At 38.3% G+C, this 72,089-nt stretch overlaps 3 protein-coding genes and 1 non-coding gene across 7 annotated transcripts in view; all 4 read right to left on the reverse strand.

Annotated features, from left to right (window-relative positions):
* Nucleotides 1–15,648: 15,648 nt before the first annotated feature.
* On the reverse strand, nucleotides 15,649–18,638 carry LOC113317059. Its single transcript, XM_026565204.1, has 4 exons — nucleotides 17,283–18,638; nucleotides 16,638–16,845; nucleotides 16,433–16,562; nucleotides 15,649–16,212 (listed from the first exon to the last, which is right to left on the reverse strand). Exons 1-4 carry the CDS (start codon nucleotides 18,218–18,220, stop codon nucleotides 15,944–15,946), a joined length of 1,545 nt encoding a protein of 514 aa, XP_026420989.1. The 5' UTR covers nucleotides 18,221–18,638; the 3' UTR covers nucleotides 15,649–15,943.
* Nucleotides 18,639–21,271: 2,633 nt separating this feature from the next.
* LOC113318938 (putative TrmH family tRNA/rRNA methyltransferase) lies at nucleotides 21,272–23,150 on the reverse strand. The gene is made up of 4 exons (XM_026567229.1): nucleotides 22,849–23,150; nucleotides 22,646–22,750; nucleotides 22,377–22,503; nucleotides 21,272–21,874 (listed from the first exon to the last, which is right to left on the reverse strand). The coding sequence occupies exons 1-4, from the start codon at nucleotides 23,065–23,067 to the stop codon at nucleotides 21,654–21,656; spliced, it is 672 nt and encodes a 223-aa protein (XP_026423014.1). The 5' UTR covers nucleotides 23,068–23,150; the 3' UTR covers nucleotides 21,272–21,653.
* Nucleotides 23,151–24,782: 1,632 nt separating this feature from the next.
* TRNAS-UGA lies at nucleotides 24,783–24,864 on the reverse strand. Its single transcript has one exon. It is a non-coding gene; the product is annotated as a tRNA-Ser (tRNA).
* Nucleotides 24,865–71,047: 46,183 nt separating this feature from the next.
* Nucleotides 71,048–72,089, reverse strand: part of LOC113315192 (putative E3 ubiquitin-protein ligase RF298) — a 3,792-nt gene continuing 2,750 nt past the window's right edge. For 3 of the 4 annotated variants that reach the window (XM_026563495.1, XM_026563493.1, XM_026563494.1), the window contains 2 exons: nucleotides 72,023–72,089; nucleotides 71,221–71,769 (listed from right to left, as the gene is read on the reverse strand). The exon at nucleotides 72,023–72,089 is cut by the window's right edge. In XM_026563495.1, coding sequence (XP_026419280.1) covers nucleotides 71,221–71,769; nucleotides 72,023–72,089 — 616 coding nt within the window. Of the gene's footprint in view, nucleotides 71,770–72,022 lie in introns of all 4 variants that reach the window. The other variant, XM_026563492.1, reaches the window with a different exon arrangement.

Raw genomic sequence — 72,089 nt, forward strand, 5'->3', positions numbered from 1 at the left:
AGTCATACATCCCTGAATAACCTCGAATATTGAATATTGAAGACTGAAGAACAAACGAAGACATTCACGAGAAATTCATCAACAAAGAGGTATGTGAAGACTGACTTATCCTATTTATTCCTCGTATCTACCAGTCTATCTTATGATATGTTGGCGTATGATTTAGTAGATTTAATATTGTAAAAAAAGAAATTTTGAGCTCAAGCTTGTCTTGGTTAAACTCTCGAAATATGATTCAAGAAATGGATGTTCGTAGATCCTTAACAATCTTAGTTAGAACAATTTTTATCGTTCACAAACTATTTTCGTATCAAGTTGATCATTTGGAAATTTCCCAAGCAACATACATGTTGTCTATAGCTATTTGTAGTGTTTGAAATTTAATTAAGAGAGACATAGAACTGTATTGTGCAAGGTACACATACTTGTATGTGTTATCTAGTCAATCTTAATTCCGCGAAATATAGAGGTTTGTAAAACCTTGCATACCCTTTACATCTGAGTTCGGCAATATGAATAGGCTTGCAAACCCCTATCATCGGACTTTGCAAACCGGTTTGAAAACCTCTATAGCTTGACTTCGTGAACTGCCAATAATTTGCAATATGTCCAGTTCCATTCTAGAAGAAGATCACGAACGATTCTTCATGACTATGTTCTTTTTTTACACACCTCTCATAGATGAAAACGCGGGGGTACCAAAATTCACCACCAACTTTTTCTTAGGATATTTGTATGGACAAACTCAATACAACTCCGAGAGTTGAACTTGATCAAGGAATAATATCTAGAGTTATGTATCTCTTTCTCTCTCTCTCTCTCGTAATTAGAACATTTACGAAATCAAATCCGTGAACCTAATCACAAAGAGATCACTTGGACGGTACCAAAGACCAATGTCCAAGAATCAATTAAGTCGTACCCAACAAACTAGGTCGGATGTATCTACTATGATTGATTGACGCACAACCTGTAATATTCCATTTATAAAGATAAACAATATAATGCGGAAAAACAAAATAATACAGGCACCCGAAGTTTTGTTAATGAGGAAACCGCAAATGCAGAAAAATCCCAGGACCTAGCCAGATTGAACACAAAACTGTATTAAGCCGCTACAGGTCAACCATTGAACCCATGTATGTGATTTGATATTTGATTAATCACATAGTTATCCTGGAATACAGGGCAACCAATTCTAAACTTGTTTGGAAGTGTGGTATAACTGATTCCAAGAATGTAAATCCATGTATATATGAATAACGATTTACAGTGAAGAGATGTCAACATACTTTGAACACGTACAATAACTCTTATCATTTATTGTTCAAAGATATTCCTTAGTACTCAAGGAGATCATGTGCCGAAATAAATTGAGAATCTTTTAATTAAGGTTTTCGGTTTTATATGCTTTAAATACTAGCAATTAAATGCATATCTCTAGAGAATAAAAATTAGTAATGTGCATTTACTCATTGGAGGTTTTCTATTGAGAGATTTCAGAAATATTGGACAAGCATTTATTTGAATTAGGAAAACCGAATTTTGCTATTCATTCCGTATCTTGAGAATATTTTCGGTTTTGGAAATTCCTTGGTGTCCAAACATCTTTGGTCTATAAATAACTAAGTTTGCATTTATAGAAAATTATCCTAAGAGCCAGAAAACTTCAATTCTTGTTGTTTTTGGTGGATCCTTCTATTCGTAGAGGAAATTATCCTAATTAGGTGAAATCTCTTACGACCGCTCGTTTAAAGACTTTTGTGGGATCAAGCTTTATGAGTACCGTTGGTGGGAAACTAGATGATTGCAGTGTTATTAGTTTTCGATTGATTTGATTGACTAACGGTTGTTGAAACTTTGATTGCACCTAGTTTGTTTATTCTTGAGAATCTTCTCTTATGATATAAGATTCACTCAAACTAGATCGAAGTATCGACGGGATCTTTAGAACTGTTTGTAGATCTAAAGACATCTTATGATAATCCGTTGTCAACAGACTCCATGATGTGTGTGATTGATCACAAGAGATTCAAGTGGTGTTGTGCATGTTATTATTGAAGATTAAAGAATATTTGAAAACGAAGAAGATTTCTTATTAGTTCTCATATCTTTGTATGTGCATAAACCTTGATCGGTTGGGATCCAACTAGAATCGAATTTATTCGATTGATTAGTTGCGTGAAATCGGCATCACTTTATAGTTTATTGTTAATATATATATTGATTGATTGTGAATATACACTTAACTACTTTTGTAGTTATTGGATAGATTGATCTAACCAGGCAAAGGAGTTTATTATATTAAACGGAAGAGCCTTTGCGTATGACTTGAGATATCGTTATCTTGAAAGAATCAAAAGAGTTGCTACCAAACATATTTTTTGTTCCTTTACTGTTTGGAATACGATCCAAAGGAATTGTACCAGTGTGTGACATTCGAAGTCAGAAGCGTAGGGATACTTAGGAAACTAAGTGAACTAGGGTAGTTGCTTGGTCTCAACTACACGAAGTTGGTGTATATTTTGTATAGCGACTTAATTCTGAGAGTATTCAATTATGGACTAGGTCCTGGGGTTTTTTTGCACTTGCAGTTTTCCTCATTAACAAAATCTTGTTGTGTCTTTTACTTTTCTATTTCTGCAATTATAATTAAAAGTAAAATATACAAACGTTAACTCCGCATTACTTGATAGTGATCCTATAGAGTTTGGTTAAGTCTGAACCTATTATCAAGTAACATACTTCGTTGTTGTATTGTCTCGATCTTGTATCCATAGTCAATCATACAAGTTATCTTTTTGTTGTATTCTGTCGGTCTTGTATCCATAGACAATCACACGAAGTGTGAACCGATTAGGTGTATTTTCTCGACTCTGTCCATAGACGATCACTTTCGGTAGAGGACTTATAGGTTGAAACAAAAAGATTGTGGTGTATTTGGGTACTCCCGTCTTTTCAATTGGTATCAGAGAAGGCAAACACGATAAGATTTAACATGCGATCCAACCTATAAGAAATGAACTCGACTTCACAAGAATCCATTCAGTTAACGTACCGCCAAGATTTGACGGAACAAATTATCTATGGTGGAAATCTGCTATGAGATCTTTTCTTCAATCACGAGACTTTAATACTTGGCTATTAGTCTCTGATGGTTATAATCGCCCGAAAATAGAAGGTTCAGAAACTGAGTTTAAACGCTTAGTGGATTATTCAGGCAAAGAAAAGGCTTTTGCAAAGCAGAATTCAGATGGTTTGAATGATATTATACATGTTGTAAGCCGTGATCTACAACATCATATATCCACATGCCAAACTTCACAGGAAACTTGGAATAATCTTCAGATCGTATTCGAAGGAAACACATTAGAAAAGGAAGATAGACTTCAAAATCTCACACCCGATTGAGAAAACCTTCGAATGGATGACAATGATACTTTTGAAGAGTTTCATATTAAACTTTCTGAGATTATAAATGCTTCTTTCTCTCTTGGAAAGTCTATTTCTGAAAAGGATATAGTGTGCAAAATTCTCAGGTCATTGCCATCTAGATACGAATCTAAAAAGCATGCAATCATAGAGGCAAATGATCTTTCAACTCTCTCACGAAGCACACTTGTTGGGAAGTTAAATATCTTCGATCATGAATCACAATCTATTCAAGATAAAGGAATCGGTTTCAAAGTTGAAAATTTTCCAAAAGCTCATATGGAGAAAAATAAATTCTTGGATGATTCTGACGAATTGATTGCAGAAGATTATGATGATGATGATGTAAAACAAATATTATCACTGATTACAAGGAAGATTCGAGATCTCTTAAAGAAAAGAAACAGGATATTTGTAAAAGATGTTCATCGATCTTCTCGACCCCATGATCGAGTTCCAATCAAGAACAAAAATGATCAAGAAGAAGATGATGGATATCAGCCAAAGTGCTTTAAGTGTGAAGGTTTTGGTCACATGGCTAAGGACTGTCTTAATCTTAGGAAATACACTGGAAGCAAGACATTGGTTGTAACCCTGGACGAGACCTCTGATTCATATAATTTTGAAGAAGAGGAAACTGCTAATATTGCACCAGTTGTTAATTTGATTTCCTCTTTCTCCATTAGCGATTTAACCATTTTAAAAATGGACATGTCTTCCGATGTTGAAAAATCATCTAATGGTAAATCGAAAAATAAGACAACGTGTGAAACTGCCTCAAGAACAAGAATTGCTAAGAAGTGCATATGCAATTCCAACCAATCTCAGGAAACCTATAGATTATTGATTCACTCCCCCTTACACAATGATATGTAAAACATATGTATGTAGTGTGAAACTACCAAATAATTCGCCCCCTTTTTGTCAATAAAATTGGCAAAGGTACGAAAATCGTGCGATCGTAATGAATACAACCAAAATATGTTAAGTTTTAAGGAAGTTAGAGATTCCACATTATAACATAGTTATAATACAACTCCTCATATCAACTTTTTTAGATGATATCACATAGTAATAAATATTTAGCGCTCATCTAGGAAATTGAAGATACAAGAATCCCCTCCACATTCCACAACCACACTCCCCACAAATATATAGCAATTAAGCACAAGTTCATTTAATAACTCTCCCCCATTTGATGTCATTACCAAGATAACAACATAAGTGACCTTGTTTTATGAAAAAGAAGGATTTTGTTGGACATTAACAAATCACATGGATTTGTGTCTGAAAGTCGACTTAAAATAATCTCTACGCCAGTTACAAATCAGTATGACTCAACATAAGAAAATCTTACAGAGTGTGTCAAGCAGTAAAAACATAGAAGTGTGATCACGAGTAGATCAATACTGCGAGAAAATTCTCAAAGAGTTTGTTCTATTTTCTGTTTATAAAAGACATAATCGATTTAACTTCTAAGAATATATGAAATATCAGCTCGATTCACGAAAAAACATAAAGGCACAAATATTTCATAAGACTTTTGTAATGAATAAACCAATAATGATTACATACTACAAGTTCATCTTTCAACAACTCTAGGATTTAAATAAATAAATCTAAAAACATTCAAGATGAAAACCCTAGTTATCCTTCTCAAAAGTAAGAATAAATTCTCACAAGAAGTTTCCTAGTATTTAAAATCTTTAAAAAGTTCTTTATCATCTTCAAACTCCTTATCAGTGACTGGCATAAGAACATACCGTTCATGAATGAAAGAGTTAGTTCATGCAAACGTGGTAGGTTGTCGATTGACAAGAGCTTCTTGTAGTTTGAGAGATTTTAGTAGAATCTTCTTTAGTCCCTGTACTTCCTTCTTATTTTTTTAAGTTCTTCAAGTAGACTTTCAAACATTTTATGATTGGAGTAATCCGCTCTAGCTTTCTTCTCATTCTTCCTTTTCCTCTTAAGAGATGAGACAAAAGGAAAGGACACCTCTTCTTCCTTTTTAGTTGGATGAGTATCAACAACCATTAGAACGTAGGATTCACGAGAAGATGTTGTGCATGGAGCCTCCATGATTCGTAATATTAAAATGGATTTATGAAACACAAATATATGGCTCAATAGGAAATACTTCTCGTGAAAGAGATATGAGTCTTGAAGTAGAAGATATTTACCATGCAGGATTTCAGAACCATAAAAGTTCACATACTGGAATACACAAAACCTAAAATTGGGTGAAAATTTCATTTTTATCCTTCAATAGATTTCGTAAATCAAAATTTTAAATATCATTACTTGAGACATAGATTAAGATGAACAGGTAAGAGATTGAGATCCAAGCAATAATATTCAATTTTGATCCAAAGCCCTGATGTGCACAGTTCTTATCTCTTTTAAGGGCACATGAGATAAGATGCATATTTCAACACAATTAAATTGTGTTGAGGTGAGAATTAGATTTCTCACCACCAGATTCCTGCACGTAATTGATAATATCCTTCAATACGGAATGTTTAGCCCAGACTCTTCTCTTCATTTGAGATTTTACCTTATCCTTAGAATTAATCAATCTTTTAGAAGAAGAAGAGTTAACTTTGTGTACCTCAGGATTGGACTTTTGAACAAGTTTAAGCATATTTGCCAAACGACTAGCGCTCCATTGCAGTTTGTTGACATACCTTAGTTTATGTTTGTACTTTAAACATTCTGTGAGTCTGTGACCCTCACTGGAATAATAAGGACATATAGGTTTGGATATTGATTCAAGAACAACATTAGCAGCTAGACACAGGGTACCTGAAACATTAACAGAATTTTCTTTAGTATACGAAATATCCATTATATCCTCCAATGATTTTGATGAAGTGTGATCAATTAAATTATCAAGATTGATACGAGTATTGCTACATTCATCAAAATTAGCAATTTCTCCCAATAATGCTACACTTGAACCATCATCCTCTTCGGAGTCATAATGATCAGATGTTTCATCCAGTGTTGCAGCAAGACTCTTGTTGCCAGTGTATTTCTTACGATTTAGACGCTCATTATCAAAGTGAACGAATCCTTTACACTTGAAACACTGTGGCATATCCTCATCGTCAGTATCATTAGAATCTCTGTTTTTGAAAGAAATTACGATTATGTGGCTTAGCTGACGTTAGAGGTTTTTCTCTAGTGAACCGTTTATTTATCTTCCTAAGAAGTTCTCTAAACTATCTTGATATAAATGATACTGAGTTATCAATATCTTCATCTGAAAAATCAGGATCAACAAGATCATCTCCATAGTTGTCAACACTTTCAACTTTTAGATTTTTAGTGTTTTTTAGTGCCTTGAACGCAATATACTTTCCGGATTTGGATTGTCGTTCATGATCAAAGATCTTTAACTTTCCAACAAGAGTAATTCTGGAAACAGTTTCAAGGTTATTCCCTTCCATGATGGCATGTTTCTTAGACTCGTACCTTGCTGAAATTTGCTCGACATTTAATCTCCGATAGGAAAGATAAAAAGTAGTCACAAACATCTTCGTCTCATCATTTGTGATTCCACAATATCTTGTTTTGCTACCATACGATTAAGATTATTGTGAGGTGATTGATATTTCTAGGATGTTCTTCAGGAATATAAGTACGGTATATCAATTGGTTCATGTTCACCTTGATTTATCAAAAGACGGAACAAAACTCGTAGGTTTATCTGTGGGAGACAGATTTATCTATTCAATAGACTTTTTTGTGTGAGACAGATTGGTTTATCAAATCTTCGACTTTGGGTCGTAGCAACTCTTAGTTGTAGGTGAGATCATCTAAGGGAATCAAGTGGGTAGAGTCCTGCTGGGATTCATAGACGTAAGGAGCGCAACTGTACCTTGATCAGTGTGAGATTGGTTAGGGCTCAACTACATTCCAGTCTGAAGTTAACTTGGACTAGGTCCGGGGGTTTTTCTATATTTGCAGTTTCCTCGTTAAAAAAACTTTTGGTGTCTGTGTTATTTCTTTTCCGCATCATATTTGTTTATATAATTGAAATATCACAGGTTGTGCGTAAGTTCAATCAATTGAGAATCCAACCTTTGGTTATTGATTATATTGATTGACACTTGAACATTGGTCTTTGGTACCGTTCAAGTTGTTTCACATAATAATCAGGCTCGCGGATTTCTATCTGTTTGATTTGCTGATTACATTGTGAAACAGAGATACAAACTCTTGGATATATTTCCATTGATTGAGTCTGACTGTCTAGTTGATTCTCTTGGAGTTATGTTGGAGTTTGTCCATACAGATTGCTAAGCGAATATTGGGTGTGGTTGTTAGACCCCCGCTTTTTCAACATGTATTAACAATCCCAGACACCTTTTGATTAAATTCATCAAACGAATCTTCAACAACCATATGAAGATTTTCCCACTTAGAATTTAGGTTTTGAAGCCTATCTTTTTTTTCTGAAGTATCTCTTTCAAATATGGTCTCTAAGATATCCCAAGCATCTTTAGACTTAGTGCACGAAGTCACATGGTGCTAAAGATATGGGCTTATGGCGTGGATAATAACGTTTAACCCGTCAAAATTATGCTTTGCAGCACTTATCTCGGTTTCACTATATTGTGCTAATGGTTTTGCAACAATATTTCCGTCTCTAATAACTGTCGGTGCATAATATCCAATAACTACAAGTTTCCATGTCTCAAAGTCACGGGCTTGTAAAAGGAACGCATAGTAATTTTCCATCATAAGTAATTTGTGCCATCAAATGATGGTGGTACGTTTATCGAGATTACACTCTTGTCCATATAGTCAGACTGCTTCAAATATAGACTTGTTAGGTCTTAACGTGTTTGCCTGCTCTGATACCAATTGAAAATGCGGGGGTACCAAAATACACCACCAACTTTTTCTTAGGTAATCTGTATGGACAAACTCAATACAACTCCAAGAGTTAAACTCAATCTAGAGTTATCTCGTGATTAGAACGTTTACAGAATCAAATCAGTGAACCTAATCACAAAGAGATTACTTGGACGGTACCAAAGACCAATCAAGTTGTATCCAACAAACTAGGTCGGATGTATCTACTATGATTGATTAAAACACAACCTGTGATATTTCAATTATAAAGATAAAAAATATAATGCGGAACAAAAATAACACAGACACCATAAGTTTTGTTAACGAGGAAACCGCAAATGTAGAAAAACCCTGGGACCTAGTCCAGATTGAACACCAAACTGAATTAAGCCGCTACAATCACTAGCCTACTACCAATTACTTCGGATTGGAATGTAGTTGAGCCCTAATCGAGTCTACCAATGATTAAGGTACAGTCGCGCTCCTTACGCCTCTTGAATCCCAGCAGGACTCCGCGCAATTGTTCCCTTAGCTAAGGTCAAACTAACTAAGAGTTTTTTCAACTCAATTGAAGAATTTGCACCAATCTTCCTCTCACAAAATAATCCTATATATGATTTCCTTTACAATCAAAAAGATTTCGATCAAAGTGATATGGAAATTGATAGTAATAGAAAAAGTCTAGCTAACCTCAAATCCAGCCTTATACAACCCGAAGTGCATCCTATATTATTATTCACCTCACAAGTATAAAACTTGTGGAATCAACAAAGTTTGAGAAGAAGAGAAATTTGATGATTTCTATCTATCTTGATCGAGTGAGCAGCTTAACAATCGATCAAGATCGTGATACTCGAGTTATCAAGGAAAGATAACTGGACATGGCTTCACGAATCCCTATGAAGTCTTTATAGTCGCTAAACCCTAAAAGGGTTGGGAAGAGAACGACTCTAGTTACAACTAGGACACACCAAAAAGTATTTTCGGGATTCAAAGATCCCAGTTGCTTGAAGTTCCCCTTTTATTGACATTCAAAGCATCGGTTGCTTTAGGTTTAAGCTAAGATAGCTTTGGAACCAAGCAATCAATATCCACGTTAGATGAATCGTAGAATCTGATTTACATAAACAAGATATATACTCTGGTTAGGTGAAACCGTAACCGAACCATGTATAAAGACTATGTTCAAGGTGGTTATCCGAAACTAGCCGATTTGAACTTAAAAGCTTAATATACATTTCGTGAACACTTATGACATTAAACTTGAGTCACAATCATGTGATCAAGTAAGTCCAGTGTTTTTAGAGAATTGATCAAATGTTAATTATCTCGTAGAAATAATTTAATCGCACTTGAAAATAATCGACATGGTTGGTAGGTGTACAAAGTTCAAATACCATAGTCGTTCGTGAGTCGGTTCAGTCATAGTACGTGTACCGGTTTGTAAGTTAACGAGCCAAATCAAGTTCCGGAGTTAACAGAACTATTTAGGTATACGTACCGGTACGGATACCTTAAGACTATGACCGGTTCTAGAGTCCACGGAACTATTTTGTCACGTGTATCGGTTTGGATACACAACCGAGTACGGGAACACAAAACTATGTTGGTACGTGTACTGGTTTGGATACTAACCCGGTTCCGTGACCACAGTTCCTAAATGGTTTGCATACGAGTATACATACCAATCCGGTTCACGAGGTAAACAGATTTTTACATGGTGTGCATAAGAATATGTGTACCACAAATATGCAAGTCGATATATAGCGACTCCACTACATGTATGAGTACATGTAATACGACTTCAGACTTATAATAGTTTTCCAAGTTTGTAAGACTGATAACACTGTCTTGTATCCAAATCTATAGTATTTGTATATTTCTCTCTAAATCGATTCGAAACATTCCCGAATAACATCAATGACACATATCACTGTTCTGGGCTATTTTCGAACGATAAAACTTGAATCATGATTTTAATTCCGAACAATAAATTGTGCCTAACCGTAATTCATCAAGTATGAAGAAATGTTCATTAAGCTTAGTCATTATATTTCGAGAAATCTCTTAACTTGATAATTAGTTCTCGACTCGAAATTCATGTATATGCATAATAGTCTAATTAGTTATGTGACATCGTCTTAATGATTGAAAAGTGAATTTAACTTGAGAAATAGGTGGTTCAGTCTTCACTTACCTTTTGTTGATGAAGTTCTCCAAAAGATTCGGTTGATCTTCTCCTTCAAATGGTAGAACGCAATGATGACTGTTGTGAACCACTGTTTCTCAACTACATTTATATCTTAGTTCGAGACTTAACTAATTGTAGACTAGAAATCAAGATATAGTTTTGACAACTAAATTTAACAACAAGCTTGAGATATAAACACTTGTGAGTTCGACCGAGCAATGCTCTAACAATAGATATTTATAAGACTACTTTATTCAAAAAATCGCTTTAAGCTTGTAGATTATTGTTTAGTCTTGAGTGTTATTGAACACTGCCAGTGTTTGTAATTTTAAAGGATGATTTAATCGCTATGGACTATCATTGTGCACGGTTCCAGAACTGGACCATAGTGCATATTCTTCTGTGTAATTTTAATACAAACTTTTCACATGCTTACATGAGTTCCTAATAGTATTTTCATCTAAACTGAGAAAGTGTCTGCTTGGATCTCAAGCAACCTTAGCTTGAATTCAAAGCTATCCGTATTCTAGAAAACCTATAAATACAGAGACTCTTGCAACATGAGTTCTTAATCCCTGGCACTATTGCGTCCTAGTTCCAAATCTAGAGTCGTCCTTTACAACCTAGGGTTCTTCACGAACCGAACTAGGTTACGACTTTGAAGATTTCACTTAGTGATTCGTTTAACCCGGTCAGACTATATTTTTACTTGATAATTATTCTATCCAGATATTATTCTACTGGGTGTTAAAGTTCACGAACTTTAGATCAGGAACAAGATAGAGATAAATCACAAAGTTCTTTTCGTCTCAGACTTTGTGATTCCTTAAGATAGATATCTAAACTCTTCATTGATTTGTTTGTATTATTCTTGAGAGTGATCTAGGCTTCTCTGCTAAGAGAGAGTAAGTTTTTCGGATCCGTGAGTTTTTCTAGACTTTATCTACTACAAACAAATTTCTAAACAAACATATCAAACGACGAATCAAATAAGATAGTCTTTTAGAGGAAGATAAGTATCTGTAGTTACTTAAAATTGGTGAGAGGCTAAAAGTGGGATTCTAGGATTTTAAAAGTGAGTTACAGCAGGTTGAGCACGAACAGTCTTCTCCCAAACCACGCACATTGGTCATTCAAAGGCTTCTTAAGTCACAGGAGAGGTTAAGGCTAGTCTTAGGTAGGGAAGCAGAATAAGTAATTGTTCTGATAGGTTATGAGAATGTTGTATGTTAGCTTGGAGAAATAGCGGACCTATTTATAACTGAATTATCTAATCTCAAGACGATAGAGATAAGGATTACATACTGTGTAAAGCACTTTTCATGTCTCTTCAAGAATAGATTGAGATAAACTAAGTTGAGTGTATCTCCTTATTCCACTGCCTTTACTATCTTATGCGGTGATAAATAGGCAGGATATTTATCACATATGTCGTAGACCGCCGGACCAAAACCCTAACTGATATCCCCCCATTTGTGTGTAGTTGAGTCAGCCTTTGTGATGATGTGTTAAGAAACATAAATATTCTCTACAGACGACGTTGACCAAGACGAAGAGATATTCTCTGATTTATGAGAATGACTAGTATGAGCCACGTTAAATAGCAATGAATGTCTCAGATATAGTATGTAGAGTGTGAGAGGAGCTAAGATCGAGCTTTGTATCTTTGTGGCTTGTCACACATGTCATGTGGAGACCGAATTCTTATCTGTGGGTCCCTTTCTTGAGCATGAGGAGCTCAAGGGAGTTTATATAAGTTTTTGGATCAATACATATAGTTCAGACCTCAATTTACTAACCGTGAGTGTATTTGAAACACTCAGAAAGATTCATGTTCCCTGGGTGAGGCTTGTTCCCAATTATTTTTCTCATACGGGACTCTTCAGACGAGCTGGTTCAGCTCGAATCAGCATGAGGCAAGTCGAGGCTTGGCTCATGCGGTTGAGTCTCTATGTAGTCAGCTGGGACATGTTTGAGAGAAAAGAATCGCTTGCATGCGTAATAACGTCTTTGCGGGACCTTGGCTCACTTAGATTTGACCAGTGTATCTTGCGGAGATGTGCTAGGAGTCAATAATTGTGTCCATATAGCGGGGCTGACATGACCAGTGTATCTCCAAAGGATGTTCTAAGAGTCAATCGAAAAGTCCCAGAGGCAGAATAACCAGTGTATCTCGCGCGGATATCCTATGAATTATTCGGAAGCCTCAGTAAGTCGAGTCGGGCCTAGAGTAAACATGACCAGTTTATCTCGTGATGATGTAATAAGAATCAGTCACTGATCTCAAATAGGGGGAGTTGCGCTTACGGGAGACATGGATGTCTCAGTTCTGGGTCATAAGTCAGTCGGGGACATTTTTACGCATCTATAAAGCCTACATGACCAACAGTATCTCGTCGAGATATATACTAGGAATCATGGCATCACAACCAGATACGTCTCAAAAATACATGCGGAAATCATGGTTGTTCTGGGTCATAAGTCAGTCGTGGATGTTTTTGCACTCTATAATACCTATATGACCAGCAGTATCTCGTCGAGGATGTGTGCTAGGAGTCATGGCATCACGACCATCAATGTTGCGTGGGGATATACGCAAGAAATCGTGGATGTGGGTGCCTTGAGGATCAAGGGCTTAGTCCCTCCCGTGAGAGTTTAGTTTGGTCATGTGGGTCAGAGCCTGTCTTTTTAACAATGAGGATCAAACTTGTCTTCAAAGCTTCCTTCTTACGTCCAATTCTCTCTCATTTTGGTTTTTGCTGAACTTTGAAGACAACTATTGGCTCAAAATGATGACTCGCCCCCTAGTTACAGAATCACCATTCCACATCTGGTCTTGAAATTACACTTTTACCTTTTATCTAAATTTCACCATCTACAGTATCAAAAGCCTCCACTGAGGTTGAAGCTACTCTTAGGTTGTGAAGGACTTAATTTCTGGGATCAAGTGCGCAGAATCTTGTGAGGTTCAAGACACGTAAGGAATACGACAACAACTGAATTGCTTGGAGGGTTAATTTAGTCTCAACTACATTCCAATTCGGTCTTAAAGTACGCTAGTGTTTGTAGCGGTTTAATAAAGTATGGTGTTCAAAACTGGACGAGGTCTCCTGGTTATTCTACCAAATCAATTTTCCTCGTTAACAAAATTATGGTGTCTTGTGTTTTTCCTTTTCCGCATAATATTGTTTATCTTTATAATATGAATAACACAAGTAGTACGTAATCAATTTAGGTACTTAAAGTCCTTATTATTTTGAAATAAAAAAAAAGACTTGTTCTCGTAAAATTCATATCTTCAAAGATAGATAACAAGTTTCATACTTGTTAGAATTCTGATAAATTGATCATGGACTGAGATCGTCCAAGAACTCTTCTACACAATTAGGTACAAGGACCTTTGGTCTGTACATATTAATTGTGGAAAAGAAAAAGAAAAACTCTATATACAATCTGATTTAAGGGTCTTTACTTTGACCTACTTGCGATTGTATTAGGTTTTTTCCATACAAGTTACTGAACGAAAAAATTGATGGTGTAATTGATACCCGCTCCTTTTCAAACCAAATATCAAACATTGAAAAAGAATTGCTTACAGGCATCCCAAAGAGAAGGGAGGGTTACAAAAAAAAAAAAAAAAAAAAAGCCAACAACAACAGCAGTGGCAACAACCGTCACAAGATCACCAGCCATTATGGGAAAAGAACACTCGTAACTAGGAAGCAAACGAAGAGAAGAAGGTATAGCACAAGAGGACATAAACAATTAAATCAATTAAGGAAAGTATAGTGCAAGAAGAACATTAATATATAATAGCATTCAAAACAGAAAAGACGATTCTACCCTCAAACATGGACATACACTAACGCAAGAAAACACAAAAGGAACCAAAGCAACACATGCACATCAATGAAGGTTTAAACCTGGGCTTTATGTGTCTTTGACGGTTGGACCTTGATGTGATATCTTCTGCTGTGTTACTAGTGTTTGATGTATCGGTTGGTCTTTTGTATCGGATTTTCCGCGTGAGTTTCAGTTGTCCTCATATGGTATGTCCTGGGAATTTCCAATTTTCGATTTCCAATTATAATTCGCTGAAGGTTTGTCAGTCTATTGATCACTAGTATCGTGTCATTTGTTCTGTATGTTGATTTTGGGGTCTGTAATTGCTCTTTGGAGCTTTTATTAATGAACTATCCCCTTGGTCAAAAAAACAAAAACAAAAAACCACACGTATGCACATCCGAAGTTAAAGGCCTTTCCGATCTCTTATGTCTTTAGAGCATCTCCAATAGAGGGTCAAGTTTTTTATTTTTCATGACACGTAGGATTTTAAACCCCCAACTAACATAAATCTATCTCCAATGGTTGGATCATACAAACTAGAAGGGATGAGGAAATAAATATGAAGGTGTTAAACAAAGTCTTATTTACACCTTCACTTGCACCTCCACGTCATGTTTTCAATTATTTTATTTTCTTAGAAATTAGTTTAAGTAAAGATAAACGGTTAAGATTTTATCTTATAAAATATTCTAAAGATTAAACCTTTCACTATTGGAGATAACTTTTTAATCATGGGGCCATATATTTACTATATGAGTATAATAAAAGTTTTAATTAGACTTCCGGTTTACACCCACAGCTAGAGATGCTCTTAGGATCGCTAAAAAACGCAAACCTACTAGATACCATATTCTCGTATGTATCCTCGAATCTCGATCATAAAAGTACAAACAATGCCAAGCCCAAGTTCATATAGTACTGCTCTCGTGAAATGCATTGGAACTATGGATATGTCCCTAAATATCTAGGAATAAGGACTCGTAGCCTCTAAGATAAGGGTCCTTTTCTGGTCCTTCCTAAGGTCGATAGGCCTAGTATAATCTTTCGTAAGCTTCCCTTCTAGCTTTCCTTTTATTCCACGTTCATCTCGTGCTTAACTTAATTTTATATAGTTGGCAGTGTTGTCTATATTTTAGCAATTACAAGATTTATAGTGGATTGACATTGATTTCTTTATCAACATTTTGATTCATTACTGAAATTTACTTGACTTGTTTCCATTTTGTTTGTTCTTTTGCAACAAATTAAAATTCACGAAAGTTAGTGGACAAAGTAGAGTCGGCCATAGAAAAATCATACTACTATTTTTAAAATTTTATCAATTTCATTTTAGTTATTCTTTGTAACCATATCTCAAAAAGTTCAAAATTTGATAATGAAAATACCTGTTACACATTTTATATTGAACAAAAACAACAGTTCTCTTAATCATACAGGTTAACTATTTACGGTTTTGTTTCGCCAGATTAACAATCGCTTGGTTTTGTTTTGTGGTTATGTCGCCAGGTATAAAAATAGGTTCCAGAATTTCATCAGATACTTGCGTGAAATGGCAGAAAGGAAGCAGCAGTTTCGATCAAAACGATGAATAAGATGTGTCGTACGCGCTTCCATTCACGACTTTAGTCTCCATATACCAGTTGAAGTATTTGTAATCTTCACTACTTTCTTCTTTTTCTTTTTCGTTCTTCGTCTTTGTGGATTATTTGCATTCTCTTGTTCAATGTTATCTACTTTGATCATATCAACTTTCACAATGTGATGATCTGAAGTTCCTTTGGATGAGAAGACTGAATATGATCCTGGTACAAACTTGTACGGCGAGTCCTGTGATGTTAATATGTAATCAACTCTTGTTCCGTACTTGCATGTTCCTTGCACATCTGTTGAGTTAGCAAATTCACATTTCATCAATTTCACTAGTTTAACATTACCCATATCCACACATTATTCTAGATCAAGGGTTACACCTTGGCTCCAGGGCTTACAAGGAAATGATTGCTGCAACGGAAAATCAGACCTTGGATCATCTCCGAGAATGCCCCGGAGTTGTGTGTTAGGATATTCTAGGATCAAGGAGTGAGTTAATAGAGGATATCGTACCTTGGCCTTTGGCAATCATGACAACTGATTCACATTCGCCCGCGTAGTCTTTTGCGTCTATATATCGCCTTCCCTTCAAAAACTTCATCACCTCGACTTTTGGGGTCGGTTTTCCTATCTCCTCGTAATACTGCAACACAAGTTATCAGTTGAATTCAGTAACAATGGATAAGTTTGTGACTTGTGCGTAGTTTTGTGAAGCTACCTTTACAATGTCAGTCCATCTCTCGGCAGAGTAGTCTGTTTCGTCGAGAGAGTTTAAGCCTCCAGCTAAGATATGTGGTCCATCACTGGACCGCATTATCGCATTTATCTGCTTCATCCTCCAGTTCTCATCTAAATGATCTAGATGTGTACAGTGGAAATTGATTTCACCCGTGTTGGGGACGTCCACTGTGACCTTCAACACATTCCTGCATTGAGTATATGGGTTATTTGTCTTTCCATTTATATTGCATCCACATCAAAACCAACAATTCCCGTCAAATTTTTAATGCTCAAATTGACACGCATGTAGCTGGCTTTACAGAACAAACTAGACGTGCCCTGAGGCCCCTGACTAAGATTTAGCTTCCTACATCATTTAATGGAAAATTATGACCGATAAGGATCATATCTTCGCAGTAATACGGGTCTTTATTCGATTTTCAATCAGATCCTTGTTTTAATCAGTATAAATTTTTAGCATGTGCAATTTCTACTTCACAAAAGATGAAATTTTCAGGAGTTACATTTTCACCTAGAGAAAAGTAACAGAAAATTTTCATTTTCAGTGTCACTTTCACATTAAGAGGAAGTCAAGAAAAACCTGACAAAGGGACTCACTAGTTTAGATAGAAGAGATGTGTACCTGAAATCGGAGTCATCGAAGATTTTCTTAACTTGCCATTTCTTAATTGGCCATTTTGATAGTACAGCATTTCCATATTCAGGTGCCCAACTTTCAGCAAACACATATTTCATTCCTAAAGCTGTTGCTAAATCAGAAAGAGGTGTCATACCTTTCTCTTCTTCTGCTTTCACGTCTTGTAAAGCTAAAATATCCGCATCAACTTCTTTTAAAACTTGCAAAATAGTTCTATTACTTCTAAAACTCTCAAAACAACTTCTACCGATACTATTACCATTCGGAAGACTTCTACTTGACCTCAAAGGAGCTTTTCCTTTAGAATTTGAATTCAAACCTTCTTTTTCGTCTCGTAATTGTTTACTTCTTTCTAATGAAATCTCATTCTCTGGTAAATTTATTGAAACCCTTAACTTCGACTTCGTATACCTGCTTTGTTGCCTACTAAGGGGTTGATCACTAGTACCATTCATGGAACTGGGATGTAAAGGTGACTGCTTTAGTATACTTCTTGGACGATCATTTATGGATTTCATTCGCATATCAAACTCACCAGAATGATTTATCTTGGCAAAATCTTCTTCTCCATAATCAAACACAATTGAATTGTCAAAATCTGGTACTGCAGGAGCCATTGAAAACATAGCAGCATTAAAAGTTGCAATCCGTATAGAATTCTCACGTTTAGAAATACCCACTAGACCATTTTGATGAAGTCCGAAACTCTGAGCACTATGATCACCACCACCGCCATCAAATTCTTCCTTAAAATTCCCTTTCGAGTTCGATTTTCCAAACTTCTTGATCATAATTTTCGACTTCGAACGTCTTCTCCACCGGAGTCTGGAGCAAAGTCGCCGAAACCTCTGATTGAACTCATTAAACATACTAGAGAATTGGGTATTACAAGAATATGATTCACACTCTTCTTTAGTTTGCATAACAGAAGAAAAGAAAAAAAAATGAAGAACAGAAGCAAATGTTTATAACAAAACAATCTCTAGTATTTCTCGGGTTTTCTGTTTTGTATATCAAATAATTAAGGTTAGTTTTAAGTTTAAGTGGAAGCCGTCTTTAAAGAAATGGGGTTGTTGACACTTGTAAATTACTGATTGGTTTCGTAAGGGTCTAGTAGGTCCATTTTCTTGAGAGAATCAAAGAAAGAGTTGCTGATTTCAACTGCCCATGAGAGATCAAGGGTTTAATTGGACAGAGCAGCAATGTCGTCAAGCTATTTTTCTAAGATACCAGCAACAATAACTCAACAACTCCATTTTTCCAACTCATATTCTTCATAGGAGGATTCTTGACTGTAACACCACGTCACTTAAAACCAGGACTAGTCCAAACTCCCAAAATGAAACTCTAAGAGCAAGCGTGCCCCTAAATTTCCCTATCAAATGCTGGAAGTCGAGGATTAATTAAATTAATGCCCCATGAGTCCATGAGATACAAGAGCTGAAAAGAATGATGCAGCAGAAGATTAGTTGGGTTTAGCGTGTAGGGTCCTACTCTGTCTCATCAAATTTCAAATCTAAAACTAAAAGCTAAAGCTAAAGTTATAGAAGACTTTTTCCTGATGGTCTTAAAACTTTATAATGTTTTTCTAGGAAAATCTCTTGCAAATTGGTCTACAAAATTTGCTATGTAAAGCGAAAGTTAGCGTTAGACATTCCTAATTTCATATGTAGGGCCCTATGGATAATGATAATAGTCATAATACTGATGGGTCGAGGTCTAAAATATCATTAACTTAATATCCATGTCTTGAATTTACCCTTGCACAAAATTCTTGTAAAATCCATGTTGAATTTTCGCTACATATTTGTTTGATGAAGCATTAAATTTATGTCTCGACTTCGACTAGGTTGTTGTTTCATCGAAGGGTATTCTTGGGAATTGAAAATTAATAGTAAGAGAGTAGTACACCATCTCAAAATGGTTGTCTGCCGTATATATTGCATACAATTGAGTAAAGTCACAAAGGGTACAAAATAATTGATTTTGAGCTTAAAAATTGATAGCATTTTTGTTTTTTTTATTGTTGTTCTTTTGTCTAATGGCTGTATTAGTGTGTGGATTTGCTGTATAAAGGAAAGATGACAAATGCATAGGTTGGATTTTAGGGGGTCAATGAGAGCTCAGCCAAATTGCCTTAGATTGGAAGCTTGTGGGGAATTAGGTTCCATTCATATCACCTTCATCATGTGAAATGTGGGACTTGGATACAATAAGCTAAGACAGACAGAGCAGTTAGTGGACTTAAATTTATCTCTCTTTCTTTTTTTCACTGTTGAAAACCCTGACAAAGTGACAGTGAAACAAGATATTCATAGAGATAATATTCATAGTGAGGAAAAAAAAATAGGTATATGTCAGTGTGGATCACTGTCTTGTTGGTGGTTTAGATGTTTGGATATGAGGAACCTCCATTGTTGAGCACTCAAGTTCTGCTCACTCCACTGGTTATTATTTAGCTGTTGTTATCAAGTTTTTAACAATTGAGATACTGGGAATCAGAATGTTGGTCGTCGTTGTCGGTGCACGTATGAGTACGGACTCGTTTAACATCCAGTGGTATGTTTTGTGACTTGCAAGTGTTCCGCGTTTGAGTGCACTCTGAAGCCAAATTAGCACCTATTTCTTGTTCTTCAATGTAAGCATAGATCGGTCATGTTCCGATGATTTGAGGCTGTTAACGTTTGGTTAGAGCGAATCAACCAACGGGTGAAAGTTTTAACAGCATAATAGTAAATAAAAATAAATCATGTGAAGTCAAGTTTTATCAGGCCAGGGAGAGTTCATGCATTAAGGCCGGGCATAATGCAGATTTCTCAAAATCAGTTGCTAGCAAAAGTACCAAAGTTATTTAGAGGCTTCAGAGAAACCTGTCTGGTTTGTAGGGGAAAGTGCAACTCAGACGAATGGTGAACAGCCAAAGAATCCAATTAAGTCCAATCCTAGAGCCACCCATGTGCAATGTCTGCAAAACAGAGGTCTCCTGTATGACTAGAGTCATGATTTGTCTAGATAATCAGATTTCAGTTACACACTAGTCACTATAGCAATTGCACTAGCCTATGACTTGTTATTGTACCACAGTTTAGAAAGTTAATTACCAACCAAACTGCAGTTTAACTACAACCCTCCAAGAATTCATGATTTAGTACTAGTGCGAATGGCATCTTGATGGTCTTGTTAATGCATGAGAGACTCCAATAGGTTCCCTCCCTTAACTTCCAGTGTTAAGTACAATGGAGCATAGTTTGTTGCTGATGGGGGATTGCTTGCACATAATATGTTTTTGGATTGATTTGCTCCATGTTGTTAGCTGAATGGAGCAACTCCAAAACCCTCCAGGCGAATCCTACTCATTTTTGTGATAAATCAGCAGCGGGATCCTCATAATTTTGAACTTCAGATGCCATAGTGAAGATCAAAAGGCACCTCAATTTCGACCAAGAGTTTTCACCTTAATACTAGGAGGATCACTTTTCATTTTGACTATGTCCGGTGATAGGCTGCATATTCAATATTCATAGGGGACCAGTATTGCAGTCGATAACATAGCAGGAGAGTTCATGTGTTTACCGCAGCCTAAATAGAAAAGTGAAATACCAACCAAGTCTCTACAATCAGATTTATTGATAAACATCTAATTCTACACAATGGTGTGTTAATAGAGAAAGATCCGACTTGGATCTCTGCCAAGGGAGCAAAACTTTATTTCCTTCTCTGCTTGCTTAGTCTTGATCCAGTTAATCAGTTATATCCCATAGCTCAGACGAGCACCTCGAAATAAATTGTCGTGATGTTCCTAACAAGTCTCTTTCCAAAAAAGAAAAGAATGATCCTAACAAGTCTTCCACCTTGGGATATGTTTTTGTATCTCGGCACATGAATAGATTTCTTAAGCAAATCAGTGTAGTTGAAGGGACGGTTGATTTTCAAACCATTAATTTCCCACAATATAACCTCAAATAGACATTCCGAGACAAAATCTGATTTATAAATTTCAACAAAAAATAACAATCTTCACCCTGACAGCTTGCAGGGAAAATGAGTACTCAACATCAGAACAAAGGATGATAGTAAACAAAATTTCTGAGAGTTGCATCAAACTGTATAAGCCTTCGGTGGACTAGCAATCCACAAAAAAAAAAATCAATCCCAAGAGCCTAGAGTCATTTTAACCCTACATATTTTCCGACTTTAAGCCTTATACCTTCTCGCCATGCATAGCACTTGCTGTAGTATGCAATTGTTTGACTTCATGGCGGAGAACAAGCATGGACCAGCAAGCAGCAATGTTCATTTTGGCTAAATTTATGTTGGCACAAAAGGCACGGGATCTGACACTCTAGTACCTTGCCATCATGAATCACCAAACAATGTATCCATCATGTTAGAGGGAGAATCACTAGTTCCATTCTCGTCAAGAAAATCATGGGAAGCATTTTCCTTCTTAATCCTCCGTTCTTCTATGACAGATTCCGCTTCTTCTGCACAGAAATTTCGCCTGCCTTGCTTTGCAGGCCTCTCAGCTACAACAAATTTGTTCCCATCACGAGATCTTTCAGAAAATCCTGCCCAAACTGATACCAGAATGGATATTAGGATAGTTGCTTAAATGCCAGCAACAACACAGGTAGACAACTCTATAACACACGATTTAACAACCGGATCAAATGTCCGAGATGGAAAACAAAGTGCAACATTAGTAACTGAACAGTGATTCAAACTTCAGGTCTATATGTTGAAGCAGTTATCCCATCCACTACATAGAGTGTTGAAGCAGTTATCCCATCCACTACATAGAGAATCGTATACAAAAGCTATAGCAGAGATCGGTACTACCCTTGGGAATATGGTGAGAAACAAGATGTCCATAGAACCTTCATGTTCCACTATGACTACTGATGGGCTCAGTTTACGATCCTCAAAGAAACACACAACCCTCTCTTACTAATGGCTCAAATCTACAACACTAGCGCTCACAGTCACAGAATTCTTATAGCACTAGGTACATCGAAAAGAATGGTTTTTTTCTTCACTGATTATACTGAAAATTGTATTAGGGCGTGTAGTAGGGATTACCTCCAAAATGGTGCAGAACAATTGAAGCTGCTACAGTAACATTCAACGAAGCAGTTCCACATCCATACTGTGGAATGTAAACAAAGAAATCACAAATCTCACACTCCTTTGCCGAAAGACCAGTTCCCTACAAAACAAACCAAATGTAAGAACTTCAATCCGCCCACATGAACTCATATACACATCCCAGTGTTGCGAATTCCTAAACCCTAATAGCAATGTGAAAAATTAGGGCAATAAGAAATCATCAAAACTAGGGCTACAAATACCTCATTACCAAGCAAAAAGGCTGTATTTTTACGAAAAGGATGTTGATTCACAGGGGAAGCCCCATCAGCAATCTCAACGCCACATATGTCACAATCTTTCTCTTCCTACAAAACAACAGCAAAAATTTGATTAAAAGATTTGATATTTAGGGTTTTGAGGAAAAACACATTAAGGGAAAGTAAGAAAGGAAGGAAGAACGGACCTTTAAGTAAGTACGAGCTTCAGTGAGAGAGTGGAAGTGACGAAATTTGACATGAGAAGTAGAACCATGACTACCAAAAGCATTGAAATCTCTACGACCAACTAATATGAATTCTGATACACCAAATGCAGTTGCACTTCTGGCCATTGTTCCTATATTATGTCTCTTTGCTATGTTGTGTACTAATACGAAACTCTCTATTCCTTCTCTATTTGCCATAGTATATTACCACTACCAACCACTATATCTGCTCTTCCCTGAATATACAGAGAAGAACTGCTGCTTCAAGAGTACAAAAGTCTATGCAGAGAACAGGGCTTTTAAAAACAAAATAAAAAAAAATAAGAACCATTTTTTTTTGGGACCATGGTTTTTTTTGTGGGTACCATGATTTTATTTTGGGTAAATACATTAGAAGTAAATCTAGGTCACCCCTTATCTAGATATTTATATTAATACCTAAATTATCCTCTTGATTATTTTTGGATGATGATTAGTTAGTGTAATGATTAGTGAGATGATTAAGTTAAGATAATTAGTGAGATTAAAAAATCAGATGTTTTTTTTTTAAAGAAGTAGAATTATTGAGAGAGTAAAGTTAGAGAAGATGAAGAAGGAAAACATGAAAAACGATGGATTTTACCAACCACAACCGGAGGAAGGGTATTTGGGTACCCAGGTATGCTTCAAACTTAGATAATGTTGGTTGAATTGCTCCAAACTTTCAAAAAAAAATGAAATTTTTTATGTAGATTTGGGCCAGTTCGGTTACCATATGTCAAGAACATGTAACCGAACACACCTGAAAGTGTAGTTCGGTTACGTTTTCCAAACACGCAGGTTATCGAACTCGCTCGTTGATGAAGGTTTTGGTCGTACAATGTAATGTTCGGTTACCTAGGATAAAATGGTAGGTAACCGAACTTTGAACTTAACAATTTATTTGGGTACATCTTGTGTGTTCGGTTAGTTCGCAAACTTCAACGCAACCAAGTTCCCAACCGAACTGCAGGTTAAAAGTAACCTAGTGTTAGAAGTTCGGTTGGTTCACAAACTTCAACATATTTTGCGAATCAACCGAACTGGGCTTATATATGCATATATGCAATTAGGCAAACGTTCGGTTACTACGAAATTTATTTCTTGGCGAATTAGGTAGAGTTCGGTTACGAAGTTTCAAAGGTAGAGTTCGGTTACAAAGAAAACTTAACATTTTTGCGAACGAACCGAACTTGTGGACTTCTCATTATTTTCGTAAACTAAAGTTCGGTGATATCCTTATTTTGCGAAGGAACCGAACTTATGGACTTGTGTTGTTCTAATACAAGGAGTTCGGTTAAATGTATTTTTTTTCGAATCAACCGAACTCTGAGTTCGGTTAAGAAAAATTTAATTCGTGATAATCGAACTGAACTTTTCTCTGGAAAAAAACCCTCAATTAAACCTCTCTGCAACTTCCATTTTCAACTCATTTTAATGATTACTTCTCATTTATTCAACCAAAAACGAATGACAAGTAATGGGTTTGTGAGAATATCTTTGTTAATGTTTTAAATTAAGCTATATATATATATAGTGGTGGTGGTGGTTGGTGGTGGTGGTAATCGGAGGTGGTGGTGGTAATCGGTGGTTGGTGGTGGTGATAATCGGAGGTGGTGGTGGTGGTAATCGGCGGTGGTGGTGGTGGTAGTCGGTGGTTGGTGGTGGTGATAATCGGAGGTGGCGGTGGTAATCAGCGATGGTGGGAGGTGGTGGTGGGAGGAGGTGGTGGTTATATATATATATATATATATATATAGGCGGTTATTGGTTGGTTTTAAATTAAATTAGGTTAAGGGTATGTTAGTCATTTCAATGCTTTAGGACACCCCTTATAACCATAGGGAAGGTGGCTAATAAAACCATGGTCCCTAAAAAATCGTTCAAAAATAAACCGTCGACAGCAGGGTTCGAACCTGCGCGGGCGAAGCCCAACAGATTTCAAGTCGGTCTCCTTAACCACTCGGACATATCGGCTGCAGTGACCTGTTTCTTAGTTATTCGACTATCTACAGAGAATGATCAAAATAACATTTTGAGTTGGATAGTATATCTCTAATTTAAAGAATCAGTGTGAGAAAGTTCTCATGATTGATAAAGAATCAATTATTGAGCTTCCTATAATCCACACAAATCTCCAGTTATAATCCTTCTTCTTCACAAGTAAAATTGGAGAAACAAATGGGTTGTGGCTTTGTTGGATGATGCCACTCTGAAGCATATCTTGTACCAAATTTTCAGTGACAGAATTTTGTACATAAGGACACTTGTCGGATCTCTGATTGATGGGAGTGGAGTTGGGTTTGAGGGTGATTTTGTGGTCAAGGCTTCTTGGAGGTGGCAAATGTGTTGGCTCTGCAAATACGTCATGAAATTATTGTAGAAACGTATCAATGGAAGGAGGAATTAAAGGGGTTTGGATAGATTCAGATATAGAAAAGAGGTGAGCACAAACTCCATTGGAATTTTTTCGGAAAATATGCTAACTCCTCTGCCACTAATCTGCTTGAGAGATGGAGAGCTAGAAAAACCAGTTAATTTTTTGACCTTTTTGTTTGAAAGAAATATTTAATTTAGAGAGATAAAAAAAATGACATTCCCAACTGTCTAAGCCAATCAGCTTCCATTACCATGTCACACCCACCCACTGGAAGCAATCAGAGATCATCAGAAAAATCATAACCCTTTATTTTCCATTACAAAGAATTATAAACCAGAACTCACTGTCTTTTCTCTATTAACCACAATCACCAGTAAATGAGCAGCTGGTTGAATATTACAATTCAAGGATTTTGCAAGGAAGCAATCTAGAAACATGTGAGTACTACCACTGTCAATGAGAATAAAAATAGCTTGTTTTTTTAGAAAAACAGAAATTCCAATAGTATCCACGATATTATTAATAGTAAGTACATGAAGAGAAATCTTCATGTTATTCTCTACTAGAGAATCAACCACATCCTCTTGTAGTACCTTTTCACCTGTTAGGTCATCTTCTTCTGTATCTTTTGTCACTATCAAAAACAATTGTTGTTTCTTAAGAAGCATCATGGCTTATACATCTCATCACAATTATAACATAAACCATTTTGTTTTTTTAATTCCCATTTGGTTTGAATCAGTCTCTTGATTTTGGGGGGACTAGTTTTAGGATAGTTGAATTGTGGTGGTTTACTATTCAGGGGTGGTATGGAAATCAGTTTTGGATGAAACTTAACTGATATAGTGGTCTTGTAGTGGAGAAGGAATTTGAAAATATTTTGTGGTGGTTTTTACAGATTTTTTTTTGGGTGATAAGAGATTGTTCTTACATCCTAACAAGAGAAATAACTTGCATCAAATTGGTAGGGTGAAACATGAGTATAGACTGGTTGATTTGTTCTTTCAACCCTCTAATAAAATTCATCACATGATAGCTCTCATAGAACTACGGGTGTATACTAACTATTAACATTCTCAAACTCATCAAAATAATCACCCATAATAATAATATGTGATAATTTATTAAAAATGTCAACGATATTTTTATTTACAGGATTCTCAAAACAAATAAAAGCTTCTTCAGCTAATTCCAACCGAGATACAATAGATCTATAAATTCTAACGATATTTGTCGTCCTTACCATCAAGATGTATGGCCTCCATTTGTTACTCTTTGAGCTTCATCCCTGATGTTGTTGAGCTGGAAAAAATGATCATACTTTTGAACCCATCCTTCTGGATTTTCTTCATCAAATACTTGGAAAGTCCAATTTAGGCATTCGAGTGTCAGTATTCAAACCACAACCATCAAAATTATGAGTGAAAATTGAACTTCCTTCGTCTTCCTAATGAGATGTAAAACCTGGAATTCCTTCTGACTCCATATAACCATTATCTTTTTTTTTGTAGTACTTTGTATTCGTAAAGATAGAAAAGTAAATTGTTCCTTCATGTTTGCTCGTAGATCAAAAAAATCTTGACTCAGTAGATCGATTTGTAAATGTTGTTTCTTCTGTTTATCAACTACATCTTTTGTAGATGGATTATTGAATCCTCCCATGATGAACATGAAAGAACGCTCTAATGCCAATTATTCACCAGTATGAAAATTATTGGTGAAAATTATTAGAGAATCATCCTGAGAACGAAAGTTTTATTGAATGATAAATTTTTTATCTTTCAAACAGTCTTTCTTACACATTTAAAGCAACAAACTTGATCTCAAAGCAGACCCTATCACTATATCGATTGAGCATGATTCTGAGTGACGAGTGTGGCATGCGCAATTCATCATTATGATAGATGAAGCATAAAATGTATGTTGAGACAACAATATGCTTGCTTTGTGGTCCACATACGTTGAGTCTGATGGACTATTGACGATTGTGATATATCATTGTGTCCACTGAGGCAGCAATGATATTCACATGATTTGGATGGATGAGCATAAGTCTGATGAGATTGCTGGATCGATCATGGACCAATATGCATTTGATGTGTCAAGCATTTGACAGGAAATCATATAAAGATGAATAATGTTGAGTAACTATAAAATATTCATCCTCGATCCGTTATGTAATGAGTAGTGCGAATGACATAGCAGAGATTGTTATATTAAAATATTGGTAGACAGACCACGACTAATGAAATATTGATAGCCATATTATGAAATATTACTTCTCAGAGCAATTGGACATTGATAGTTGAATCGATAAAATATTGCTTCGTCTAGCAATTAATATGTTGGTAGCAAGACCAAACATTAAATATTTAATTAAAATATTGATAGCTGGGTCAATATGAAAATTATTGGTGCTCAGACATAATTAAAATTATGCTCTGCAGAGCATCAAGTATGAAACCCTAATTTGGAGAGTGATTGACCAATGAGCAATTGATAGACGACTGACTAATGGGTAGAGGGACCGACCGATCAATGAGTATGATGAACGACCATTGGTGGTGGTGGTGGGACCAGCTAGGCGGTGTATGGATGATTGTCCACTTGGTGTAAGAAGGATGGACCAAAATAGATGCAGATATATCGACCATGGTGGCAAAAAGGGAGCTACCAGGACCGGCCACCATGTCGACCATCGTCCATTCCTGAAAATTTTGGTATTTTTGGTGGTCCTTCGAGCATTGTTTTGGTATTTTCAGAGGTCTAATGAGGAAGTAGAATTTTTCTCTAAAGACCAATATTTGAAAATATTAATATTTAAGCAAATTATATGGTGGAAAGACCTAATGGTTTCGGGACCATGTTTTATAAATCATATGGTCAAGGGAGCAATATTTGATAAGATATTAAAAATCAAGGAAGTTGATCCAATGAGGAAGTCCTTGATAAGGAAATAATAAAATAACAACATTAAGAAAAAATTAAGAAAAAAAAGGGGACCGGCCACGGCACCGGCGGCATAGCCGGTCGGGTCATGCGCTCCTTTTTTTGGTTATTATTATTTTCTCTCTCATCTTTCCTCCTTTGATGATTTTTTCATATCCTCATTTGTCCATGTTTTGGGTGCTCTTTGGAGCATTATGACTGAATGCACCCACGTTATTTTCTCATGGCTTACTATGACATGGCTGCAAGTGACGCATAATGATTGTGCGTTACAGAGTTGCAGGCCAAATCTGTGTGCAACCAGAATGGCGCAACACCGCGTAGACTGTCAAGTGCTAAGAATGGCATAACCCCACAGGGCCAATGAAGTGCAAAGGTAGCATTACATTGTAAATAAATTTGTCTAAGTAATGAAGCTGGTTGGCCGACACAATGAAACTTCATTAAGGGAAAGGCAAGACAAAGCCAAAGTGGCAAGATGCAACATGCAACATACGATGTTGGCATTATGGCATGTCCGTGGAATTGAGTCGGCCTTGGTGATTGAAGCACAAGGATGGTGCGTGCATTAACTTAGAGCAAGAAGTTGGCAGGGACAAGGTGGCTGGCATCATATTAAGGCCAAAGTCCAGTAAAGCGCAATTGTTGTGCATTACATCTCAAGTGATGGTTAGGAGTTGGTTACGAGCTTCACAATCATGCCAAACACGCGAGACAAGTAAGGACGGTTATAAAAGAAGTTTATAATCGTGGGGGAGTCTTCATAACCACCAATAACAGATGTGGCATCATTTGGCTTGACAACACAAAAGGTGGTAGTTGAAAAGCAAGCTGGCGGTTAGGAAAACTACCTGATGGGACACATGGATGTTCCATGCGTGTGCAAGTGTTGTGCACAGTTTTGGCTAGTGAGTTTGTTGTATAAATAGTCCTAAGGAGTGAGAAAATCAGTAGGCTACACAAGAGAGAGTTAGTCTCATGTTTGAGAGAGTTAGGCATTCACCAAGAGGGTGAATGTCATGTTTTTGGTCCATGTGATGGACGAGTTTTTTAATCTTACTTTAGTGAAATAAAATGGGTTTGTTGCAGTAATATTTGTGTTCATTATGTTTTTGATGTTGTGTGAGAATTGGTTAAGTACATGGCAGAACCTCTTATGCTTATGGGGGCATGAAGAGTTAGAGAGAAAGAAGAAAAAACTTTCGTTGTGCAATGCCTTATGAGTGAAGGCAGATGCGTACTTTGATGCAAGTATGCAAGGATGAATGATTTTGGGTGAAGTTGATTCACTGAACCACAATCATTGCCGGTCATGTCCTATGAAAATTTTATGCGATTAAATGGGCGTGTGACAGTCGGTATCAGAGCTGTGTTAGGGGACACAATTGCTGAATTTTCTCTCTTTTACTCAAGTTAATGTCATTTGTTTGTCAAATTCAGTGAAGAATTGTTTGGGTTTCACTAGTATGGAGAAGTTGGTCTTGTGTGGAAAGATCAATTGGAATGAACTTGAAGCTTGAAGTAGCAACAGACTAGTAAAGTTCATGGAAAAGGTGCCTGAATTCCATCCCAAAGTGTTAGGCGAACGCGCAAGAATCATTGAAAACCGGGTTTTCAAGTGATGGCATGACAAAACTAAGGAGTACGCTGACTTCTATGGTGAAAGTCAGGTGTTTAAAGTCCATGTTTCTCACAAGTATGCAAAGATTATGCATTTGGAATGCATATCTTTGTAGTGTTATCAGTAGCGAGTACATTACATGTTGTAATGGGAATTTTGCGAAAATTCTTGAACTCAAAGAAGTTGATGGCCTTTGCAGTGGCAAAGTAGATGAAGAACCTGTATATGCGATATATTTGAAGGTGTTTTCATCGTAGCCAGTTGGTGGAAGATAAAAATTGTCTCTCTCGAATGCATGTACCTTGGTGGTAATGCAAAGTCTGGTTGTGAACCAGCATGTTTGTGGAAATGTGATTCCATGAAGGAAGAATTGGATGGTCAATTCTTATCTAGCATAAAGCTTATGGAAAGGCCGAAGAAAGAAGCGCAAGTTAGGGTAAAACCGATACACCACGGTCTTGCATTTGCAAAGAGTTCTTCGTTGATGCTAGATGCGCACAAGGTGTGTGCTTGCACCTGGTTTATGAGTGAGATCAATATGCTTGGACAAGGGTTTTCAAAGACCTGCATTTGATCGTAACCACAAGCGGATGTTCTTGTCGACTGCAAATCAACAATTGTTGCTACTAAAGTTGATTTTGAAGAAGGGAAAAGACAAGAGTTGTCAGTTTGCATAAGCAGTAAAATGAGTTCCAAGTTTGATGAAGAATGTGGCATTCTTACTTCATGGAACGTAGGCAATGACGCCTCATTTGCAAGGATTTGGCCTTGTTTGCAACTGTCCAAAGTGTTAATCCGCGGAAGTCATTGAGTGATATGACTTTGCTGAGCTCTATGGTGATGCTCAGAATCACCAAGTTAAGTCTGTTCCAGTTGTGCACAAGTTTGTGTCAAGATTTGGGTGCTAATTGGCATAACATGTGTGCAACAGTAACATGCGCCAAATGGATTTGGGCATGTCCAGAATGCATGATGCGGCTGGAGATGCAAGTTAGGCGAATTGTAGATGCATGAAAAGATAAGGACAAAGTAGTGGTGATGCATAAAGATGGCATGTGACCATTATTGAAGAAACCTTCATGAAAGCTAAAGCAAAATGATAGCATCACTCTAAAAGGAGTATTCAACTAATGTCAATTATATTGTGCTTCGTTATGGGATTCGCATAAGAACGTTGATAGTTGGAAGAGTGCATGTGGCAAAGTGAATTGCTACATTGGGGACAGCAGGCGCTGTCTCGTTTCCTTTGTTTCTTAGAAGCGAAGTTGAAGTCAGTATTGCAAGGCTTATTAGGTCTTACAAGTTGCAATCAGTTGGCGCAAGTATTTGCTCAAGTTTGAGTATACTTTCAGTTTGGGTCGAGTGGACCTTGGTGTTGGAAATGAAGTCTCTCTATGTAAGGTAGTAGTGAATGAGGATATTTGAAGGGAAACATCTTGCCTCTTTCGTTCAAAGTAAAGCTAGTTCGCGTGGAAGATGCTACATAGCATATTAAGCCAAAATATACAATAGAAGACGCTGAAAGTGAAAGAAACAAATATAGGAGTTGGTGGCATAGTCGAGTTTGCTGTTGAGAGTTATGTGGAAGTGCGAAGGCATTTGGCAACGAATGCATGGAGTAACGAAGCAAGAATGAAGATGTAAGTCCATCAAATATATGAGTTAAGAGTAAACTCATTGTTAGGGAGAACATGATGTTGTTTTTCCACCACATTAAAGCGTAGCAGTTTGAAAAGCAAGTAATGCTTAAAGTGCTGGTTTCAATGCGCGTGAAGAGGATGCCTGGTCTAAAGAGACGGTGTGATGTCACGGGTATCCTAAGTCATGACTATACCAGAGTCATGTATTTCAATCATGATGTTGTGACAATGCAAGCAAAGAACAGCAAGGTGCAGGTTTTTTGGCATACAAATGATGCAAGTCCAAGAAGGTGAAGTTTGCAACATGATTTTTAGGCCAAATCTAGTGAAAGTCCTGAAGTTTGCAAAGTGCAGCAAAGGTTGTAGATTTTGGCGCATACCAAGAGTGGTACGAAATCATAGGGTGCATGCCTTAAGGCATGGCATGATTTGGCGTAGGCGCATATGATTAAAGAATTGAGGCCAAGTCTTGTATAAGTCCTGTTATGTTGCGTGGTGTAACTAAAGTCGGAAAATGAAGGCATAATACAATGGCAATGATCATTGTGATCATTTGGGAAGAATCATTACTTGTGTACACTTAGGCACAAATGATTCATGCGAAGTTCAAGCACAATTCAGGGAATTGGCAAGAAGAATTTCCAAGTTGCATTTGGGTGTTGATATGCGATTGTAGTTGAAGTTGGAGCGTAGGCCAACGTGACAACAACAGTACAAGTCAGTAGGATCAATGACAAGTCAGTAAGCTAAGTGATGGCACATGGTACTAGGCAGAAAAATTTTGGCAAGGAAAACGCCCAAACATGTTTGCTGATTTCTGAGATGGGCTCAGAAATGTACAAGGCCAGAGAACAAGTATAGCGAGTATACTTTGTTGCATTCGACGAGGGCGTTAAACGGATTAGGTGGGGGAGGTCTATGACATGGATGCAAGTCACGCATAATGATTGTGCATTACATAGTTGCAGGCCAAATCTGTGTGCAACCAGAATGACGCAACACTGCGTAGAATGTCAAGTGCTAAGAATGGCATAACCCCGCAGGGAAAATGAAGTGCAAAGGTAACACTACATTGTAAATACATTTGGTTAAGTAATGAATCTGGTTGGCCGACACAATGAAGCTTCATTTAGGGAAAGGCAAGACAAAGTCAAAGTGGCAAGATGCAACATGCAACATGCGATGTTGGCATTATGGCATGTCCGTGGAATTGAGTCTGCCTTGGTGATTGAAGCACAAGGATGATGCGTGCATTAACTTAGAACAAGAAGTTGGCAGGTCCAAGGTGGCTGGCATCAGATTAAGGCCAAAGTCCAGTAAAGCGCAACTGTTGTGCATTACAGCTCAAGTGACGGTGAGGAGTTGGTTACGAGCTTCACAAGCATGCCAAACACGCGAGACAAGTAAGCACGGTTATAAAAGGATTTTATAATCGTGGGGGAGTCTTCATAACCACCAAGAACATATGTGGCATCATTTGGCTTGACAACACAAAAGGTGGTAGTTGAAAAGCAAGCTGGCGGTTAGGAAAACTACCTGATGGGACATATGGATGTTCCATGTGTGTGCAAGTGTTGTGCACGGTTTTGGATAGTGATTTTGCTGTATAAATAGTCCCGAGGAGTGGGAAAATCAGTAGGCTACACAAGATAGAGTTAGTCTCATGTTTGAGAGAGTTAGGCATTCACCAAGAGGGTGAATGGCCTGTTTTTGGTCCATGTGATGGACGAGTTTTGTAATCTTCCTTTAGTGAAATAAAATGGGTTTGTTGCAGTAATATTTTTGTTCATTATGTTTCTAATGTTGTGTGAGAATTGGTTAAGTACATGGCAGAACCTCTTATGCTTATGGGGGCATGAAGAGTTAGAGAGAAAGAAGAAAAGACTTTCGTTGTGCAATGCCTTATGAGTGAAGGCAGATGCGTACTTTGATGCAAGTATGCAAGGCTGAATTATTATGGGTGAAGTTGATTCATTGAACCACAATCATTTCCGGTCATGTCCCATGAAAATTTTAGGCGATTAAATGGGCGTGTGACACTTACCCATTGGTAGCTTGTATTGCCCGAAAGGAAAGTATTCATTATTAATTCATATGTTCAGCTGAGAAAAGCTATGAATTGAAATATTTTGGAAAAATAAATATTTTCTAGGAATTCAGTAGCTGAATATAGCACTAGAATTTATTTATAAGTCACTATATACTAGTATGGAATCTATCTAGGAGCATTATATTCATCCGGGAACAGGTTACATGATGGTAGTAGTACCATACTAGTTTCAAATATTTATTTTGTATAGTCATGTAACACCTAGAGGGGAATAATACGACCAACACCAGTGACATCCTGAAGACATTATTCCTTTATACTAGTGGCCAGTCCATCTAGGAGTTTTCCAATCATTCTTGATTTTATGCAAAAGTGGATACTAAATTGCATGGTATAATGATCGATGGAATATGCAGAATATTTAAAGCTCATCAGAGAGACTCTAATATTTTCGTTACATATTTTATGCTCTGAATAGGTTACATGATTGGTCATGGATCATCGTAATAAAATCTTTTATAACTAAATTATAAAATATATATGAATTTTATATATTTGTCTAAAATCGGGTCAGAAATATACAAAACTATGATTTTACAAGTTTTGCCTTCGTCAAAAAATCCACCATCAAACAACCGGGTAACAATATAAAAGATAAAGGCTCTCATTACTAAATTATCAGCACCTCTCAATGGTTTATGACGTCTCTACGACATAGAACCCATAGAAGTACACGTTTGATACGAACATTATAGACTTTTGGAGGACCAAAATGACTAGAAACAAATATTAAATTTTAAAAATTAATAATGATCAGAATTGCATTTCAACGAATACATACGGGAAATGATATTCATCCCGAGAGGATAATCTCAATTGAACTCGTACCATAACTGATTAGGGTGCGTCAAATACATCACTGCAACGTTTCTTTGAATGATGTACAAATGAAAAATGGAATTTAACCCGAGAGGATATATAATCCAAATTTTTCCCGTATTATAACTATAACTAATCATGATGCGCCAAATTCCTGACTATAACGTTTCTTTAAATAATGCTACACCAAATTCCCGACTATAACATTTCTATGAATAATGCCACGACTGGCACTCCGAATCAAAGAAAGCGTCATTTATCCAACTTTCAGTGCGACATCTGACCAAAAATTAACAATAATACTTGTGATGACTCCTGCTTGGGAGTTATTATAATCGAGCACCTAAATGCATATGCAAGAAAAAAAAACAAGAGATTATCCTGCAGTGCAGAATTTGAGAAAGATTTTGTGGTGGGTTTTACAGATTTTTGTTGGGTGATAAGGGATTGTTCTTGCATCTGAGCAAGAGAACAAGCTTGCATCAAGTTAGTGGGGTAAAACATGAGTACGGAGTGTTTAATTTCTTCTTTCTTCTCTCCAATAAAACTCATCGCATAATAGTTCTCACGGAATTCCGGGTGTATACAAACCATAAGTGCTTTAACATTCTCAAACTTATCAAAATAATCCCCCACGATGGTGATATGAGATAAGTTTTTATAGAACAAAAAAATGTTGACTCGATATATCGATTTGTAACTGTTGTTTCTTATCCTTATCAGCTACCTTTTTTGTAAAGTTGCATTACCAGATCCTCCCATGATGAACAGGAAAGAACATATCTGCTGCCAATTGTATTATACTTAGAGCAATCGAAACAACATATTTGAGTTGGATAGTAACTCCGATTCAGAGAATCAACTTGACAAAGAAAGTTCTATTGATTGATAAATTTCTTCACTGTTGGAACAACCTCTTGTACACATTTAAAGCAACAAACCCTATCTTAAAGCAAACCCTCACCCTAACTGACGCATTTCAGTATCTCAACGATTACGATAAAAAATACCGGATAAATATATAAAAGATATAGGTACTCACTAACTAAGCTACCGATACCGCTCAATAGTTTATGGGAGCTTATGATAGAGAATCATAAAAATGTGCATTTCTTACAAACACTGTGACCTTTTGGAGGACCAGAATGTCCAAAAACAAATATTAAACATTAATAATAATCAGAATTGCAAGTGAATACATACGGGATGTAATACCCCGATATCGGCAGTGGTACGCCGATGGAATGAAATATAGGTAATGATTTGTCCTTTCCTAACACCGAGGCCTTTTCAGCACAATTGGCTCCAGAGTTGGCAGAAAACTCTGCAGTTAAGCGTGCTCGGGCGGAAGCAATCCTAGGATGGGTGACCTCCCGGGAAGTTGCTGCTAGATTACCGCAGCGAAACCCTTTGAAAACCCCGCACTGCCGGATAACCGCAGTGGCTAAGTGGGGACAGTATCGGTGGAGGGACGGGTCATTACAAATGATATCAGATCCGACGACGGGTCACCTGCCGAGGGTGGGAAGGTACACTGGACGGGGTTGGTCCAGGTGCTTCTCATGAGGGGCAGGGAACGTCGAAGATCTGGGCTTAAAAATATATTCTGGAGCCGAGGACGGCTCCAATTTAAGGTGGTGGTATTGTAATACCCCGATATTCGACGGGTCATTACAAATGATATCAGAGCCGACGACGGGTCACCTGCCGAGGGTGGGAAGGTACGCTGGACGGGGTTGGTCCAGGTGCTTCTCATGAGGGGCAGGGAACGTCGAAGATTTGGGCTTAAAAATATATTCTGGAGCCGAGGAAGGCTCCAATTTAAGGTGGTGGTATTGTAATACTCCGATATTTGGCGGTGGTTGGCCGAATGGAATATAAGTAATGGTTTGTCCTTTCCTAACACCGAGACCTTTTCAACACAATTGGCTCCAGAGTTGGAAGAAAACTCTGCAGTTAAGCGTGCTCGGACTGGAGTAATCCAGGGATGGGTGACCATCCGGGAAGTTTCTGCTGGATTACCGCGTGATGCCTGTTGAAAACCCCACACTGCCGGATGACCGCAGTGGCTAAACGGGGACAGTATCGGTGGAGGGACGGGTCATTACACGGGAAATGGTGATAATCTTGGATAATATCAATTGTAGTCGTACCATAACTGATTAAGTTGCGCCAAATTTATGACTTTAACGTTTCTATGAATGATGTACAAACAAAAAATGGTATTTACAGAACAGGGTGCGCCGAACTCGCGCCAAATTCCTGACTATAACGTTGAGTAATGCCATATTGGCACTCCGAACCAAAGAAAGCATCATTTCTCCAATTTTTAGTGCGACGACATCTGAGCAAAATTTAACAGTAACATTTGTGTTAACTCCTGCTCGGGAGTTATTATAATCGAGAACCTACATGCATATGCAAGAAAAAATTAAGAGATTGTCCTGAAGTGAAGAGGGAATTTGAGAAAAAATTTGTGGTGGGTTTGACAGACTTTTGTTGGGTGATAAGAGGTTGTTCTCGCATGCAAGCAAGGGGAAAAAAGCTTGCATAAAGTTGGTGGGTGAAACATAAGTAGAGAGTGTTCGATTTCTTCTTTCATCCCTCTGATAAAACTCATCACATAATAGCTCCCACGAAACTTCCGGTGTATATATGCACAAGTGCTTTAACATTCTCAAAACTCATCAAAATAATAATCACCCACAATGGTGATATGAGTATTTTCATTTGAAGGATTCTCGAAACGAATACAAGTTTGTTCAGCTAGTTCAAACCAAGATACAATAGACTTATAAGATTGAAGATTAGATAACCATTTGTTGGCCCTACCATCAAGATATATATCCATTTTTTACTCTTTGAGCTTCATCCCTGATGTTGTTGAGCTTAAAAAAATGATCACACGTTTGTACTAACTAATTTACTTTTCTATCTTTACTTTATTTTTGTAAAGCCTGGCATTTTCAGGGACGACCCATAAAGAATTAGGGGCGACTAATAAGAAAAAATAGGTCACCCAAAACTAAAATGAAGCCATCCCTTATCTCTAATTTTTCTAAATGGCAAATATATCCTCAATAATCGGTAGTTTAATTTGATGAGCATATTTTTTGTGTCAAGAAAACCACAATCAGAGGTTTATCGGGAAAGAATGCTACCGATTACTGATGTTATAATCGGTTGGTAATGTTGTAATCGGTAGTTAAATTTTATATATTTAGTTTTAGGAAATTTCTGGTTATTTAGTTTTAGTTTTTAGTGGAAGAGAGGAGGAGGAGGATGAGGAAACCATTTTTCTTAAATCAACAACAAACATGGAAATGATGAAGAAGGTGAAGAACTTAACGTTTAAGGTTCACTACCATTAAGAGATGACGATTGGGGTTTTTGTTGAATGATCCAAACTTTTGTGGAGAGGAAACCCTAGACGACGATTTCATGGAAGAAAGCGAAGAATTACACGAAATCGAAGTTCATAATGGATCAAACATACAGGTATTGTGTTAAGAAACTTTAATACCCATGTTGTGTGCATTTGTATGCGATTTTAAACGAGAAAAATCGATTTATGCATGCATTGGATGCCATGAACTACCCAGAATCGGTGGATCATGGAGTACCATATCTACCGATTAAAGGTTACTGAGACATCAAATATCTACAATCGGTAGTTTCGTGTACATATAATCCTTCCGATTATGAAAAAACCCCAAATTGAAATTTTAATTTTTCATAATCGGTAGTTTTGCAAATTTACGTTACTACCAATTTTCAAAGTCGCCCCAAATACGAGTTTTCTCCAAACTTATAATAATTGGTTTGTTTCATATTTTACAATCGGTAGATTAGAGAAAAATTCAAACCTCCGATTTAGGTTGTCGCCCCAAAATCAACTTCCTACAAAACTGAAAATATTTTAATTCTCTAAATTTCACAATCGGTAGTTGATAGAATAATTTATCTACCGATTTTAGCATAATCGGGTGTTTGGAAAAGAAAAATGCCACCGATTATTCAACTTTTTTTGTTCAGGAACCGTAGAATTTTCCAACTATATAATCGGCAGTGTATGTTAGTATCTGACTTCCGATTCTTACGTAATCGGTAGAAAGGTACCATCTCGTGCGTTCGATTATTATTGCCTAACTTGTTGTTTTCGTACGTAGGCTATTGTAGAGGTTGATGACGATTATTATTTGAGGCTTGATACTTACCTACACTATGCAAACGATTTGGTATACTCACGACTACTTTTTTCTTTTCTTATAATAATGTATGTTAAATGCTTATTTTACGAGGTTTGTTTTGTTATATGCGCATTTAGTCATTTGGAAGTAAGGAGGAGGCAAAGGAATGGCTTATTAACAAGGCAAAAGAGAAGATGTGTGTGGTAGTTCAGAATCGTTGCGTGAAGCCCATTCGATTTGAAATGATTTATGAGCGAGGTGGGGAGAAAAATAGTCACGAGGGAAAGAATCGTAAGTATGTAAGGAAGTCGGAGAGGAGGAATTACTGAACCCATATAAAGAAGATTTGATGCCCATTTAAGGTTGTCTTCTATAAGCCCGACGGTAGGGAAGGTAAAGAGTGAAAAATGTTTAAAGTTGCTAATGGTTGTCACAACCACGATAATCCGGATACTCTTATTGGACATGTAATGGTGGCAAAGTTAAAACCAAATGAAATGGATATGGTGAGATCTATGCGGATTTGTAAAGCGAGTGCGATCTTAAGTAAAATTAAGGCGGACGACCCCAACAACTTGTCTTCTTTTTCTATAATTAAGTCGGCCCTAGCTATGATCAAAAGGACAGAATGGGATGGTAGAACGGTCATGCAACAATCAGAGTGGTTAGCGAAGTTACACGACTACACGTTGAGAATGGAAGCAAAGGATGGTAAAGTGGTTCGTATTTTCTTGGCACATCCCGAAATGATCTAATTGGCTCAATGCTTTCATCAAATTTTGTTGATAGATGCTACTTATAAAACAAAAAAATATAACATGTCGTTGTTGAACATTGCTTGCCACACTTCGGACAAAAACACGTTTACGATTGCATGGGGTTTAATGGATCATGAGAACAATGTGAATTTCATTTGGATGTTGGAAACGTTAAGGTCTATTTATAACGACGATAATTTTCCAAGGATTAACGGATAACGATCAAGCTTTAATGAATGCAATATAAGTAGTGTTTCCGGAATCCCAAAACTTACAATGTACGGGGCACATTCAATGCAACCTCAAATCCAATTGTCATCATCATTTCCAAGATAAAACCAAGGAAGGGTACCAAGTGAAAAAGCTGAGGTCTAACAACCTCACCCAATATTTCTCTTAGAAATTTGTATGGACTAACTCCAATATACTTTCAAGAGAATCAACTAGACAGTCAGACTTAATCTTAAGAGAAGTATATCAAAGAGTTATATCTCAATCTCTCAATTCAATCCGCAATCAAACAAATAATAATTTGCGAGCCCGATTGAATATAAGAGAGATAACTTGAACGGTACCAAAGACCAATGTTCAAGGATCAATCAATTTCAATCAACAACCAAAGGTTGGATTTACCAATTGATCGATTCAACGCACAACCTGTGATATTTCAATTATATAAAAAAATATAATGCAGAAAAGAAATAACACAGCTACCAGAAGTTTTGTCAATGAGGAAACCGCAAATGCATAAAAACCTCGGGACCTAGTCCAGATTGAACACCACATTGTATTAAGCCGCTACAGACACTAGCCTACTACAAACTAACTTCGGTCTGGACTGTAGTTGAAACCTAATCAATTTCACACCGATTCAAGGTACAGTTGCGTTCCTTACGTCTCTGATCCCAGCAGGATACTACGCACTTGATTCCCTTAGCTGATGTCACCCACAACCAAGATCGTTGCTACGACCCAAAGTCGAAGACTTGATAAACAAATTTGTCTAACACAGAAAAGTCTATAGGAATAGATAAATCTGTCTCCTACATAAATACCTACGGGTTTTGTTCCGTCTTTTGATAAATCAAGGTGAACAGGAACCAATTGATATACCAGACTTATATTCCTGAAAAAAAGCCTAGAAATATCAATCACCTCACAATAATCTTAATCGACTAGCGAAACAATATATTGTGGAATCACAAACGATAAGACGAAGGTGTTTGTGACTACTTTTCTATCTTTCCTATCAGAGATATAAATCTCAAGCCAATCTTACGATTGCACTCAATCACGATAGTGTTTGTGGGTGAAAACTGTTTCTGCTGATTTTGGTAATTTTGGGTGTGTGGATGAGAAACGAATCTAAACCCTAAACAATGCACTGCACGGGAGTAATTTTGATTCGAGAGATCAATCTGTACAATCCTGGCCTAAACCAATAAATGGTTGTTCCAGGATTGCTTCGGTCACAAAGTGAAGGAGAAGGGTTGGTCTTGGGGAGGGAAGCGAAGAGAGTGTTGAGACCAGAATCGTTGATTCTGAAGGTGTGGTTGTTTATGACTTGTATCTGAAAGTAGTACAATTAGTGGTGGTCAAAGCTACCAGGTGATTTCTAGATACTGTATTGTTGCGGACCAAAACTTGTTGTTTGGTGAAAATAGGTGAAGCCTATTTATACAAGTCATATTGAAACGTACCCTGGTCTCGTAGGAAGTGGAAACAATTGAGTGGTGGAAGAATAGAGTAACGTATAACCGTCAGACGTTATGCTTCCATGATGAGGGAAGTGAATTCGTGTAACCGTAGTCATTACGCTTCCATGATGAAGGAAATGAATTGTTTACACCGTTACTTTTCACCACCACTAATTGTCATAGTTCATGACACTTTCTTGTAACTGGCGCATTGCACGCCACACGCTGTAAACCTCCAGACCAATACCTTGATGAGTATCCCCCAGTTTGTGACATGTTTGATGTCTCGAGTGTTTTCGTGGAAAACGTGTAGCAGGTTGCTATGTGTGGCAAGTCAAAGTCAAGAGACTTTTCCATAGGAAAATAACATGTGATGCTATTAGGCTTGCCTTGGTCGGCCGCCTAAAACTTGCCACAAGTCCGTCAGTTTGGTGGCAAACTTGAATGGATCAGATTACATCTCATGAGGAAGGGTAGCCGTTGATTATGGCCACATCTTTATTGTATAACAAAGTGGCGCCATTAGCATAGTGGCACCTGGCGTAGCCGTGGCGTAGCGGGTTGTCTGGGACTTACAACAAGTCCTTCAGTTAAGTGGCGAACTTGGATGGCTGAGATTGCATCTCATGAGGAAGAGTGGTCATTGATTATAGTTGCATCTTGTTGTATAGCGAAGTAGCGTCATTGACATAGTAGCGCCTGGTGTAGCCATGTCATAGCGGCATGCTAGTGGCATGCCAGTGGAGTAGCCATGGCATAGCGGCATGCCAGTGGCGTGGCATAGCAGCATACTAGTAGTCGTGGCATGGCGGCATGCCAGTGGCGTTGTGGCATGGCCACGCCTGTGGCGTTGTAGCATGCCAAAGCTAAGGTTTGGCTCTGTGGACAAAATTAGGGCTTGGCGGCGTGGCCAAGGCTAGGATTTGGCGTCGTGGTAAGAATTAGGGCTTGGCGGCATGGCCAAGGCTAGGTTTTGGCGATGTGCTAATAATTAGGGCTTGGCGGCGTGGCCAAGGCTAGGATTTGAGGTCGTGGTAAGAATTAGGGCTTGGCGGCGTGGCCAAGGCTAGGATTTGGCGTCGTGGTAAGAATTAGGGCTTGGCGGCATGGCCAAGGCTAGGTTTTGGCGATGTGCTAATAATTAGGGCTTGGCGGCGTGGCCAAGGCTAGGATTTGAGGTCGTGGTAAGAATTAGGGCTTGGCAGCGTGGCCAAGGCTAGGATTTGGTGCTGTGGTAAGAATTAGGGCTTGGCGGCATGGCCAAGGCTAGGATTTGGCGTCGTGGTAAGAAATAGGGCTTGGCGGAATGGCCAAGGCTAGGATTTGGCGTCATGGTAAGAAATAGGGCTTGGCGGCGTGGCCAAGTCTAGGTTTTGGCGCGATGGTAAGAATTAGGGCTTGGCGGCGTGGCAAGGCTAGGATTTGGCGTTGTGGTAAGAATTAGGGATTGGCGGCGTGGCCAAGGCTAGGTTTTGGCGCGGTGGTAAGAATTAGGGCTTGGCGGCGTGGCCACGGCTAAAGTGGCATGTTGGCATGCCGATCAATATGTTGTTGTGGTAAGGCGCGTTTGGCTTTCCAATTAGTATGGTGGCGCGGCAGGGTGCGTTTGGCCTTTAATGTATGGTGGCAAGTTTGGAGCGACTTGATTGGCCGAGGAAAGGGTCCGACCAAACATAAGGTGCGGCTACACTTCTGGTGAAAGTGGGGCGGCTTTAGAGCGACCTTATTGGTCGATTAAAAGAGGGCCGGCCAAGCATGGGTGTGGTTACACTTCTGGTGAGAGTGTGGCGGTTTTAGAGCAACCTGATTGGTCGATTAAAAGAGGGTCGGCCAAGCATGGGCATGGCTACACTCTAGTGAGAGTGCGGCGGCTTTAGAGCAACCTGATTGGTCGATGGCAAGTGGGGGCGGCAAGTATGGGCCCAACCACTACTTATGTGCGCGTGGCTAATTTGAGGAGACACGATTGGTCGAGAGAAATAGGGCCGGTTTAGGAAGGGGCGTGGCCAATGGCAAGTGGCGCTAGTTGGCCTAAGGCATGGCCATGCCTCCCTTTGCTGTTGCGGCTCCCTGTTTTCTGATTCTGATCAAGGTTTTGCACTTGTTAATCCATGGCGGATTAATTACCTAGTTTTCCTAGGTTTAATTTCGACAAGCAAGGTCTGATATACAGCGCGAGGTGCAAAACTCTAACTTCTGCAAGTTAGTCAGGTCAATTGATTGAATTCTATGTATTGACATAGAGTTATTTTAAGTTCATTGCCAGAGAGCAGCATGCTTTTTCTAATTGAATACCTTATGCAAAGACCTTATCCTTGATACTTGGAAATTTGTGCTACTCTGTTGCGAGTGAACACAAATCGTCATGCCATATCAATATTAAGGGTTCAGCCGGAGAACATAGCATAGAAGGCATTCAAAGGAACTTATATTAAGTGAATATTGGCGAGGCGTTGAAATTTACAGAACATCTGGGATGGTTGCTACATTCGTCGGCCTGGATAAATTTCATGTAAGTATATTGAACGGCTCAATAAATATGTTGGTGGAGAGGTTAGCACTCACGGCACCGTTTCCTTATAGAGTGACGTCACATCAGATGTAAGGTTTTACAATTTTAATCCTAAGTTAAAAACCACCATCAACATTAAGTCCCCTGCTTAGCACGTAACAGTGGAGTTGTTGCTTGGTAAGCATGAGATGGTGACAGACAATAGTAAAATCGAAAGGGAAAGACGTGAAGAGATCGCCAGGGAAATTCGACTAACCTTTGGCGGAAGGCATGAGGAATCAGTGATCCTTGTATTGGCGGTTTTGAATAAATTCGGCTTGGCCATGGGATATTGGCATCAGCGCTGCAGCTTTGGCGATTTATCGGCAGAGGTGACATTGCAAGTTGTATTCCGCGGAACGGGAGCTGGTTGGCCAGGAAAGGTAGATGGCGCTGTTGGCTTTGAATGATGGATGAATGATGGACAACGCTGCTTGCTTGGCTACATCCATGAAATGGTGCTGCTGGCTAGATCCGCAGAGCAGCGCTATTGGCTAGGTGCGTAGAGTGGTGTTGTTGGTTAGGTCTGTGAAGCGGTGGATGGCACTTTTCTGGCTAGATCACGGAGAAGCAGGGATGGCATGGCTGGCTCCTGATTCGTGGAACGGTGGATGGGCACTGCTTTGAACGGCCAAGATGGTGCTTCCTTGGCTGGTGGAGATGGCGCTGCTTTGAACGACTAAGACAGCGCTAGCTAGGTCATGGAATGGTGAAAACTGGCTTCAGTCCGTGGAATGGCGGAAACTGGCTTCAGTCCGTGGAATGGCGGAAACTGGCTTCAGTCCGTGGAATGGCGGAAACTGGCTTCAGACTGTGGAATGGCGGAAACTGGCTTCAGTCCGTGGAATGGGAAAACTGGCTTGAGTCCGCGGAATGGTGAAACTGGCTTCAATCCGCGGAATGGTGAAACTGGCTTCAGCCCGTGTAATGGTGAAACTGGCTTCAGTCCGTGGAATGGTGAAAATATGGCGCTGGAACTTTGGCTACCAAACGGTGATGATGGCACTGGAACTTTGGCTACCAAGCGGTGATGATAGCACTAGAACTTTGGCTTCAAATGGTGGTGGTGGCGCTGGTGGCTTCATTCCGTGGAACAGTGGAAATGGCACTTGGAAGACTTGCTGGCTGGATCACGGAATGCTAGAGCGTTGGCGTGATGTGATTTTTAAATTGTTGTCGTAGGAATTAAGATTCGAACTCTAAGACTTGCGAAGACTAAATTTAAAGGTTTAGTGAAAATAATAAAAGAGAGAGTTACTGGGACTAGGATTCCAACGCATTCATATTATAGGGCTCAATTATTTATTCTCAACAATTATCGCTCAATAAATAAATAAAACATCGATACTTGTTTTGCCAAAGTAGATCCTCAAAACATTAGTTATAAATTGTAAGCATGGGACATCAAACATTTAATCAAGCATGACCCATCTAATAAAATAATAACTAATTAATTCGAATCATAAATCAATTCAAAATAAGTGCAAAAGTCATATAGAAAATAATACAAATTCACCCATGTGTGAAGTTCGGCTTCCTCCGTCGACCCAGCGTTGGGGTTTAGCTTCTCATAATGAAAACACATTCAAAAATATAATTATAGCTCAACTGGTGTTTTTATTGAAGAAAACTAATGATACAACGAATCTGCAACGCTGTATTGACGTTACAGAAGTCACTGTTACAGTATTTGTTATAAGCGTGCCAATCAGACTGTTACGAGTACTGTTTATAAACGTCAGTTCTCTGCGACAGTCCATGGACGTTATATATTCTTATTCTTCTTCTCTGCAGCAGCAGAGAAATCTGCTTTGCAAACCTCTGTTCTTCACCCCTATCACTCGATATCCCCTCTCTGCTACACCAGCATCATATTTATACTCAACAAGGACACGAATAACTCATCATTACTCCAGATAATCTCTCCATAACTCGGCAGTAAAAGAAAATAATCTCAGGATATTTTATTTCCTATCTTTCCTGCATCTGTGCTTGCAGCTGTCAATAATCATTCAATCACACATTATCAAGTTGTGTACACGTCTCAGATTACATTGAACACGCTGTAAACAAACGCCAATCCTACACAGAATATCCCGAGAATAAACAATGCTCTGTTTTACTCAAATACGTTTCTCCAGCCCAATTTCTTCGAATTTGATATAGTTATCGGTCCCGTTTAGCTGAAACAGGCCCAATCCAATCTATTGTAGCACTTGAATCTTCTTAGAAATCCTCCAAATCCAAAACAGGGATAATCGGGTTTTAAAAGCTGCGCTTCCCTGTTTTGCTTCCACACGATTTTCCAACCAAAACTAGTTGATTTTGAAGATTGTACCACGCATGTTAAGCCAAATAAACTCGTCACAGAGAGTTTCAGACGTTGAGTCTCTCTATAACACGATCAAAACTCGAACCCTAAATCTTCCCGTGTGACTTCAACAATTTGTTTTAGATTTTCCAGCCAAAGTTAACTAATTCTGAAGCTCACATTAACTCTCTTTCCTGACGAATCAAAGCTTCACCATGAATTCCAGCGATTTAGTCTCACTCAAACACCTCTACTTCTCAAACCCTAAATCTGACAGTTTTGAAACATGTTTTCCCGCCAAATTCCAGATTCAAATGGAGAAGATGACCTCCCCCTAATCATGTATAGGCGTCCATTTAGCACTTGCCTTATGGGATGTAAATAGTGTGAAAGGTGCCCTTATACGCTGAGGTGCCCCTTAGCAATTGAGGTGTCCCTTAATCAACATTGGGAGTCTGAATAACACGTGTCCTCCGGATGCAAAATAACATTTTTTCGAGCTGATTCTCCACAAGAGCTTATTCTTCCGAAAATAATTAAAACGAATTTATTAGAGAAATAATGAGTCCAAGCTAATGTATTTATAGGTTTAAAAGTGTCGCACTTTCGTGCTTATCAAATTCCCCCACACTTACATTTTGCTAGTCCTCGAGCAAAACAAAAGAAGACCCGCTACACAGCTGGTCATAAAATAAGAGAAAGAGAGAGAGAGACCCGCTACACAGCTGGTCATAACATGCAAGAAAAAAGAAAAACCCGCTACATAGCTGGTCATGACATGCAAGAAATGACCCGCTACACAGCTGGTCATAAAATGTAAGAAAATTCCTTAAAAAGAAAAAATAAAACGTTAACCACTCCCCCACACTTAAACATTACATTGTCCTCAATGTAATTGAGTCATCCAGTGCAAAAGTTAAGACGGGAAATCCATAAGATGCAAAAAAAGTAAAAAAAAAATAAAAAAATACACCTACTGGAATGTACAAAAAGGATACCCATAAAATAATAACCTGAAAACTTGGGGATCGACCCAAAATACAATATTTACAAACGACAGCTTCACACTTATATCATGAAAACGCGGAGACGTTGAAACTATCAAAAACCAAGATTTACCCCTAAGCCAAGTTTTTACTGCACAAGGAAGTGCGTAATGAACAAAATATGGGGATTCTATTGAGACTGGGGAATTATCAATCGGCTCATGCATTGTATCAGGAATAGGAAAGTCTTCTGGGTACTTAGATGCAAAGTAATCCAACAACACTCTAGAAGCACGCAATTCTAACCCTAAATTAGGCAACTTTTGGAAGTCTAGGGGTCTAGAAACATCCTCTAAGTTGGGTGAATTATCTTGTGGGATGGATTCATTTATGGAATTAGGAAAATCATCAACACAATCATCCATAGGGCCAACTTCAAATTCTATCTGGAACAGAGAGTCACTACAAGACTGATCATCATCATCATTAAATAATTTTTGGCATTCCAATAATCTCAGTCTTTGTTCCAAACTAGGTGGTGTGTGTTTATAATACTTCTCATATATCTCTAGAGGAGATTCTTCACTTACCTCATGTGGAACAGAAACTCTATACCATTGCCTACGCTTATATTCAGCAAGCGTCATCTCAGATGAGGTTTCCTGATAATTTGACTTTCTACGCTTATATTCCGCCAGCGTCATCGTAGGTGACGTCTCTTCAAAAGAAATCATCATCCTCAAAATGTCTCTGAAAAGAAAAAGAAACGCATAAAAAGGAAAAAAAAATCTAAAAAAAATAAATGAAAATACTGTACAAAATTAAAAAACAAAATAAACCTAAAAATTAATCTAAAAACAAATCCGCGTCGGCGGCGCCAAAATTTTATGATTTTTAATTGTTGTAGTAAATAGATTCGAACTCTAAGACTTGTGAAGACTAAATTTAAAGGTTTAGTGAAAATAATAAAAGAGAGAGTTACTGGGACTAGGATTCCACCGCATTCATATCATAGGGCTCAATTATTTATTCTCAAAATTATCGCTCAATAAATAAATAAAACATCGATTCTTGTTTTGCCAAAGTAGATCCTCAAAACATTAGTTATAAATCGTAAGCATGGGACATCAAACATTTAAGCAAGCATGACCCATCTAATAAAATAATAACTAATTAATTCGAATCATAAATCAATTCAAAATAATTGCAAAAGTCATATAGAAAATAATACAAATTCACCCATGTGTGAAGTTCGGCTTCCTCCGTCGACCCAGCGTTGGGGTTTAGCTTCTCATAATGAAAACACACTCAAAAATATAATTATAGCTCAAATGGTGTTTTTATTGAAGAAAACTAATGATACAACGAATCTGCAACGCTGTATTGACGTTACAGAAGTCACTGTTACAGTATTTGTTATAAGCGTGCCAATCAGACTGTTACGAGTACTGTTTATAAACGACAGTTCTCTGCGACAGTCCTTGGACGTTATATATTCTTCGTCTTCTTCTCTGCAGCAGCAGAGAAATATGCTCTGCAACCCTCTGTTCTTCACCCCTATCACTCGATATCCCCTCTCTGCTACACCAGCATCATATTTATACTCAACAAGGACACGAATAACTCATCATTACTCCAGATAATCTCTCCATAACTCGGCAGTAAAAGAAAATAATCTCAGGATATTTTCTTTCTTATGTTTCCTGCGTCTGTGCTTGCAGCTGTCAATAATCATTCAATCACGCATTATCAAGTTGTGTACACGTCTCAGATTACATTGAACACGTTGTAAACAAACGCCAATCCTACACAGAATATCCCGAGAATAAACAATGCTCTGTTTTACTCAAATACGTTTCTCCAGCCCAATTTCTTCGAATTTGATATAGTTATCGGTCCCGTTTAGCTGAAACAGGCCCAATCCAATCTATTGTAGCACTTGAATCTTCTTAGAAATCCTCCAAATCCAAAACAGGAATAATCGGGTTTTAAAAGCTGCGCTTCCCTGTTTTGCTTCCACACGATTTTCCAACCAAAACTAGTTGATTTTGAAGATTGTACCACGCATGTTAAGCCAAATAAACTCATCAAAGAGAGTTTCAGACGTTGAGTCTCTCTATAACACGATCAAAACTTGAACCCTAAGTCTTCCCGTGTGACAGCAACAATTTGTTTTAGATTTTCCATCCAAAGTTAACTAATTCTGAAGCTCACATTATCTCTTTCCTGACGAATCAAAGCTTCACCATGAATTCCAGCGATTTAGTCTCACTCAAACACCTCTACTTCTCAAACCCTAATTCTGACAGTTTTGAAACATGTTTTCCCGCTAAATTCCAGATTCAAATGGAGAAGATGACCTCCCCCTAATCATGTATAGGCGTCCATTTAGCACTTGCCTTATGGGATGTAAATAGTGTGAAAGGTGCCCTTATACGCTGAGGTGCCCCTTAGCAATTGAGGTGTCCCTTAATCAACATTGGGAGTCTGAATAACACGTGTCCTCCGGATGCAAAATAACATTTTTTCGAGCCGATTCTCCACAAGAGCTTATTCTTCCGAAAATAATTAAAACGATTTTATTAGAGAAATAATGAGTCCAAGCTAATGTATTTATAGGTTAAAATGTGTCGCACTTTCGTGGTTATCAAATTCCCTCACACTTACATTTTGCTAGTCCTCGAGCAAAACAAAAGAAGACCCGCTACACGGCTGGTCATAAAATAAGAGAAAGACAGAGAGAGACCCGCTACACAGCTGATTTTTTTTTTTTTTTGTAGACCTGCTACACAGCTGGTCATAACATGCAAGAAAAAAGAAAAAACCCGCTACACAGCTGGTCATGACATGCAAGAAAAGACCCGCTATACAGCTGGTCATAAAACTAACAATCATTATTTTATTTTATTTTATTTTATTTTTAAACCCGCTACACAGCTGACCATTCATTTTTTTTGAGACCCGCTACACAGCTGGTCATAAAATGTAAGAAAATTCCTTAAAAAGAAAAAATAAAACGTTAACCACTCCCCCACACTTAAACATTACATTGTCCTCAATGTAATTGAGTCATCCAGTGCAAAAGTTAAGATGGGAAATCCATAAGATGCAAAAAAAAGTAAAAAAAAAAATAAGAATAAAAATACACCTACTGGAATGTACAAAAAGGATCCCCATAAAATAATAACCTGAAAACTTGGGGATCGACCCAAAATACAATATTTACAAACAACAGCTTCACACTTATATCATGAAAACGCGGAGACGCGGAAACTATCAAAAACCAAGATTTACCCCTAAGCCAAGTTTTTACTGCACAAGGAAGTGCGTAAAGAACAAAATATGGGGATTCTATTGAGACTGGGGAATTATCAATCGGCTCATGCATTGTATCAGGAATAGGAAAGTCTTCTGGGTACTTAGATGCAAAGTAATCCAACAACACTCTAGAAGCACGCAATTCTAACCCTAAATTAGGCAACTTTTGGAAGTCTAGGGGTCTAGAAACATCCTCTAAGTTGGGTGAATTATCTTGTGGGATGGATTCATTTATGGAATTAGGCAAATCATCAACACAATCATCCATAGGGCCAACTTCAAATTCTATCTGAAACAGAGAGTCACTACAAGACTGATCATCATCATCATTAAATAATTTTTGGCATTCCAATAATCTCAGTCTTTGTTCCAAACTAGGTGGTGTGTGTTTATAATACTTCTCATATATCTCTAGAGGAGATTCTTCACTTACCTCATGTGGAGCAGAAACTCTATACCATTGCCTACGCTTATATTCAGCAAGCGTCATCTCAGATGAGGTTTCCTGATAATTTGACTTTCTACGCTTATATTCCGCCAGCGTCATCGTAGGTGACGTCTCTTCAGAAGAAATCATCATCCTCAAAATGTCTCTGAAAAGAAAAAGAAACGCATAAAAAGGAAAAAAAAATATAAAAAAAATAAATGAAAATACTGTACAAAATTAAAAAACAAAATAAACCTAAAAATTAATCTAAAAACAAATCCGCGTCGGCGGCGCCAAAATTTTATGATTTTTAATTGTTGTAGTAAATAGATTCGAACTCTAAGACTTGTGAAGACTAAATTTAAAGGTTTAGTGAAAATAATAAAAGAGAGAGTTACTGGGACTAGGATTCCACCACATTCATATCATAGGGCTCAATTATTTATTCTCAACAATTATCGCTCAATAAATAAATAAAACATCGATCCTTGTTTTGCCAAAGTAGATCCTCAAAACATTAGTTATAAATCGTAAGCATGGGACATCAAACATTTAAGCAAGCATGGCCCATCTAATAAAATAATAACTAATTAATTCGAATCATAAATCAATTCAAAATAATTGCAAAAGTCATATAGAAAATAATTCAAATTCACCCATGTGTGAAGTTCGGCTTCCTCCATCGACCCAGCGTTGGGGTTTAGCTTCTCATAATGAAAACACACTCAAAAATATAATTATAGCTCAAATGGTGTTTTTATTGAAGAAAACTAATGATACAACGAATCTGCAACGCTGTATTGACGTTACAGAAGTCACTGTTACAGTATTTGTTATAAGCGTGCCAATCAGACTGTTACGAGTACTGTTTATAAACGACAGTTCTCTGCGACAGTCCTTGGACGTTATATATTCTTCGTCTTCTTCTCTGCAGCAGCAGAGAAATATGCTCTGCAACCCTCTGTTCTTCACCCCTATAACTCGATATCCCCTCTCTGCTACACCAGCATCATATTTATACTCAACAAGGACACGAATAACTCATCATTACTCCAGATAATCTCTCCATAACTCGGCAGTAAAAGAAAATAATCTCAGGATATTTTCTTTCTTATGTTTCCTGCGTCTGTGCTTGCAGCTGTCAATAATCATTCAATCACGCATTATCAAGTTGTGTACACGTCTCAGATTGCATTGAACACGCTGTAAACAAACGCCAATCCTACACAGAATATCCCGAGAATAAACAATGCTCTGTTTTACTCAAATACGTTTCTCCAGCCCAATTTCTTCGAATTTGATATAGTTACCGGTCCCGTTTAGCTGAAACAGGCCCAATCCAATCTATTGTAGCACTTGAATCTTCTTAGAAATCCTCCAAATCCAAAACAGGGATAATCGGGTTTTAAAAGCTGCGCTGCCCTGTTTTGCTTCCACACGGTTTTCCAACCAAAACTAGTTTATTTTGAAGATCGTACCACGCATGTTAAGCCAAATAAACTCGTCACAGAGAGTTTCAGACGTTGAGTCTCTCTATAACACGATCAAAACTCGAACCCTAAATCTTCCCGTGTGACTGCAACAATTTGTTTTAGATTTTCCATCCAAAGTTAACTAATTTTGAAGCTCACATTATCTCTTTCCTGAAGAATCAAAGCTTCACCATGAATTCCAGCGATTTAGTCTCACTCAAACACCTCTACTTCTCAAACCTAATTCTGACAGTTTTGAAACATGTTTTCCCGCCAAATTCCAGATTCAAATGGAGAAGATGACCTCCCCCTAATCATGTATAGGCGTCCATTTAGCACTTGCCTTATGGGATGTAAATAGTGTGAAAGGTGCCCTTATACGCTGAGGTGCCCCTTAGCAATTGAGGTGTCCCTTAATCAACATTGGGAGTCTGAATAACACGGGTCCTCCGGATGCAAAATAACATTTTTTCGAGCCGATTCTCCACAAGAGCTTATTCTTCCGAAAATAATTAAAACGATTTTATTAGAGAAATAATGAGTCCAAGCTAATGTATTTATATGTTAAAATGTGTCGCACTTTCGTGGTTATCAAATTCCCTCACACTTACATTTTGCTAGTCCTCGAGCAAAACAAAAGAAGACCCGCTACACAGCTGGTCATAAAATAAGAGAAAGAGAGAGAGACCCGCTACACAGCTGGGGTTTTTTTTTTTTGTAGACCTGCTACACAGCTGGTCATAACATGCAAGAAAAAAGAAAAAACCCGCTACACAGCTGGTCATGACATGCAAGAAAAGACCCGCTATACAACTGGTCATAACCCTAACAATCATTATTTTATTTTATTTTATTTTATTTTTAGACCCGCTACACAGCTGATCATTCATTTTTTTTTTTGAGACCCGCTACACATCTGGTCATAAAATGTAAGAAAATTCCTTAAAAAGAAAAAATAAAACGTTAACCACTCCCCCACACTTAAACATTACATTGTCCTCAATGTAATTGAGTCATCCAGTGCAAAAGTTAAGATGGGAAATCCATAAGATGCAAAAAAAAGTAAAAAAAAAAAAAAGAATAAAAATACACCTACTGGAATGTACAAAAAGGATCCCCATAAAATAATAACCTGAAAACTTGGGGATCGACCCAAAATACAATATTTACAAACGACAGCTTTACACTTATATCATGAAAACGCGGAGACGCGGAAACTATCAAAAACCAAGATTTACCCCTAAGCCAAGTTTTTACTGCACAAGGAAGTGCGTAAAGAACAAAATATGGGGATTCTATTGAGACTGGGGAATTATCAATCGGCTCATGCACTGTATCAGGAATAGGAAAGTCTTTTGGGTACTTAGATGCAAAGTAATCCAACAACACTCTAGAAGCACGCAATTCTAACCCTAAATTAGGCAACTTTTGGAAGTCTAGGGGTCTAGAAACATCCTCTAAGTTGGGTGAATTATCTTGTGGGATGGATTCATTTATGGAATTAGGCAAATCATCAACACAATCATCCATAGGGTCATCTTCAAATTCTATCTGGAATAGAGAGTCACTACAAGACTGATCATCATCATCATTAAATAATTTTTGGCATTCCAATAATCTCAGTCTTTGTTCCAAACTAGGTGGTGTGTGTTTATAATACTTCTCATATATCTCTAGAGGAGATTCTTCACTTACCTCATGTGGAGCAGAAACTCTATACCATTGCCCACGCTTATATTCAGCAAGCGTCATCTCAGATGAGGTTTCCTGATAATTTGACTTTCTACGCTTATATTCCGCCAGCGTCATCGTAGGTGACGTCTCTTCAGAAGAAATCATCATCCTCAAAATGTCTCTGAAAAGAAAAAGAAACGCATAAAAAGGAAAAAAAAAAATCTAAAAAAAATAAATGAAAATACTGTACAAAATCAAAAAACAAAATAAACCTAAAAATTAATCTAAAAACAAATCCGCGTCGGCGGCGCCAAAATTTTATGATTTTTAATTGTTGTAGTAAATAGATTCGAACTCTAAGACTTGTGAAGACTAAATTTAAAGGTTTAGTGAAAATAATAAAAGAGAGAGTTACTGGGACTAGGATTCCACCGCATTCATATCATAGTGCTCAATTATTTATTCTCAACAATTATCGCTCAATAAATAAATAAAACATCGATTCTTGTTTTGCCAAAGTAGATCCTCAAAACATTAGTTATAAATCGTAAGCATGGGACATCAAACATTTAAGCAAGCATGACCCATCTAATAAAATAATAACTAATTAATTCGAATCATAAATCAATTCAAAATAATTGCAAAAGTCATATAGAAAATAATACAAATTCACCCATGTGTGAAGTTCGGCTTCCTCCGTCGACCCAGCGTTAGGGTTTAGCTTCTCATAATGAAAACACACTCAAAAATATAATTATAGCTCAAATGGTGTTTTTATTGAAGAAAACTAATGATACAACGAATCTGCAACGCTGTATTGACGTTACAGAAGACATTGTTACAGTATTTGTTATAAGCGTGCCAATCATACTGTTACGAGTACTGTTTATAAACGACAGTTCTCTGCGACAGTCCTTGGACGTTATATATTCTTCGTCTTCTTCTCTGCAGCAGCAGAGAAATATGCTCTGCAACCCTCTGTTCTTCACCCCTATAACTCGATATCCCCTCTCTGCTACACCAGCATCATATTTATACTCAACAAGGACACGAATAACTCATCATTACTCCAGATAATCTCTCCATAACTCGGCAGTAAAAGAAAATAATCTCAGGATATTTTCTTTCTTATGTTTCCTGCGTCTGTGCTTGCAGCTGTGAATAATCATTCAATCACGCATTATCAAGTTGTGTACACGTCTCAGATTGCATTGAACACGCTGTAAACAAACGCCAATCCTACACAAAATATCCCGAGAATAAACAATGCTCTGTTTTACTCAAATACGTTTTTCTAGCCCAATTTCTTCGAATTTGATATAGTTATCGGTCCCGTTTAGCTGAAACAGGCCCAATCCAATCTATTGTAGCACTTGAATCTTCTTAAAAATCCTCCAAATCCAAAACAGGGATAATCGGGTTTTAAAAGCTGCGCTGCCCTGTTTTGCTTCCACACGATTTTCCAACCAAAACTAGTTGATTTTGAAGATCGTACCACGCCTGTTAAGCCAAATAAACTCGTCACAGAGAGTTTCAGCCATTGAGTCTCTTTATAACATGATCAAAACTCGAACTCTAAATCTTCTCGTGTGACTGCAACAATTTGTTTTAGATTTTCCAGCCAAAGTTAACTAATTCTGAAGCTCACATTATCTCTTTCCTGATGAATCAAAGCTTCACCATGAATTCCAGCGATTTAGTCTAACTCAAACACCTATACTTCTCAAACCCTAATTCTGACAGTTTTGAAACATGTTTTCCCGCCAAATTCCAGATTCAAATGGAGAAGATGACCTCCCCCTAATCATGTATGGGCGTCCATTTAACACTAGCCTTATGGGATGTAAATAGTGAGAAAGATTCCCCTTATCCGCTGAGGTGCCCCTTAGCAATTGAGGTGTCCCTTAATCAACATTGGGAGTCTGAATAACACGGGTCCTCCGGGTGCAAAATAACATTTTTTCGAGCCGATTCTCCACAAGAGCTTATTCTTCCGAAAATAATTAAAACGATTTTATTAGAGAAATAATGAGTCCAAGCTAATGTATTTATAGGTTAAAATGTGTCGCACTTTCGTGGTTATCAAATTCCCTCACACTTACATTTTGCTAGTCCTCGAGCAAAACAAAAGAAGACCCGCTACACAGCTGGTCATAAAATAAGAGAAAGAGAGAGAGAGACCCGCTACACAGCTGTTTTTTTTTTTGTAGACCTGCTACACAGCTGGTCATAACATGCAAGAATAAAGAAAAAACCCGCTACACAGCTGGTCATGACATGCAAGAAAAGACCCGCTACACAGCTGGTCATAACCCTAACAATCATTATTTTATTTTATTATTTTATTTTTAGACCCGCTACACAGCTGATCATTCATTTTTTTTTTTGAGACCCCTACACAGCTGGTCATAAAATGTAAGAAAATTCCTTAAAAAGAAAAAATAAAACGTTAACCACTCCCCCACACTTAAACATTACATTGTCCTCAATGTAATTGAGTCATCCAGTGCAAAAGTTAAGATGGGAAATCCATAAGATGCAAAAAAAAGTAAAAAAAAAAAAGAATAAAAATACACCTACTGGAATGTACAAAAAGGATCCCCATAAAATAATAACCTGAAAACTTGGGGATCGACCCAAAATACAATATTTACAAACGACAGCTTCACACTTATATCATGAAAACGCGGAGACACGGAAACTATCAAAAACCAAGATTTATCCCTAAGCCAAGTTTTTACTGCACAAGGAAGTGCGTAAAGAACAAAATATGGGGATTCTATTGAGACTGGGGAATTATCAATCGGCTCATGCACTGTATCAGGAATAGGAAAGTCTTCTGGGTACTTAGATGCAAAGTAATCCAACAACACTCTAGAAGCACGCAATTCTAACCCTAAATTAGGCAACTTTTGGAAGTCTAGGGGTCTAGAAACATCCTCTAAGTTGGGTGAATTATCTTGTGGGATGGATTCATTTATGGAATTAGGCAAATCATCAACACAATCATCTATAGGGTCATCTTCAAATTCTATCTGGAACAGAGAGTCACTACAAGACTGATCATCATCATCATTAAATAATTTTTGGCATTCCAATAATCTCAGTCTTTGTTCCAAACTAGGTGGTGTGTGTTTATAATACTTCTCATATATCTCTAGAGGAGATTCTTCACTTACCTCATGTGGAGCAGAAACTCTATACCATTGCCTACGCTTATATTCAGCAAGCGTCATCTCAGATGAGATTTCCTGATAATTTGACTTTCTACGCTTATATTCCGCCAGCGTCATCGTAGGTGACGTCTCTTCAGAAGAAATCATCATCCTCAAAATGTCTCTGAAAAGAAAAAGAAACGCATAAAAAGGAAAAAAAATCTAAAAAAAATAAATGAAAATACTGTACAAAATTAAAAAACAAAATAAACCTAAAAATTAATCTAAAAACAAATCCGCGTCGGCGGCGCCAAAATTTTATGATTTTTAATTGTTGTAGTAAATAGATTCGAACTCTAAGACTTGTGAAGACTAAATTTAAAGGTTTAGTGAAAATAATAAAAGAGAGAGTTACTGGGACTAGGATTCCACCGCATTCATATCATAGGTCTCAATTATTTATTCTCAACAATTATCGCTCAATAAATAAATAAAACATCGACTCTTGTTTTTCCAAAGTAGATCCTCAAAACATTAGTTATAAATCGTAAGCATGGGACATCAAACATTTAAGTAGGCATGACTCATCTAATAAAATAATAACTAATTAATTCGAATCATAAATCAATTCAAAATAAGTGCAAAAGTCATATAGAAAATAATACAAATTCACCCATGTGTGAAGTTCGGCTTCCTCCGTCGACCCAGCGTTGGAGTTTAGCTCCTCATAATGAAAACACACTCCAAAATATAATTATATCTCAAATGGTGTTTTTATTGAAGAAAACTAATGATACAACGAATCTGCAACGCTGTATTGACGTTACAGAAGTCACTGTTACAATATTTGTTATAAGCGTGCCAATCAGACTGTTACGAGTATTGTTTATAAACGACAGTTCTCTGCGACAGTCCGTGGACGTTATATATTCTTCTTCTTCTTCTCTGCAGCAGCAGAGAAATCTTCTCTGCAACCCTCGGTTTTTCATCCCTATCACTCGATATCCCCTCTCTGCTACATCAGCATCATATTTATGCTCAACAGGGACACGAATAACTCATCATTACTCCAAATAATCTCTCCATAACTCGGCAGTAAAAGAAAATAATCTCAGGATATTTTCTTTCCTATCTTTCCTGCGTCTTTTCTTGCAGCTGTCAATAATCATTCAATCACGCATTATCAAGTTGTGTATACGTCTCAGATTGCACTGAACATGCTGTAAACAAACGCCAATCCTACACAAAATATCCCGAGAATAAAAAATGCTCTGTTTTACTCAAATACGTTTCTCCAGCCCAATTTCTTCGAATTTGATATAGTTACTGGTTCCGTTTAGCTGAAACAGGCCGAATCCAATCTATTGTAGTACTTGAATCTTCTTAGAAATCCTCCAAATCCAAAACAGGGATAATCGGGTTTTAAAAGCTGCGCTGCCCTGTTTTGCTTCCATACGATTTTCCAGCCAAAACTAGTTGATTCTGAAGATAGTACCACGTCTGTTAAGCCAAATAAACTCGTCACAGAGAGTTTCAGCCGTTGAGTCTCTCTATAACACGATCAAAACTCGAACCCTAAATCTTCCCGTGTGACTGCAACAATTTGTTTTAGATTTTCCAGCCAAAGTTAACTAATTCTGAATCTCACGTTATCTCTTTCCTGACGAATCAAAGCTTCACCATGAATCCAGCGATTTAGTCTCACTCAAACACCTCTACTTCTCAAACCTTAATTCTGACAGTTTTGAAACATGTTTTCCCGCCAAATTCTATATTCAAATGGAGAAGATGACCTTCCCCTTATCTGCTGAGGTGCCCCTTAGCAATTGAGGTGTCCCTTAACCAATATTGGGAGTCTGAATAACACGTGTCCTTCGGGTGAAAAATAACATTTTTTCGAGCCGATTCTCCACAAGAGCTTATTCTTCCGAAAATAATTAAAACGAATTTATTAGAGAAATAATGAGTCCAAGCTAATGTATTTATGGGTTAAAATGTGTCGCACTTTCGTGCTTATCATGGCGTTAACTTAACCATAGAGTGTTAGAGTCATGGAGAGTTGGCTTGACCACGGAGTGCTGGAGCCATGGAGAGTTGGCTTGACCACGGAGTGCTGGAGCTATGAAGTGTTAGTAGGTTAAGCGACTGGTGTTCCTCGTGTTGGCGCGCTGCTAGTTCGGTCATGGATCGGAGATATTGGCATACAACTTGTTCGGCTATGGATCATGAGTGTGGTGCGCCTAGTCATCTATTCCCGTTCATGGAGCAATAAGGAATCCTTATTTTGTTCAAACTCTATAAACTGTGTTCGTATGAAAAGGGGTATCGACCCTCTTCTATTTTTGTTGTTCGCTCCGTGCTTTCATCTGCAGCATCTGGCTCCTCTTCGTCATTTGTTAGCGGTGGTAGAGCGATCATTAATTCCAACAAAGCAATCTCCAATATTTATAATCAACTGCAAGGCAAGCCAGGAGAACTCAAGGTAGGTGCTCTCTCATGTATCCACCCAACAGTACCATCGATCTTCTCCAGAATGTGTAATAATGCTCTGACTCCAGAACAATAAGTATCTAACCTCTCCAGTGGATTTCAAAATTTACCAAACTCCATTGCGATCTTGGGATTAATGGATGAAATATATGCTCGGCAATGATCATGTCAGGGCTAATCTTGGAGATTGTGGTTGCGTTGTTGGTCTATCCTTGATTTTAGGTTATTTGGTGCTTGGACTTTCTGATTGTGATGACGATATGCTGTGGATATTTGCATGGTCGAAATCTTCTGGAGCCATTGGGTGAAGTAGACGAGCTAAGAGTGTTCCGTTGTCGATGTGCTGCTATCAAGTCTTTAAGGACTTCGTTCCAAGCGACATCCTTTGAACCATCTTCTGAATCTTGGACTATTGCATGGAACAGGATGCGGTGAGCAGTCCCCAGTTATACTTCTGTTAGATCCAATGGCGTGGCCGGATATGTGAATGTATCTCTGTGGCGTACTTTTGGGGTCTTTGATGCACGTGTACGGCTTCATGTGAAGGCATCTGGTTGAGGGCAGTGAAGGCATCCCATTCTGGTAGTCCCCATGTATAATTATCCTGAACCTATTTTCTCGTGGAAGATGTGCTTCTGCTGCATTCACTGGTAAGGTGGTGACTGCGTTTAAGCTTCTAAACATGAAGGAGGCTTCAATCCCCAAGTGTAGCCTACTTTGATTGCATCGCCTTGAATACACTCCTATGGGATCTGATACAATCTTATCATACTCTCCTGGATATGATGTTGGGATGCTTGGAATATCACATGGAAAAAACATTCTGGATAACGAAGAGGTAGAAGTGAGGGAGTTATGTTGTTAATCGTGGCTCCCTTTGTCTCTTCAAGAAAAATGTTTCAGCCGCGTATCTGGGGTTATCTCATGAATGCTTGATTGTTGTCGGGGATGGACCGTGATGAGCAGTCCCCAGTCGCACTTCTCTTTGGTTATTGAAGTTGTTTCCTCTGAGTAGGCTTGGGATCCGCTGCGGCCTCGTAAAGTGATGCAGGCGCCTTCTAGATAGAGAGGTGATGATATTCTTACACTAAACCCTTGAAGAGTAGATGACCTTGTCATGGTTATGACTTTGAGTTGACCGTGTCTCCTTTGTAGTGGTTGTTGTTACGGTAAACCTCTGGATGGTATCAACAAACGAGCAGCAACAGTTCTTGGCAGTAGACGTGATCCGAAGAGACTACATTGTCGTGGAAACAAAATAGGTTGGCAGGAGTTGCATGGGCGTCCATGGAAGCAAAAGGGATTGGCTGGATGCATAAGCGAGTAAACTGTCCACGACCACGAGCTTTGGAGAGATGGACCAAAAGGTGGAAAAATTAAAGCGGAGCGGCTTCTCGAGAGAATGTTGAAGAGGAGTCTTCTGGAGGTGAGACGTTTAAGCGTCTCCTTGAGCGAAACGTTGCAGCGGGGCGGCTTCCGGAGCGAAAAGTTGAAGCAGAGCGGCTTCTGGAGAGAATGTTAAAGAGGAGCGGCTTTCGGAGATGAGACGTTGAAGCGATTCCTGGAGAAAAGTTTGAAGCGCCAACGCAATGCAACTGAGAGCTTGAAAATATATCTCGGCGCTGCACCTTGGAGAAACAAAATAGATCTCACACACATGCCCCATCATAGATTACATGGTTTTGTGAACAGAGTCCCAAGAAAGCATTAATGCACAACTCCACCAATTGATGTTCGGTCACATTTGGTTTATGACAATCTAACACCCGAATTATGAATCCCTTGATTAATCATTCGGATGTTCATTGTTTCGTTCCTTTTGAGTTGTGGTAATGTCTGTCTGAGCCTTAGCAAAATTTCTTGTATTTCCATCAAATCAACAATGGTAATAAGGGGTTGGCCTCCTATGTCTCCTCCGGTCTCTCGTCCTGATGGTGGAGTGACAACAGCTCTGGTGACGACTGGAAGCGTCACACTTGAAGAAGCAATGGGGGTGGCGGCAGCGGCTCTGGCTATGGTGATCGGAGGTGTAATTCCTAAGGGAACGTTTCCTACGTCGGTGGTGTTGGTGGTAGAGTCTGCGGTGCCGCAGGTGTTGATCATGCTGACATGTGGTATATTGATGTCACTAGAAGGAACGTTGATATCAAGGGAATTTTCAGCATCGGTGGCATCAGGGTTTGTTGCTGACCCGGACCTGAGCTCTACCATCTTGAAATTGGAATTGGAAAATGAAATTGGAAATTAGTATTGCAACCGAGAGATTAATCTCCCACTGTGGTCGCCAATTTTTTGTGGGTGAAAACTGTTTCTGCTGATTTTGGTAATTTTGGGTGTGTGGATGAGAAAAGAATCAAAACCCTAAACAATACACTGCACAGGAGTACTTTTGATTCGAGAGATCAATCTGTACAATCCTGGCCTAAACCAAGAAATGGTCGTTCCAGGCTTGCTTCGGTCACAAAGTGAAGGAGAAGGGTTGGTCTTGCGGAGGGAAGCGAAGAGAGTGTTGAGACCATAATCGTTGATTCTGAACGTGTGGTTGTTTATGACTTGTATCTGATATTAGAACTGGTTTGCAGAATGGAAAGCTACCAGGTGATTTCTAGATACTGTATTGTTGCGGACCAAAACTTGTTGTTTGGTGAAAATAGGTGAAGCCTATTTATACAAGTCATATTGAAACGTACTCTGGTCTCGTAGAAAGTGGAAACGATTGAGTGGTGGAAGAATAGAGTAACGTGTAACCGCCAGACGTTATGCTTCCATGATGAGGGAAGTGAATTCGTGTAACCGTCAGTCATTACGCTTCCATGATAAAGGAAATGAATTGTTTACACCGTTACTTTTCACCAACACTAATTGTCCTACTTCATGACACTTTCTTGTAACTGGCGCATTGCACGTCGCACGCTGTAAACCGCCAGACCAATACCCCGATGAGTATCCCCTAGTTTGTGACATGTTTGATGTCTCGAGTGTTTTCGTGGAAAACGTGTAGCAGGTTGCTATGTGTGGCAAGTCAAAGTCAAGAGACTTTACCATAGGAAATAGCATGTGATGCTATTAGGCTTTCTTTGGTCGGCCGCCTAAAACTTGCCACAAGTCCGTCAGTTTGGTGGCGAACTTGAATGGTTGAGATTACATCTCATGAGGAAGGGTAGTCGTTGATTATGACCATATCTTTGTTGTGTAACAAAGTGGCGCCATTAGCATAGTGGCGCCTGGCGTAGCCGTGGCGTAGCGGGTTGCCTGGGACTTGCCGCAAGTCCGTCAGTTCAGTGGCGAACTTGGATGGTTGAGATTGCATCTCATGAATAAGAGCGGCCATTGATTATGGCCGCATCTTGTTGTATAGCGAAGTGGCGCCATTGGCATAGTAGCGCCTGGTGGAGTCGTGGCAGAGCAGCATGCCAGTAGCCGTGGCATAGCGGCATGCCAGTGGCGGCATACTAGTAGCCGTGGAATGGTGGCATGCCAGTGGCATTATGGCATGGCCACGCCTGTGGCGTTGTAGGATGGCCAAAGCTAAGGTTTGGCTCTGTGGCCAAAATTAGGGTTTGGCGGCATGGCCAAGGCTAGGATTTGGCGTCGTGGAAAGAATTAGGGCTTGGCGGCGTGGCCAAGGCTAGGTTTTGGCGCCATGGTAAGAATTAGGGCTTGGCGGCGTGGCCAAGGCTAGGATTTGACGTCGTGGTAAGAATTATGGCTTGGCGGCGTGGCCAAGGCTAGGATTTGGCGTCGTGGTAATAATTAGGCTTGGCGGCGTGGCCAAGGCTAGGATTTGGCGCCGTGGTAAGAATTAGGGACTGGCGGCGTGGCCAAGGCTAGGATTTGGTGCCGTGGTAAGAATTAGGGCTTGGCAGCGTGGCCAAGGCTAGGTTTTGGCGCGGTGGTAAGAATTAGGACTTGGCGGCGTGGCCAAGGCTAGGATTTGGCGTTGTGGTAAGAATTAGGGCTTGGCGGCGTGGCCAAGGCTAGGGTTTGGCGTCGTGGTAAGAACTAGGGCTTGGCGGCGTGGCCAAGGCTAGGTTTTGGCGTGGTGGTAATAATTAGGGCTTGGCGGTGTGACCAAGGCAAAAGTGGCATGCTACCGTGGCAGAGTGGCATGTTGGCATGCCGATCAATATGTTGTTGTGGTAAGGCGCGTTTGGCTTGCCAGTTAGTATGGTGGCGCGACAGGGTGAGTTTGGCCTTTAATGTATGGTGGAAAGTTTGGAGCGACTTGATTGGCCGAGGAAAGGGGTCGTCCAAACATAAGGCGCGACTACACTTCTGGTGAAGGTGGGGAGGATTTAGAGCGACCTGATTGGTCGATTAAAATAGGGTCGGACAAGCATGGGCGTGGTTACACTTCTGGTGAGAGTGTGGCGGCTTTAGAGCGACCTGATTGGTCGATTAAAAGAGGGCAGGCCAAGCATGGTCGTGGCTACACTTTTGGTGAGAGTGTGGCGGCTTTAGAGCAACCTGATTGGTTGATGGCAAGTGGGGCCGGCAAGTATGGGCCCATCCACAACTTATGTGCGCGTGGATAATTTGAGGCGACACGATTGGTCGAGAGAAATAGGGCCGGTTTAGGAAGGGGCGTGGCCAATGGCAAGTGGCGCCAGTTGGCCTAAGGCATGGACACGCCTCCCTTTGCTGTTGCGGCTCCCTGTTTTTTGATTCTGTGCAAGGTTTTGCACCTGCTAATCCATGGAGGATTAATTACCTAGTTTGCCTAGGTTTAATTTCGACAAGCAAGGTCTGATATACTGCGCGAGGTGCAAAACCCTAACTTCTGCAAGTTAGTCAGGTCAATTGATTGAATTCTATGTGTTGACATAGAGTTCTTTTAAGTTCATTGCCAGAGAGAAGCATGCTTTTTCTGATTGAATACCTTATGCAAAGACCTTATCCTTGATACTTGGAAATTTGTGCTACTCTGCTGAGAGTGAACACAAATCGTCATGCCATATCAACATTAAGGGTTCAGCCGGAGAACATAGCATAGAAGGCATTCAAAGGAACTTATATTAAGTGAATATAGGCGAGGCGCCGAAATTTACAGAACATCTTGGATTGTTGCTACATTCGCCAGTTTGGATGAATTTCATGCAAGTATATTGAACGGCTCAACAAATATGTCGGTGGAGGGGTTAGCACTCACGGCACCATTTCCTTATAGAGTGACGTCACATCAGATGTAAGGTTTTACAATTTTAACCCTAAGCTAAAAAACACCATCAACAGATAGAAACAGCAAGATCAGATCACGCAACTACAGAGAAAATAGTTGGGTCTGGCTTCACGATCCCAGTGAAGTCTTCGAGTCGTTAACCTACAGGGTTTCGTGAAAAAGCTAAGGTTAATGGAGAATCGACTCTAGCTTATACAACTAGTATCACACATGAATTGTGGGGATTAGATTTCCCAGTTGCTAGAGTTCTCCTTTATATAGTCTCCAAATAAGGGTTTGGAGTCTAAGTTACCTTGGTAACAAAGCATTCAACATTCATCGTTAGATGAAAACCTGATTAGATTCAAGCTAATATCTTTCAACTGTTAGATCGAAGTTAGCTTGTTATACACAAATGAAATGTAACTTCATTTAGGTTTGAGTAACCGTACCTAAACATGTACACTTAGTTGGTTCAACAATAGTCAACAATGGTTAGCCATATGAGCACTTTCATATCAACCTTATTTATCTTCACCATAACTAGTTCAAATGACTCAAATGAACTAGTTAGAGAGTTGTTAAATTGCTTAGATCTTATAGAAGTATACAAGACACAATTGAAGCAAAATCGGTTTTGATTCACTCGAATCGATTCGTGAACATTATAGCCACAGTTTGCAAAGATTGCATTCCTTATTATATAAATGTTTTAGTTCATGAACAAACCTATTTTAGAAAGTAACCTACCTAAGTATGCGAACAGGTACTTAAGTAACCGGATTGAGCTTGTTTCTACTTTCAAACTCCAGCAGAAATTCACGGACATGAACTTTCCTCCAGTATGCGTACGGGTACGCATACTTACCCGAGTTTTCAACAACCGCCAGTACGCGTAGGGGTACGCATACTTTGGGTTCCCGATTTTGGACTTTTACACAAATGTGAGAACACACTATGTTTATATCCAAAGATGGTTACATGTTCTAAACTCTCATTTCAATCATTGGAACTTTCTTAGAGGATGTTATATAGTTGTTATTCACAAACTATTTTTCATCAAAGCGATTTTCAAGTTATTGAAATAATCAACATGACTTTCGCCACGAGTAAAGATGAACTTGGCCAAAGCGAAAGATTACCGACACATATTTCGAGAAATAGATAAGCGAGATAAAATCGGCTTGAAATAGCAAATGTGTATAATCGAAGTCTATATAGCAATACGACTTTTGTCTCAAGATAGGAGATAGAATAGATAGACTTTTGAGTGATAGATAAGTTCAAGTCTCCACATACCTTTTTGTCGATGAAGTTCCACAAGGTCCTTGAGTAGTTCTTCGTCTTCGTATGATGAACGTCATGGAGTCTAGAGCTCAACTACACTTACTATTCTAGTCCGAGACTTAGCTATAAGTAGACTAGAAATCAATACTTATAGTTTTGGAAACTAAACTTGACAAACAAGCTTGAGATAGCAACACTTGCAAGTTCGACCGAGCAGTGCTCTAACACCAAGAGGTCGAAGGAAGAGGATGAGTGTATTAGTAAATTAACCGTGGAGGAACGAGAGGAAGAGAAAAGGTTATTTGAAGAAAAGTGGAAGTATGATGGAATAATTTGGAGAATGTTCATGAAAGCATGGGACAAGATCGTTTGGCCGATGACCGAGGAAATTTATGAAGAAAACTTGAAGAAATTTGAGGATGAATATGGTACGAACTACCCAAAACCGAATTTGAAGATGAGGCGGAACCTAAGAAAAGAGGTCGTCCAAGAAAGGATCAAAATGGACCAACCGCACGACAAGTGAGACCAAAGGTCTCTACGGAGCCTTCTCAAGTAAGTCAAACCGAGGTGGTCGAAGAAGTTGTGTTGGTGGAGACCCAAACTAGCTTAGAAGTCGTTGAGAAAATGGGCGCCTCGCAACGAACCCAAGCAATGGAAATTGTGACTATAAAAGAGAAGTATGGTACTATTCGTTGCCCTAGGGATCTTCATGGAAGACCAAATTGAACCACGTATACAATTATCGAAGAGTATTTTAAACAACTCCCTCCACTCATTGCTCTATTTGTTTTGTCCACCGGCGAGGTTGATGGGGATGTCAATTGTAGGTTTCACATTGCTACGGAACAAATTGGTCACTTTAGAGAGGCGTTTATCGAAGATGTCACACAATGCCAGTATTTAAGAAATAAGATGGTGGTACAACTAATTAAGGACAAGGATTTCTATACGGAGATGATGAGATGAGGATATAGATACGACAAAGAACAAGAGTTCAAAGAATTATGTGCGCGTGTAAAGTGCCGAAAGGGATTGAAGACAATCGGAGCCAAGTATTGGATGACAATGCCTAAATGTGGATATCTCCTAGAGGACGTTTTGAATTGCGTGGTACATTTCTTTGTTCCTCGTATGTATGGACTTAGTATGACTTTTGCACCCACAAGAACGGTTTGCGACGAGTCGGTTATAGATAGAAGAATCATTATGGCATTTGATAATGAAATGCATTTTATCGGTTTAAGGGTAAAGAAAGATTGTCTGTTACCTCCGTTGAGTAAGTGGCCAGATTACTTCCCAACGAACCATTGCAAGGATTGGGTGAAACAATATGAGTCCAACATGGTTGATTGGGATCGCGTCATGAACAACTTTCCCGATGGGTTACTCGAATTTATCGAAGATAATGATAATGATTAGTTTGATCATTATGTTTAGAAGATGTAATTGGAACCGCCTTTTCTATACATGTGTTTTTGAAAATACTGTGAAGATATATGTTATAATCGATAGTTATATTATTAATATATCAACCGATTGTACAATCTTTTGTAAACAGGTTTGATCAATCTTATAATCGGTTATTAACTTTTCAAAATTAACTTTCGATTAATAATCTTCTGACTATTTTTTTTGAGATGTTCTCAGAATCGATAGACCATATATTAAACTAACTTCAGATTTTTACCAAACTCTGACAAAATAATAGCAAAATTTTCTTAGAATCGGTAGAGAATATATTACAATAACTTCCGAATGTTAACAAACTCTGACAAAAAAAGTTACAAAATTTCCCAGAATCGGTAGGAAAAATATTACAATAACGTCCGATTTTGACCAAACTCTGACAAAAAGTTGCAAAATAATCCCAGAATCGGTAGATAATTTAAAATAATAACTTCCGATTGTATCCAAATCTGACAAGAAAAGCTACAAAATTTTCCCAGAATCGGTACATAATATAAGATACTAACTTCCGATTGAAATAATCATTCTTTATACTGTAACCACGGACTTCAGTAATTCATAACTTCCATCATATGTAAATTCTTCACCCTTTTCCACTAAATAGTGTCTTTTTGCGAGTGTCTCCTACATAAACCAACAAATACAAAAGAATGCTAAGTTCGTTTTAGTAAGAAAGATTAGGCACCCGGTCTTATGTAAAAGAAGTATGCAAATACTTACAAATTGTTGGATCGACAAGCTTAAGTGGCTAGTGTTAAAGATCCTCTTTTGTATCGTTATGTAATCATTTACCCCTTTTTGGATTAGTCAGAAACGATCATGAACTTGTTGGAGTGATCTTTGCTTTGGATTTCCATACTCTCGCACAAATTGGCTATATACCCTCCCAAAAGATTTCGGGTGCGATCCTTCCGGCTATGACATCTTCACGTTTTGTTTCGTGATACCATGTTTTGACAATGACCAAATCTTCAGCTGCATCAAAACTTTGCCATTCTTGTAGAATGAATTAAAAAGAGTAGACGATGGAAAATCTATTTGTAGAACACACAACGCTATATATTTGTTGTTTGGTCCATAAACAAGAAGAGTTTACCCTCCTTATATAGATGAGAGTCTCAACGTCTCTGTTTTTTGAAAATATGGCCGTTGATGCGTACTTTTACAAGAGTGTACTGAAATTACGTACAATGATTACATATAATCGGTAGACAAGGATTGAATACTTCTTACCGGTTATCCATAATCGGACGTTATGTATTGTTATGTATAACCGATTATCCATAACAGTAAGTTATGTATAACCGATTATTTGCAGTTTTGTCAACAGAGTTCTCTGTTTCATTCAACACCTATAATCGGAGGATTATCAATATGTATTATTCACTGATTATGTGTGGTTTTCGAGGCACGACTAGTTTATTTTGAACGAAATAGCGTTGGAGTATAATCGGTAGTTAGATAAAGAATTAAAACTTCCAATTGTTATAAATAATTTGAAAATCATAACGATATCACCTACAAATCATAACAATTTTACAATCATAACTATTGATTGAACTTCCACAATTCGATTACAGTGACTTGTGATTAGCGCCGTGGACGTTTTGGACGAGCACTAAATGGATTAAATCTCTCCATCGACTTAAGGATTCTGAAATGAGCTTCATAACGAAAGCTTGATCTTTTCCATCTCCGTCATTCCTCGAGAGATCGTGCTATAACCTCATCATTGGTTTCACCCCTCAATCGATATTGATTCACAAGATAAGCTAAATGGACGAATTCTTCGATGTGTCCGTTGATTGAACCAACTCGGCAAAAAAGATCAGCGGAGTGACGGTTATTTGGGTTACCGGTGTCAGCGTAGAATTTTTCGTGAATTCTCCCCAAATAACTCATACTCATTATGCCTCCTTGCCTACGTTCTTCTCCTCGTCTCGGATAGAATTGAACATATGGCCTACATAAAGATAAATATTCTTCTATCGTGAACTCTGTAGGATTAATGAATGGTTGGGCCATTATCTTGAAGATGATTTCTTTGATGTTGGAGAGAGTTAAAAATGTATTTATGTTGCATATAGGGGAAGAGGATACCCTCCTTATATAGTTTAGAGTTCCAACGGCTCTATTTTTTGAAAAACTAGCCGTTGAGGAGAGGTGTAACATGAGTGTACGCAACATAAGACTGATCAACACATAAAATATCATATAATCGGAAGTATACAAAGTTACTCAATGTGCCGATTGTGACAATCGGAAGTTTATGGAGTCCACCATTAACTTCCGATTATTATCTGCCCCAAATTTTGTTTTTGTTAAAATCCTTCTTTTATTGAATTTTGAAATTTCTAGTCGGAAGATAATCTAACTTGTCTATCTACCGATTATTAGTTGCCCCAGATTCAATCTTTGAAAAAATCCATAGGTTTTGAGGGGAAAGATACTACCATAATCCTTATGTAGCAGAATTTTGGAACTCATATAATCGAAAGGATACAAAGTTATCCAATGTTCCGATTATAACAATCGGAAGTTGATGGAGGCCATCATTAACTTCCGATTATTAGTAGCCCCAAACTCAATTTTGCAAAATAGATGAAATTCGAGTTTTCTACTTTAGCAATCGGTAGTTATGGTTGTCGTATACCTACCGATTATTGCAGTAGCCCATTTTTAAACAAACCAATAATCGGCTGCTATTACCACTATAATAACTACCGATTATAGAAGGGCATTTAGGTATTCTCGGGACCATTTAGGTAAGTTGTTAATATATCGATCCATCTTTTGTAGTTGGATCCTCTCATGATGAACAGGAAAGAACGGCCAATTGTCCTGTACTTTGAAGAATCGAAACAACATTATTGAGTTGGATAGTAACTTTGATTCAGAGTATCAACCTGAGAACGGAAGTTCTAATGATTGGAAAATACCTTTAATGTCAAAACAGTCTCTCGTACACATTTAAAGCAACAAACCCTATCTCAAAGCAGGCCCTCTCCCTAATTGACACACATCAGTATCTCAACGATTACAATCAAAAATACCAGATAACAATATACTAAAGGATAAAGACAATGACATAGAATCGTAGAAGTGCGTGTTTTTTACAAACACTGTGGCCTTTTGGACCAGATTGTCCCGAAAACAAGTTAATAATGATCAGAATTGCATTTCAACGAATACATACGTGAAATGGTATTCATCCCGAGAGGATAGTCTCAGATTATCTCAATTGTCGGCAAATGGTATTATCCTCTCAGATAATCTCAATTGAACTCGTTTTCCTGACTATAACGTTTCTATGAATGCTGTACAAACGAAAAATGGTATTTACTGAACAGGTGCGCCAAACTCAGGCCAAATTCCCCAAGAAAGCACCATTTTCTCCAATTTTCAGCACGACGACATCTGACCAAAACTTAACAAAAACACTTTTGCTGACTCCTGCTTGGAAGTTATTATAATCCGGCACCTAAATGCACATGCAGGAAAAAACAAGAGAACAAGCATGGAACCTAAATCTAAGGAACAGTTGTTGAACAGTCGTCCATTTTTCACAGCAGCAGTAAGAATATAGTGGACCATTGCGAAACATCGGTTTCAAATACATGAAAACTTGTGCTGCTAAACCATTCTGCTAATTGTACTCAAAACGAAAATGCCGGGAATCAACACAAGAACAAAACCATTTCCAAACCAAAATGACAACTGAGATTTCATAAGGGAACTTCAATGTTTTTATCTCTCCATAAAGAGATACTTCGGATGAGGGGTTATTCATTTCCAAAAAGTCCCAGCAAACCATTATTGAAGATTTTACTCAACTAAACAAAAAGTTCGCAAAATAGGTGAAGAGTAAAGCTAAGAGCGAGCATAGCGTACAGGAATACGCCGCTGGATAGGAGTCCTACAAGAAGGGCAGTCCTTCATTCCCTGCTTCTCATGGAGGTCATTGCATTTTGTGCAAACAACTTGATGAGCACATGGGAGGAAAACCACTGACATTTCCTCAGACAAGCACATTACGCACTCCCTTTCGCGTTTCACATCTCTGCTCCCCGAGTACTCATTAAAATTGTCCATCGTTCCAGAGATGTGCTGGGTCTGGTTGGTTCCTCCCTTGACAATTAAAGCATTTTTTCCATCTGTCAGGCGGCTCGCATAACTTCCATCAATGCCCCGTCTCAAAGCAGCGATCTTGGAGGAGTCGTTTTTCAATCTAATCTCAGCAATTTCAGTTTCCAGCTTCCGAATATCCTCTTTATACCTTTGGAGATCCTGTTCTGCTTTCATTTTAATCATGTCCTCTTTCGACTTTGCTGAAGCCTCAATTTGCAGTCGTTCTTTTCTTATGGAACTGGCCTGTGCAAGATATTCTTCCTTCAACATCTCTTCTTGCTTCCGCCTAGCCTGTAATCATGTCCTTATGGGTGAAAGCTTACGAAGTAATATAATAAAAAAGACAATTTACCTCAGTGAAATCCTACTAGAAGATAAATTTAGGAAACATATAAATTCTGTAGTTTTACGGAAGGGGAAACCTATGTTGTCCTTATGGGACATGTTATTACAGTGAAAACTACTCTCATTAATTAACAATAAGAAAGATTGGCAACTGCAAATTTATATCGATCAATCAATATTCAAGAGTATATAGGCATACCTCCATTTGATCACGAGCATCGGTAGCATGTTCAACCTCCTGTTGCAGCTGAGCAAGCTTGCGCTTC

This window comes from Papaver somniferum, chromosome 10 (assembly GCF_003573695.1).
Source record: "Papaver somniferum cultivar HN1 chromosome 10, ASM357369v1, whole genome shotgun sequence".
NCBI lineage: Eukaryota > Viridiplantae > Streptophyta > Magnoliopsida > Ranunculales > Papaveraceae > Papaver > Papaver somniferum.

Coding starts and splice junctions, on each gene's coding strand:
- LOC113317059 (XM_026565204.1), bottom strand. CDS start 18,220: ATGCAAACTAAAGAAGAGTGTGAATCATATTCTTGTAATACCCAATTC. Junction 16,846..17,282: donor TTCGATGACTCCGATTTCAG/GTACACATCTCT, acceptor TACTCAATGCAG/GAATGTGTTGAAGGTCACAG. Junction 16,563..16,637: donor GATGGACTGACATTGTAAAG/GTAGCTTCACAA, acceptor CTTGTGTTGCAG/TATTACGAGGAGATAGGAAA.
- LOC113318938 (XM_026567229.1), bottom strand. CDS start 23,067: ATGGCAAATAGAGAAGGAATAGAGAGTTTCGTATTAGTACACAACATA. Junction 22,504..22,645: donor CCTTTTTGCTTGGTAATGAG/GTATTTGTAGCC, acceptor TTTGTTTTGTAG/GGAACTGGTCTTTCGGCAAA. Junction 21,875..22,376: donor TGTTCTGCACCATTTTGGAG/GTAATCCCTACT, acceptor TTCTGGTATCAG/TTTGGGCAGGATTTTCTGAA.